Source organism: Corvus kubaryi, unplaced genomic scaffold (genome assembly GCF_017639235.1).
Source record: "Corvus kubaryi isolate FWS band 111438036 unplaced genomic scaffold, C.kubaryi_AGA036_p1.0 37392, whole genome shotgun sequence".
In the NCBI taxonomy this organism is placed as follows: Eukaryota; Metazoa; Chordata; class Aves; order Passeriformes; family Corvidae; genus Corvus; species Corvus kubaryi.
This window is the reverse complement of record NW_024581131.1, coordinates 1477001-1544564: the sequence shown is the minus strand read 5'-3', so window position 1 is coordinate 1544564 and position 67564 is coordinate 1477001. Positions and strand designations below refer to the sequence as shown.

Genomic DNA, 67564 nt, shown 5'->3' with positions numbered 1-67564 from the left:
GCCAGTCTTTTTACTCCAGAGTGGCTTCCAGACTCTTTTGTAATCAATTGTTAAAGGAGACAAATGCATTTGTGTCTTTTTTTTTTTTACTGCCCAGAGGGTTTTTTTCTCCTTTCAGAGAAATACTGTAATTAATAGAAGAACAAGTAAAATCCAAATGTATTTGGCCAAGTAGACTTAATTTTCCATGTGACACACAGGAGAGACTATTTTCTTTTCCTTGTCCTCGTTGTCAGGAATTGTGCTTTATTTCCTGGATGTGCTGGATTCTTCTATCAGCTCACTCTATTTGGCTGCTCCTACAGCTCTGCACTTCCAGGCTAGTTCCTTCCTTGGTTTTGTTGCTACAATAGTAATTGTATCTTGAAGGGTTTGTTAATATATTTTTCTCCTTTATCTGCTAGCTTTCAAGTAGGTTCTGAATATCATAGTTGTTTCCTCTGTCTCTCAACTTTGGAGTGGTCAGAAATGTCACTTGAGCTTTGAAGTACTTGTGAATGCTCATCACAGATCCTTCATAACCCAACCTAATCTTGGAAGAGTATGCATTAAAACAGAAAAATTATGGAAGAACACATGCAAAGACAGATATACATTAAAAAAGTTATCAACTGTTTCAAGGAAAGACCTTAAAACAGTGATAATGCTTATGCAGCAGTGCAGATTAAGAAATGGCATTTCCTGAGCTGAGAAACATTCTCTGAAATTCACATTCGCTTCACTTTGCAGAAGTGAGTGTATAATGAGTCCATCCCTGCCTAGAAACCAGAGAAAGTTGGTCAATTTTTAACCAATGCTCAGAAGTCTCCTAAAGGAGAGGTAAACCCCTCCTAAGAATGAAGTACTGCAGTCATTTTACTGGTATACTACATTTGCACAATGCTGTATTAGTAAAAACTTTAAAAATACAAATGTGCATCATGAAGTTGTTACAGTGTCAATTCCTGACATATTTTTAAATTTCTTTCCTTCTTTGTGGCTAATCAGATTTAGGCCAAAACCCAGAAGACCATTGACAAATATGTTGCTGGAGGGTGATACTCATTATCTACATTAATCCTTTAAACTCACTAGGCAGAGGATATGACACTGAATTTGGAGATTTAATCTTCAAACTGTCACCTATCAATAAAAGCAGAAATAAAATATTTTTTATATACTTTTAAATCAACCTAATTTGATTTAAATTTGGCAGTACCAACTACATGTTCGAGACCCAAGTTAAACTGTGGCTATACTGAAGTTGGTCAAAAAAATCATTGGCAATGCTGTAAAGAGCATAAACTCAGAAACTGCATTTTAAGACTCAGGTTGAATATGTTCTGAAGAAATGTTTAATGAGTCTGATTTGCATTAGAAATACATATTGATGTCACTTCAGGAGAAAGCTATAATATGAAAGGGCAAGCTGCATACCCAGGTGAAGCTTGGTAATTACTGATAGGGAAGCAGCACCAGGGAACACTTCAAATTCCATTGTATAAGTGATTTTCTGGATAAGATCCTAAACAAATTAACTTAATGTTTTGCTTTAGTGGTAAGAAGAGTATTTTTGTCTGAAACTAATCTAAATAACATGTACTGAGTATTGTGTAAAGGTAATATTGAGAATACAGAATTTGATAAAAGGAGCATTCTGTTTGAGAGGAGATTATTTTGTAAGTTTCACCCATGTGATTCTGTGCAATACAAAAGGAAATACAAATCCATTCATATTTGCTACTCACTGTGAGGCAAGAAGGTGTCCAGGGCTTTCTGGTAATTGTATTGCCATAATGCATTTCAAACTGCTTAATAAAAAATTGAGAGCCCCTGTCACTGGTCCCTTCAAAATCCTAAGGCACATATTCAATCTCCAACCTGGAAAACATCTTCTTGTGCTTATTAATTATTATAACACAGTTGAAAGGGTCTATATAAATGCAGGAATAATCTTCTGATTTCACAGTCTATTATTTTTTCTTATTTTTTCTTTTTAGTTTCCCTATTCTAAGTATGAAACCTTCCATTTGGCAACAACTTTTGTCTGAATAATTATTATTCCTGTTCACTTAATGATGTGATAAACACAGCTTAAAAATATTTTCGTGCCATGGAATCTGTTGTGAATGAGACATCTGTAGTCACAAATTTATTTGATATATACTTCTTAAAACCAAAACCAGACGTGCAGATGTGTGACTCCGCAGTGTGACTCTATAGTGATATGTTAATAACTAATGCAGAAGTTTTTAGATACTCACTACATTCAAGACAGGGTTATATCAAGGTGGTCTGGAATTTATTTAGAGCCCTTTTGGCCCATCACTGAATCCTTCCATGGACCAGGCATAGGAGCCAAGGACTGTGCCAAATACTCTGGATTTAGAATTATCCTTACATCAATGGAATTTTTTCATAATTTAAGTTTGTATGATGCAGTGTCTGAGCTCCGTGATCCATCAGAATTATCGCAGGCAACGGACACAGCAGTGCCAGAAGCTCTCTCACATCTGTCAGGACAGCCTTAGATTTCTGCTTGCATTGTTGTTAGTTTAGGAATACATGCAATATGGATGACAGTGCCAAACAAAATTTGTTCTATGAAAACTGGAATATGCATGACAGCAAAGCTGTTAAAATCCATGTAGCAAAATTAGGAGCTTGGCAAACAGTTAAAAAAAATGACAGCAGGATTTTTAAGACTAAAGCCTACTCAAACGTCTATTTTTCCTGCGTACTAATTCTCTCTATTGTAGTCTTTCCTAAAAAAAAACTGAATCCAGAGTAAGAATAGGCTGAGTCACTTTTTTAAAAATGTGGTCTACAAATACCAGAACCACTGCCTAAACAGTAACTGACTATTACAATGTTTAACTCTCCCACAGAACTTGAAAATGCCTGCAAAGAGAAGTGTCACATAAATCCTCAATGTTTTGCCATGGGTAGTACGTCATTCCTAGGGCCTTTTCTTCCCCCTCCTTTTTTTTTTTTTTTTTAGTTTAATATCCTCTGGAAAATTTGTTTCTGTATGTGAATGCCTTTCCATTTTTCAAGCAGAAATTTTTGGCAAAAGAAGATGTGGCAAAAATATTGTGAACATTTTATTGTGTGATCTACATATAAGTACTCATTGTAAAATATTTATGGCATATAAATGCCTAAGTAAGAAGGTAATACTTTGTCTAGTCATTAATTTAATATGACAACAATATCAGTGGTAAGGAAATGGGATCCATTAGAGGTCTCATGGCTTTATTTCTGTGCCACTCTGTTATTTCCTATCTGTGATGACAATTACACTTACTTCTTTCATAGGGAGAAATTTTGAACATAACTGAGATAGTGTTTATTGGTGAATCTGTTCCCCATTCATAGATATCTATCTCAAAATGTTATATATCCACTACTGAAGGTTTGATGATGCTTTGGTTTTGATTCAGGTATACTCAAAAATAGTTCCAACAATATGAATCAACAGAGGAGTTAATATATTTGAAAGATCTTATGCAGCTATATGCCCACTGAAATGGATCTTTTATCCACAGAAACTTAATAACTGCCATTCTTTTCCATTGAAATGAAAAGCTTAGCAGATTTCCTGATAACTGCAATAATGTCTTTCATAATTCTCCAAAAATTATGGTAATAATTCTTCAGTTGTATTTTGATGACTCAGACAATTCTATGTATGCTGCTTAAATCATAACTTCTAGGCTAGCAAGCAATTTACGGCTCAAAATAAATTTTTCTTGTACAATAAAAGCATATAATACAGAAACCCCTCCTCACTCAGAGTGAAGAAATAAATTTCAGTTCCAAGAAATAACTAGCAATAATATTCATGTAAATTTATCTCTAAGTATAATTTTGTTCTATTCAGACAAGAACCTACAAATAAAAACTATTTCCATGACCAGGATATGCTACAACAGTTTTGCTGTGTTGAACCTTGTGCCCTTGTTTGTTCCAGAACTGGACAGAGAGAGCCAGACTCTTTCCTGCAGTTCTCTTTCCACAGGGATTATTTAAGCCTGCTTTCAGCATTGCCTGGTCTTTCCTAGCCAGCTTTGATGATCAAGCAAGGTTAGTTGCCCTGTAGGCCTGTCCTGAAAAGGTCGACTGACGTCAGTCCACAAAAGCTATGGATTAAAAAAAGTTAGGAGTAGACTTTAAAATGCGCGTAGTCAACATCTTTCATGGCAAAATATTCCAGTGATTTAAATTGGTCAGTAGTTCAAAAATGGTAAAAAAGTCTTTTTGGCAACATGAATGCAAATTTGTCATAGAGACTGAAATGTCTGCACCTCTACTAAGGTGCCAGCAAATGAATACGAAAGAAATCTGGCATCATTTATATAGAGAGGTTATTTTTTCCTATTTACAGTATTAATACAAAATTATAGACTTTTTTCTTTGTAAGGACTTCTGAGTTTTTCTTTAAATGATTCTAAAGACAAGTATGTACATTTATAGCAGCTGTCAAATTTTTATTTTTAGCCTTAACATACTTGATGAAAATGTCATCAAATCTTACCTATGTCATACACCAAGGCTTATAATTAAGTAGTCTTGATCTATTAATGAAGTCAATCTCTTACCTGTATTAAATCCAGATATGGACTGTTCACATTGTCAAGGCAGTAAGACAGTTCTCAAAATAACTTAGTCAAAATGCTCAGTCCTGAATGCATTATGACAGCACTGCTATTTGTGGGCAACCACTTGTCCATCTGACAGGAGTGGCTCTGTGATCTCTCTGGGATCTATCCTTCCCCTTCTCCAAGGGGATGGAGGTGCTGCCTTCATTCAGTCTATCTCTTATTCTGGCACAACAAGTTTTCTTTCTCCTTCTTTGGCAGTCTGCTGTGCCTACGTAGCACAACGTGCAGCCCCTGGGACTGCTACCAGAGTGTTACTATTGACCTCAGAGGAGCCAATCTTTTGCCAAAAATCTCCATATAACTACAGGAGCATGGCACGCAGGGGTTAATGTAGGCTGATGGTGAGTGGTATCCCAAAAGGGGACTTGCAGGAATGTTGTTTCCTCTCGTGAATCAGCAGAAGCGGAGGCATAATGGCCTTGCCTTTCAGTTGCTGTACATTAATCTCTGCAGAGCAATGCCTGTCATCGCTCAGATGTCAGATGCTGTTTATAACTCTGCTGGAAACAGAGCATAGAATAAAACAGCCTCATTAGTTTCTCTTGAGACTGTATATGCATGTTTTAGGTTAGCTATGCTTTCACTGCTGCACTTAGTTCAAACATCGTATCAGCAGCATTGGTGGCTCGGAAAGTTGTTTAGTCTGTGAATTTGTCCAGTTGCTCTCTCAATATATGACCAAAAGACCATGATGTGTTCAGGAGCAGAGGTTTCCACAGCACTGGTATGACATGACTCAGAAGTACCTCCTTGTCTTGCCTTGGCTCGAACCTGCTGGTTTTAATGACCCCCTGTGCCAGAGCTGCAGGATAGAGAGAAGCATTGGATCTATTCAGCATCTCTGTGCCAGCTGTGATTTGGCAAGCATTCAAAGCCTTTCCTCGTTTATCTGTTATTCAGACTGAAGACTTCTACTCCTTACTGGCATCCTCTGTATGAAGCTATTCCGTAACTTGAATCCTTCTTTCTACTTTGCCAGTGCCACATCATTTCAAGGTGGGAAACGAGTCATGGCCAGTGTTCGATGGTTTCAGATGCAATATGGATTTATACAGTGGCATAGCAATGATTTATCGTTTGTTCTCCTTCCTAATCATTCCTTACACTTAATTTGGCCATTACTGAGCACTGAACTTATTTTCATAGAGCTATCGAGGGTGTATGAAGTGGTCCCGGTTATCAGGTTGCCAACTGTGAAACTAAAAGTGAGCAAATACTACTTTCTCCTAACTTAGATTTTTTAATAAGTACTTCATTTAAATGTGAGGATAGTTTAACTTTCCAGTCCTATACTCTTTTATATTGTAGTTTCTTGATGTAATACGTTGATTGCTGCTCGTCATTAACTTTTTTTCTCTACAATTAAATTTGTAATATATGCAAAATTCTTCCTTTCTATTTTGGCACCTTTGTTATCTGAAAAAGAGCTATTTGATTTTGCCTTGTTGATTTTGCTTTTGTCACCTTCTGAATTGACCCATTACACCCTCAGTTCAAATACTTTGATGAGGAATAGGCTGAGTGCTCTTTAACACCAGCACACTGAGATGAAATCACAAATGTATTTCCAACCTTCTGGCTTTAGCCCTGCCTGTAGAGGTCTCGTACTGAGCCTAAAGGGCAAGAAGGAGCATCCAGAAGGAAGTGAATGACTTCCTTCCACGGTTAGCATTTCCCCGTTCTCGAGATTATTCCTGCCTCCGGCATCCTCTCGTACTGCTGCCTTGGGAATACAGGAACAGTTGCGCTGCCTACAGCCCTGGAGCAGCTGGAACTCCGTCCCATGCCACCCTTCCCGCTGCCATGTGATCCGAATCCGTTTGCTTTAGAATAAATTTTTAATAGCTGGACATCTGGTGAGTTTGGGTTTGACTATATTTTGTTCTATCCGTCTAATAAAGGGGAAACATTTACTCGGGGACATACTTCAGTTATTATTTAATAAACCCACATAAGCCTGTTCATACAGCTTCCAAAAGTTCTTCATTTATGCAGCTATTACCAACTTTCTCCATGAAGTTTTACAGCCCTGCCTTTTTGTCTCTGAAGTCGCGGCTGCTGACGGTACTCGCTGTACAAATACAGAACAATGGGGAGCCTTGGCGTGGTTCAGCGCTCTACCAAAACTAAAGCGGCTTTGCCAAAATGAGAGGAAATGTCTATGTGTTGTTCTGCTACCGTAGGCGGAGTAAACGGGGCTTTAGGGAGTCCCTTATTGCCGTAGGAAGCTGTTGGGAATGGCATAACAGGAGAGGCTGCGGGAATATTTACTCGAAGCCCTGCGAAACTTGGAAAGCTGTTCGGCTCGCTTAATAAAATGTTTATATATCCTGTCCCCACACAAAAATGGTGAGGAAAGGAAGTTGTTTCCGACCAAATAAACTTTTTTGTTCATCAGAAAGTTTAAAAATAGCAAACCAAATTAGGTCATTTTAATCGGCGCTTAAGGAGACGGCCGCCCCCTCAGAGCCACTGCGCACGCGCGCCCCATCGATGACTCGGGGCGCGCCTGGCGCTGCCTGCCCGCTCCCATCCCGGAGCGATCGCTGCCCCGCGCCGCCCGGAGCCGCCGCCGCCGCCGGGGAAGCAGGAGGATGGTGAGGGGCCCCGGCGTGGGCCGGGACACGGGCCGGGACGGGCAGCCCCCGCCGCCCTGTCCCGCCCACGCAACCGGCGCGGGGGAGCCGGGAGGGCGGGCGGGAGGCAGCGGGCCCGTGAGTAAGCAGTTCCCGGGCCACGCGGGGCCGCGGGCGGGACTGGGCCTCGCTGCCGGCGTGAAAATAAATGGGAGCGGGGAGCGGGCCCTGCTTGGGTCCTGGAGAAATACTTCCGAGGCCCTGTGAGGATCCGTGTAAATATCTCTCCAGGGGTCTGGAGCATCTCTGTTACGAGGAGACTGCGGGAGCTGGGCCTGTTCAGTCTGGAGGGCAGAAGACTCAGAGGGGATCTCGTCAATACATACAAATATCTCAGAGGCGGGCTAAGAGGATGCTGCCAGACTCTTTTCAGTGGTGCCCAGTGGCAGGATGAGGAACAGTGTCCATAAACTGACACAAAAGAAGTTTCACCTCCACATGAGGAAAAACTTCTCAGCACTGAGGGTGGCAGAGCACTGGAACAGGCTGCCCAGGGAGGTCGTGGAGTTTCCTTGTCTGGCGACATTCAAACCCACCTGAATTTGTTCCCGTGTCACCTGGTCCAAGCTCGCCTTCCTTGGGGAAGGGGGGTTGGCCTGGATGATCTCCAGAGGTCCCTTTCAACTAACAGCTTGACAAAAGGAATTTAACAAAGCAAGAACTTATTCACAAAAAGGATGATTATTGGAATGGGCTGCCCAGGGCGGTGGTGGAGTAACCATTCCTGAAGGTGTTTAGGGAATGACTGGATGTGGCACTTAGTGCCATGGTCTGGTTGACAAGGTGGTGTTCCGTCCTAGACTGGACTCGATGTATCAGAGATCTTTTCCAACCTTATTGATTCTGGGATTCTGTGGAAAGAACCAGGAGTTCCTTTGGGAGCACTCTTTCTGTTAGCTTATTAGGGATACTAATGAGTTTTATTTTGTTCATTCCAGTTTCGCAACCAGTATGACAATGATGTCACCGTTTGGAGCCCTCAGGTAAAACCTTTATACACTTGCTCACTGGGTTTTCAACTTGCTTTCTGGGTTTTCTCCACCTCACAGCAGTGGTATTGCAGTCACAAAGGTTGTGCTCAGGTGCCTGAAGCTCCCTGCAGGCTGCCCCCCTCTCCCTTTGTAGGCTGTAGGTGTCCAGAAAGCCCTCAGCACATCCCTGTCTGCTGGTGCATGAACATGAGTGGTGCTTACCTGGGCCTTGTCACCTCCAAGTGCTTAAGGGAGTTGCTTGCTGAATGTACCTGTGAGGTACAAAGAGATGCTGTCATCTTTGGGAGGTTGGACTAGACAGTCTGTAAAGGTCCCTTCCAGCCCAAACCATTCCATGATTCTGTGGTCCATTTACAGACCTCTAGTAAGTTGGTAAGTAAGGTACAAAAGGCATGAAACAGTTTCAGTCTCCCCAATGTTAGGCCACTGCTAGGTCTTTCTCTCTTCTGCCCACTAGATAGTATTGGAAAGGAGCTATTTAGTTTATAATTGGGAGATTCAAGTGAGATTTGCATTTGAATTGGAAATTTTATTACCTCTGAATGAGTTTCACACTGTGTATTGTTGCTAAAAACATACGTGGTATGTTGTGAAACTTGCACAGGTTGTGTTGAAAATAAATATGCTGGAATTTTAAAAGCCAGTGTCAGCTGAGGTATTTAATATTGCCTCTTCTCTCACTATGGATATCTTAAGACAGAATACTTACAGAAAACCAGAGCCTTGGAAAAAGACTCATTTATATATTCAGCAAAACTAGAGATTTATTTAAAATGCAAGTAGCAAATTGTATTGGTGTAAAGCTAATGTATCATTAGTTTGTGGGTTTGTATTGCTACTGAAGTTCTTAATCATCTGGTACTATTGTATGTGAGACACATTTCCATACAGTGCAACAGAGAGTGTTCTATCCTTCCCATTCTCTGTGAAGACAACCTTGAATATTTCTGTGTTTTTTCAGTCAATACCATGATAGATGTGGGTGCCTTTGAACTGTTTTCATCCTTCTTAATGATTGTGTTTCTCTGGCAGGTTCTGTATCAGAAACTTTCAATTTTTTTATCTTATCTGTTACTTTGAAAATTACTTTTAAAACTATAACATTCTCATGAGACTTTTACTAGATATTGCGAAATCATCAACAGGACAAGTTTCTATGTTTTTCTAAAATTGCCTTGACAATATTAATAGTGTTAGTTTTTCTAAAAAAAGACATTTAAAATTGCTACTGTGCTGCAATTGCTACTCCATCCATTCTTGTAGGTGAGGCAGTGATGTGATGCCATAATAATTCTTGGCACTGCTAATACAGGAGAAAATCATACTTTATTAGGAGATGTTTTCAAATATGATAGTAAAGAAAAGGAAATAGATTTAAAAACTCAAAGTGGTTTCACATTTTTACAGTCTTGCATGTCATTCCTGACAGTTGACAAATTCAGGTCACAGCGATTCAGTGCTGCTCTTGGGCAGGAAATATCCTATGTTATTAAATTCCAGGTATAACAATGGATGAAATAGGACATTAGGGTCCTTCTAGTAGACTTAAATAAAGAACCTTATGCCCAAAAAACCCCAGCAACTTACAGGAAGGTGATTTCCTGTAGATCATCCCCTGCACATTCACCATAACAGCTACTGCCTTCCACTCCATCCCAGCTGGTGGGATGCAGCTCCATAGTGTCCGTGCTTGCAGGATAGGAGTGCCCACGTTAGGTGTCTGACATGGGCTGGAGTGCTGAAAGTGGGAAAACCTTAAGTGGTTCTGTTGAATGGACATTAAAGCTCCTGGCCACCTCTGCAGAACTTGTAGGGACTTCATTTTCTCTGAGACTTCTAGTCCTGTTTCAGACTTGACTGCAGTTGGCCAATAACTCGTTCAGAAGTTATTGGGGAATGGCTGGTGAGGCACAACAATTGCATAAGACTCATTTCTTCAACAAATTCGATTAAAAGTTAAGTGTCCAACTTCAGCTGGAAGTTCTGTCTTTGAATCACATTGGGTCAAACACTGATTCCTCTGAAGACAGTGACAAAAGTCTTCTGATTCTTGTAGTGTCAAGAGGATTCAGCCTTCCTTTTTGGTTTTCCTGTTCCTTTGTGTGCAGTAGTGGGTGGTTCAGAGATGGCCAGATTTTTATGGGTTAATGCTGAGGCATCACAGAAGATAACTGAGGAGATGTACTGGTTTAACCTGTTACGCAGTAGGTGTCCCTGTTGGAGTAAGAATCAAAGGTCTGAAAATGCAAACCCATTGGAAACTGATTCAGAGGATTAACTAGAGAATGATTGATGACCTTTGACTTGGTTTTACAGGGCCGAATTCATCAAATAGAATATGCCATGGAAGCTGTGAAACAAGGCTCAGCTACTGTGGGGCTGAAGTCGAAAACACACGCTGTCCTGGTGGCTCTCAAGGTGACTTCTAAACTCTGCTCTCAGTGGGGACAATAATGTTCATAGAAAAGTTTTGGTTTGGCAAATTAGTTTTGTGCGGTCTGTAGTTCTATGTGAAATGTAAATGCAATTACAGATTCCCTTTTCTTGAGTGCTGAAATATTTCCAGTACCTATGCAAGGCAGATCTTCACAAAATGGTGAAGGAAATGAGTGAAAGATTTTTTTTTCCTTTAGAAGATGTCTTCCTCTTTTTTTTTCTTTTCTCAAAACTTGAGTGAGTGTCTGTTGTTTCTTTTGTTCTGAAAGAACTGAAGTGGAATTAAGTTTTTCTTGTCTTCTGTTGCAAGTGTATAAATTTAATTTTTTTTTTTATTGTTTCACGAACATATTCAGTTCTTGCTATAAATGTTAGCAGATTTCTCCACAGTGCTTGGCAGACTGTTCAGTTTGCCACATAGCTTTCTCCTTTTACGCATAGAGAGCACAGTCTGAGCTGGCAGCTCATCAGAAAAAAATCCTGTACGTTGACAACCATATTGGTATCTCAATTGCTGGACTTACTGCCGATGCAAGACTCTTGTGGTGAGTATCCTGGTTGTTGACATACACAGTGCTGCAATAACGAGGGAAAGTTCATTCAGACTATTGCAAATGACATTTGCTGCTTGGCTAAGGATTAGTCTTGAGTTGCTGCTTTGTTGTATTATGCCAAAGACCTCAGCATGAAATTCAGGCAGGTTTTTAACTAGTTGGCAGGAATCTCATTGTTTGGCCCAAAATATTGCTCTTTGGTTTTGTTACAAGTAAAACAGTCCTGTCTGGTTTCCTCGGTGTGACAAGCAGTCTGAGACACTCCATCATTTCTTTCCCTCTGGCAGCTGCTTCTGTGTACACACATTTGAGAAAGTTATTAAACACATACAGTGCTCTTTGTGTGGGCTGCAGGGGGGCTTGCTTTTAGCAAGTTTAATCAGAAGGGGTAGGAAGGATTTCTGAAATTACTTTTAATTGCTGCAGTGTTATAAAGCACTGTTACCATTTAACCATTACCATTTTTCCAGAATATCCATCTGTTGCCTGCATGAACTTCTACCTTCTTTGCATTTGTTTGGCTGAAATACCCTTATACTTTATCAAACCTGTGGTCAACTTTCTCAATAACAATGATAGGTCATGTTGAAATGAAATCACGGAAAGCCTTTGACCCTTTTTCTCAATGAGCAGAGCTGAAACAAAAATGCCTACCTTAACAGACAAGCCTTGAGACAAAACCTCATTATGTCTTTGATCTATGCATTGATTTGATTTTTTTAAAAAAATTTTTGTATTTTTGCTCCTAGCAATTTCATGCGTCAAGAGTGTTTGGATTCTAGATTTGTGTTTGATAGACCTCTTCCAGTTTCTCGCCTAGTGTCACTAATTGGAAGCAGTATCCTTTTTTTATACACTTGTTATACTTCTATAGCTTTGTACTCCTTCATAAAATGAATTTCATCTATCACAGCTTAAAAGTCATATTAAGTTAAAAAAGTGTATTGCACAATTCTTTTTGTTCACACTGCCTGTGTATACTTTTGGAGAACATTGCATTTTGGTGCATCCCTGCTTGGTTTGGGAAATATCTTGGATAATTATCATGTAATGTTGAGATTGTTTCCTTAGCTTTCTTAAGAAACGCAGATTCCAACTCAGCGCTACGGCAGAAGGCCCTATGGAGTAGGACTGCTCATCGCAGGCTATGATGTGAGTAAGCTGCTCTGGCTGCTACTGATCTGCAAGAAAATGTGCTTAGTGGAGCTTTATGCAACAAATAGATGTTGAGAGGGAAAGATAGAAGAGGCAGAGTCATCAAAATTCTCTGAATAAGGAAATAATTTTCTCTATCTTACTTAAAGTGCTAATTAATAGCTGATCCTACCTACACTTACTAAGTATTTTAAGGTGCAAAAATGAGATTTGTTTATGTAAATATTTTGCTATTGATTTTGGATGCTTACAAACTATTGTTTTAAATACTTTCAATAAAAAAATGGATGTGGAAATCGCCATTGGCCTCTCTCTTACTTGTTTAGCAACAACATTTGCTTCATGCAACACACACAGAATCTCTGCCCTCAAGATTGTTGACATGAGGAGGAAATTACGCTATTGCCTGAAATTTTGGATGGCATGGTTTAGTCTACAGCAAGTTTTTACTTTTGTGTAGATAAGACAGAATGTGTGTAAAATAGCTGCTGCAAGCCATGACATAGGGAGCATATGTAAGCACAGTGGAGTAGAACAGAGAAACATTTTTTTTGTGCTAGCCATCCTGTCCACATAAAAACTGTATTTTAATGAAGAAAGTGTAAAGAAAGAGTTTATCCTTTTTTTTAATTATTATTACTGGGTTTTTTGTTTTGAAGGAATTGCATAAGAAGAGTTATGGGATCAGCAATATAAAATGTATTTCTGTGCATACGTGTAGGTGGGATGTACCATAAAGCAAAATTCTTTTAGAAAATGTCATGTTCCAGCAGGAGACTTGGTATGAATTTATACATTTGTTTAACATTCTGTGGGTTTTTTTTTTCCTCTTTGTAGGATATGGGTCCTCACATCTTCCAGACTTGTCCCTCTGCAAACTATTTTGACTGCAAAGCAATGTCCATTGGTGCTCGTTCACAGTCAGCACGAACTTACTTGGAGAGGCACATGACTGAGTTCACTGACTGTGAGTAATGGAACCCTCTTTACCTACTGGTATTCATCAATTCTGCAATTTATTTCCTGCTGCCACTCCATTCTTTTGCATTTAGGGAGATGAAGATAAATTTTGGGAGCCAGGTTCGGCATAACTGTAAATCTAACGCGAAGACAAAATCGTAGAGAATATGGTTGAGATTTTCATGTCTTAACATGTGGATGTTTATTACATCTAATGGAAAGAGAAGCTGTGCTCAGAAAAGCTGTGAAAAACCTAAAAAGCCTCTGCCCTTTTTAACCCAGGAGAAGTGTAATTGTTTCCATAGCAGAGCAGGGATAGAATGTCAGGGCAAGTATTTAGTGCTGCATTTAAAGTGGTGCATTTATTTTTGTATGGAATAATGATGAGGAACCATTGAATACCTGCTTGGGGGAAAAAAACTTGAATATCACCGAAGGCAAGGCAGGTGTCAAAACCAGATGCAGTTGACCTCAAATACAGGGGGAGGCTGGTATCTGAAGGAAAACTTTTATAACCAACTCTGCTCAGTACCAGAAAGGAGAGGAGCTCTGGGAGTCAAGCTCACCAAGCTGATTTCATAGTTGTCAACTAGGAATAGGAAGAAGGGGAAGGAGTGTCTAGAGGTAATACCATTTAGTTTTGTCAATGTCTTTCTGATCCCATTTGAAGGTAATCTAAATGAGCTAGTTAAGCATGGACTGCGAGCCCTGAGAGAGACTCTTCCTGCTGAACAGGATCTGACCACCAAGGTAAGGAAGAGGTTTCACTAAGGAACTTTACTGCCATTGTTACTGGAGGTACTGTGATAGAATTCTTGTGAAGTGTGGCTGGCACTGAAGCTTGCAAGCTGAATACTGATGGATAATACCATCTTTATTTCATGTCACTAGTTTATCTACTGTTCCCAGATCATCTCAGATTTAAGCCTCTTCACAGAAGTGATGCTTTCACTAAATAAGACATTGTTTCCCTGGTGGCTTTACTCTATTTTAAGCTTTGATGAGTGTTTAAGATGCATTACATGCAGCTGTAGCATCACAGCTTTGCATTGTGAGCATAGTCAGTAATTCACCTGGGCGGTAAGTGAAGGTAATGCACCAACAGTTTAGAGAGTATCCAGCATCACAAAGCTGCACAAACTTTTGACAAGGAATTGAGGAACTGTTGAAGAAGAAAATTCTAAGGATATCCATTGGTTGGTGTTCTGGCTGTGGCTGATCAACCATTTTCCATGTTTTTTTATTCTTAGCTCACCATGTTTTTTAGAAGTCTTAAAATATTGAAAATCAAAATGAGATGAAAATAGGTGATTTTGAGAAATTGTGTGTGTGTTATTAAAAAGAAAACAAAGAAATTGAAACCCTCAAATGGCTTTACTTAGAATATTTTGAAACATGATAGCTTTTTTAAGTGAAAGCTGTGAAGCCAAAGTTAATTGCAGGAAAATTCTTCTCATTGCTTTCAACACTTTGCTTGACAGAATGTTTCAATTGGAATCGTGGGCAAAGACATGGAGTTTACCATCTATGATGATGATGATGTAGCACCATTCCTAGAAGGTCTTGAGGAGAGACCACAGAGAAAGGTGAGTGGTTCAGATATGAATAAATAGGCTTAGTTGAAAGACAGTAATTAGATATGATCTATTATGTTTAAAATAAATTTAACTCTACTATTGTGGTAGAGTTTTAGAAAGGCAAGTTTTAAAATACGAAGTTACTATATGAACACTGTATAATGTTAACTGGTAACTCAGCTGCTTATTAAATCAATTTATGCTGAATTTATGCCAGGCTGTTTCAACGTCATCTTCTTTCATCATCTCTGATCTAGTACAAGTTTTCACTGTTTTGCAACAGAAGTGGCTGCATATGTTTCTCATGCCCTTTGCAAGATGCCTCCGTTGTCTCCTAATTACCGAGTCCTGCTCATGTTTAGTTTCAATAACAGTAATTTGTGAGCTGTTGGCTGACATGAGCTGCATTTACCACTCGTGGTGCTCCAATGGCAATAAAGCTGATATGTCAAATGTTGTCTTCTGCCCTCCTAAAATATTTCTTTTCCCTCTCTCTAAGGCGGTTCCGCCTGTTGAAGAAACCGTGGAAAAGGCAGAGGAGCCGATGGAGCACTAGTTGGTGGATGAGTTCCTCTGTTAATGTATAATTATCCAGGAACATTTATCCATTTGCTGGTAACTTTATCCTCACCTATTTTCGTTTTCTGACGCTACATTGTGAGGATTACTCGTAAAGAAAGAAACCAATCCACCTATCCTTAAAAGGCAGGAGGTCATAACTGGGTGTAACTGCTTGGACAAGAAAGGTGTAATCATTTTCTAAATAGTACATGATACTATTTTTTAAAGAAAAGATACTGTCTTTAACTCATCAGGACAAGTGGAAATAAATCACTTTCTTGGACTCTGCTGTGAGTTTGGTTTTTTTAGTCTGAAAAAACAACTATTCACAACTACTTGTGTCATATCAAGGTGCCATTGTTTGTTTGACTGTTTGTCAGAGTGAGTGTTTGCTTGCTGTAGAGAAATGTGGTGCTCTTGGAAACTGTTGAACTGAGAGGACCTTAAAATGCTTATGAAACCATAAAATAGTCATGGAACAAACAGGGTCCAGCATTTCCCTGTGTCAACTTGTCTCCACCTGAAAAGGCATTTGTGGTTATGAGGCTGAAGAAGCGTGAAGCTGACAACCAGCTTGTGTTTGGTTTTTTGGGGGGGATTTAGTCAACCCCAGCTCTTTTAGAACTGTGTCAGTGTTTCTTCAGAGCCATCAGCTAGCCTTGGGGCAGTACTGGGTATTTAGCTCACTGAGGGCCGAATTAGAGTAACAAAAGAGCACCTGAAGTCCGTCCCCCTTGCAGGTCTCCTGAGATGAACTGTGGAGTCTCTGCATTGCTGCTGAATGAACACGGTCTCCAGGGCTTTGTCCGTTCAGCTTGTTCTGCACCTGGTGCTCTTTGAATTTAAGCTGAATGCCACAAAATTTGGGACTAACAGTGACTTCCTCAGGGTCCTCTGCCACGGAAGCCCAGTGAATTGGTTTCCTGGGTGCAATGCTGTATTTTAAGGAAAATGAGTTCAGTCTTTTCCATTTTTTATGTTGGATCATTCTATTGTAATAATTCTCCCTAATGATTGTATTGAAAATGGTAAGAAACAGCTTTATGGGGTGGGCCCATATAGGGACCTGATAGCCTGCTCACTATGCTTAAAAAAAAAAATTTAATTACTAAATATTAATAAATTAATAAAAACTAGTAAATCATGGTGCTGTTTTGAACAGGCTTTAAATACTGTCTTGAATCCATACAAATAGTTCAGTCATGAAAATAGCAATACAGTAATGTCAGGGCTGCTTTTATTTTTCCTAAATTTATTTTATTCTAGTTTTTCCCTTTTATTTTTCTATTTATTTCCTCCCTTTATTCATTTTCCCCCTTACTTACTTTTTCACCGTTATTTATGTTTTCCCCTAAATTATTTATTTTTCCCCTTGTTTTTTTCCCTCCTTTCCTTCCCCTTTTTCTCCTGCTCCTTGTTTTTCCATCTCCCATTGTTTTTTTCCCTCCCCTTGTTCCCCTCCCCTTATTTTCCCTCCCTTTATTTTTCCCTTCTTTATTTACGTTCCCTCTTCTTTATTCATTTCCTGTAATCTCATTTCCAGTTCCATACTAATTTTCCCCAATTACTTTTTTTTTTTCGCCCAGTTCTTTATTTTTTATTTATTTTTCTCTTTGTTATTTCCCACTCCACTTTTTTGTCCTTTTTTTTGTTGTTGTTGTTACTTATTATCTATCTGTCTATCTGTCTGTCTGTGCGGGGTTTTTAAGCTTAGTTTCGACCACTTTTCCCGGTGTTTTCCTGCATCCCGAGGGTCCCCGGTCTCCCCCTCCCCGCTGCCCCCTCAGGCCCGTGACGTCACAGGGCGGCCCCTCCTCGCGCGGGGAGGCACCGCCCCTCCCCCCTTTCGCGCTGGCGGGAGGCGTGTCCCGCTGCGGCCGCCGTACGCGCGATGTGGCTGGGGCGGGCCCGGCTCCACGTCAGCCATCGCCGGAGCGGCAGCGCCGCGGGCTCAGCTCCGCACCGGGACCGGCCCGACCCGACCCCACCGCCCAGGACGGAGCCGCACGGTCGGGCCGCGGCGACCTCGCGGGGCCGGGGGGAAGGGGCGAGCGCCGCCCCTCCGCTGGGTGCCACAGGCCCGAGGCCTCAGGGCCCCGCCGGCATCTTCCCGGTGGCCCCCGGCAGGGCCCCGGGGTCGCGGGGCGGCTGTGGGAGGGTTTGTGGCGCGGAGAGGGCTGAGGGGCTGTGGGGTCTCGGGGTTTGCTCAGGGGAGTGGACGCGCTCATTGAGGCAAGTTTTGCCTCGTAGCTTTAAATGCCCGGGTTTGGGCTAGGAGTAGGAACTCGGACATTAAGGGAGAAATACCCATCAGCTGGCTCTAAATTTGTCGGGATTTTTTAGTAAACGTCTTTAACACTCTATATTATAGCTGTGCATCAGTAAAACGGTGTATTCTTAGGGTTTTGGTTCATAAGGTGCCTCCGTTCCTAAGGCTCCCCAGGGGTGTAGGTGGCGAGCAGGCGTGGCTTTTTGTCTTCCTGGCTCTACAAACTCTGTAACTTTCGATTTCCTTGGGTGCCGAGGCTCTGGCACAGGTTGCCAAGAGAAGTTGTGGATGCCTCTGGATCCCTGGAAGTGTTCAAGGCCAGGTTGGATGGGGCTCTGAGCAGCCTGGTCTGATGGAAGGTGTCCCTGCTCATGGCACGAGGTTGAAATTAATTCATCTTTAAGGTCCCTTCCAACCCAAACCATTCTATGACTCACCGCAGGTGACAGAAATACTACTGCTGGAGAGTTAAAACAGCACCTACATCTGTGTCCGTGTGGATTCTGAAAGATCAAATTGATTTCAAGTCTTGGTGCCTTGCAAGGAGGAAAACTTGGTGATGGTTCTCCCTGCCAAGTCTCCCAGCTGTGCCTTTTGGGAGGATTGTTTTTCATTGCTGCTTTTCAGAGCCCAAAGTGCACTCATTTATCACATTTCAGAGACATGTTTGACTGTGATTTTGGAAATTTCTGCAGCTGAGGTCTTTGTATGAGTAAAGATATGTGCCCTGCTTTTGCAAGGATATACTTTATGGTCTGTGTGAATTGTTCTTGTAGGTGAAGGTGCTGGCTGCAGGGCTTTGAGGTGGGAGTTCTGGGTAACAACATCGGAAAAATAAGCAAAAAAGCTGCTGTTGAGGCAAGAAAACAGTTGGGAAAGACCTCTGAGTTCATCAAATCCAACCTTTGACTGATCACCACCTTGTCACGTAGGGCATGGCGCTAAGTACCACATCCAGTCATTTCTTGAAGGAGTGGTTTATGTAGATATTTGTAAACAGCAAGCTTGAGTGATCTAGTCCTTAAAATACAGAATTCATAATGGAAAGAGGAGTGTTTCCTTGAAAATTTGTATTGCAGTTATTTTTTGGGGTAGTTGTGGTGCTGATTGAGGTGAGGTGTGTTCTTGTGTGGAAAGAGGCAGCAGCCCAGGTTAACACAACTTCCCTGCTCCCCGTTCTGGGTGAGGTTCTCTGGGTGCCCATTTGATGGGAAAAGGGAGTCTAAGACTTGTAGACAATTAATATCAATAAAAGCTAATTTATTTTGGCACAATTTCTGTAGAAAGTACAAAATTGCTCACGTAATAAACAGTAACAGTTTTCTTTGCTGTGCTGGTCAGTGTAGTGTCATAGCATTAGTCTAGCAAGCTCAAGCTTGAGCTTTTTGCATTGCTTAAAAGATAGAGTAAAAAGGTTGATTTGATCCTAGATGTCTATTATATAAAGAATAAACAAACACGAGAATGAGGATTGATGCAACAAAAAGGTTTATTTCATCCTAGATATCTATTGTATAAGGAAAAAACAAACATGAGGATGAGAATTGAACTTAATAGCAAATTTTATTACCTGGACTACCATGCACACAGCAGCTTTGATAGATCTGTAGCCTTCTTGTCCTTTTTCACCATAAAAGACTTGGTTTCCTCATTAGTGCGTAGTGGAGACAGTAGAGTTTAGCTGATCTGATGATCCCTGGCAGGTTAAATGCTCCTCTCTCCATCACATTGTCTTTTCTCCCATCCTTGGTCTCTGCTCTGTTGGATCACATGCTCGTCTTCAAAGCTTCCTTCACAGACTGATTCAACTTGTTGATCAAGTCAAGAACTTTATCTTTTCTTTTTTTCTTTTTTCTGTGAAGTTTTTCAACTGATTTTGCAATTTGGATCAGTCCACCTGGTGAGGCACACGAGCTGGGAAGGTAATAGGATTATACAGCCAGGATCAGGGGATGATTCTGTGAGGGAGAAGCTGCTGCATCCATTCACTTTCAGTCAGGTGCCCTGTACACTTCTGTTATTCCTGACTGTGCCCAAAATGTTTGAAAGATTTTATTCTTTTTTTGATTGTCTCTGAAAAATGTCATGCTCTTCATCGTTGTGGTGCTAACGGGAATATTTTAGGGTAACAGCAAAGTGAGAAGGCTTTTGAATGTGGCTTCTCAAGAAACCCAGCAATGCCTTCAAGCCATTAAGTCAGTTATAATAATGTTTTTGTGTTTATTAATAAAATCTTTTAACTTTGGGATGGCTGTGTTTGCTTGGTTTTTAGGTTGTCTGACATTTGTGTGAACATAATCCTTCCCTTGAGAGAACTCCTGTAACCAAGAGCCATGACTGCTGCAGAGAACGTGTGTTACACGTTAATCAACGTTCCCATGGATTCAGAGCCACCTTCTGAAATCAGCTTAAAAAATGATCTAGGCAAGTATTGACAGTGACTGAAGGATACTCCTTCTTACCTGAATTATTCTCTCATTGTGCCTTTCCTAGAATTTTGTTTACGTTCTATAAACTCAAGTCTGTTTGATGTTTATTTTCTGTTGATTTCTGAAAGCTCTATGTTCCTCTCTTCGCTGTGTTTTGAGAAACTTTGTGATATTATCTTCTGTGCATTGGTGCCCTCCTCAGTCTGTGCAAAATCTGAAATCTTTTTTTTTGAGAGTTTTAAGTAATACCTGTTTGGGCTGAGGCAGATTTGAGCAGATTTTTTGGAATAAGCAACAAATTGTATTGTCATTTGTTCAATGCACTGTGGAATGTGCTGGCCAAAACAGCAGTGTTAGTATCTGGTATATGTGTGACATCAGAGCATATTGTAGTGTCCTGGTATAAATTTAAGCATTGAAACAGCCTTGGAATTTGAACTCTTTCAATTCCAATGTATTGATCTCGGACTAAGTTGGAATTCCGTGCTTATTTTTAAGTATCTCTTTCTTCCTCTTTATCCTTTAATAGAATAAGGTCATGAGTTTTATTGATATGGTCTATTTCGCTCCTTCAGAGGGGTTTGTGTCTTCTGACACTGAAGATCAATATTCCTGTTAAACTAACTGTGACATGTCAGCCTTCCTCACTTCATTTCCTCCTCCTCTAGAAAAAGGAGATGTCAAGTTGAAGACGGAGGCCTTGAAGAAAGTAATCATTATGATTCTGAATGGTGAGAAACTGCCTGGGCTCCTGATGACCATCATACGTTTTGTGCTGCCTCTCCAAGACCATACTATCAAAAAGCTGCTGCTTGTCTTTTGGGAGATCGTGCCAAAGACCACTCCAGATGGCAGGCTCCTGCAGGAAATGATCCTCGTGTGCGATGCATACAGAAAGGTAGCCTCTTGTTTATTTCATTGCTTGTGTTCCTGTGCTGAATCATTATAGAAGGGGTATCATTTTGTGTTATTGAATAAATATGAACAGGGTTTATGCTCAGCATTTCCTTCCTAACAGTTGTGTTTCAGTGCTTCAGGGCTGGATGACTGCAGATAGGCAGCAGACCTACTACCAAGGAGTTGTGTGTTCTTTTACTGTTACGACTTAACAAAAATTTAGTGCTCCTTGTTTCCATGTCAGTGAACATTAAAGGTGAGGGGTAACTTAATTATCATCTTCAGGGTGTCTTGGGACAAGCCATGGATCATAAAAGGACACGATTGTGGTATATTTGGGAAACTCTTTCATAAAGATATTAAAGACCTTCAACTTTGGGAATGGGTTGGAAACAGATGAGCTAATATATACAAGAAGTTAGTATCCAGTGTGCAGGAATGCCCACAGGCTGAGCTTTCACAGCTGTGGTAATTGGAGAAAACAAATACAATCCAGAAAAAAATCCTACAGGCTTTGTAAGCTTTACTGCTCAGAAACACATGTTTCTAAATATTGTGTAAATGTTTTCTTTAGGAAAACATTTCTTGAGAAGACAATGAGGTGTCTTCATGGATGTTGGGAACTTGTACCATGGGAAAGCTGCGCATGGGAGAGGGTTGCAAGTGCATTCATCTGGAGAGTCTGTAATTTCAAATATGTTTCTTGTTGCTTTTAGGATCTTCAGCACCCAAATGAGTTTATCCGAGGCTCCACTCTCCGTTTTCTCTGCAAGCTGAAGGAGGCAGAGCTGCTGGAGCCGTTGATGCCGGCCATCCGCGCGTGCCTGGAGCACCGGCACAGCTACGTGCGCAGGAATGCCGTCCTGGCAATTTACACCATCTACAGGCAAGTGCAGAAACAATTCACAATCCTGCATGCACAAGACCAAGGCTACCTTTAGTTTTGGAGAACTCAAATATTTATCAATCCTTGGTGTGGTGTTTAGAATTTTTATGTTTGTTTGCCTTTTCTCCTCTATCTGTGGGCATCCTGGGGTTCTACTCCTTACCAGTAGCTCTTTTAATTAGGATTTTTTCTTTTAAAGGAACTTTGAACATCTTATACCTGATGCTCCTGAACTGATCCATGATTTCTTGGTGAATGAGAAAGATGCAAGCTGCAAAAGAAATGCATTTATGATGCTAATTCATGCAGATCAGGTAAGGATACCTGCCCTCAAAATCATTTGGTTTAATAATTGTAAATATGCTGGGTAACTAGCCAGTAGTTTCTTGGTAGTATAAACTGCTTGTATTCATAAAAAACCCATGTATGATAGTGTTAATGCTTTTGTGGGATATTTGGTACTGATAATGTAGGTTTTTAGTGCTCCCTTTATTTTAAAGGAGAACTATGTTTGGTGAAGGTGCTGAAAAATGTGAGCATAACGACATTGAGAAATGCCTCATTATCTACTGTTCTAAAGCTTTTATAGTTGCATGAGAAAGAAATGGCAGTTTCTGTCTAGTGTTTTGGATTATTTGCTTTACAGGCAATTGTCTTTTGTGCCTAATTACCCTTAGTTTGTCTCTCTTTTTGTCCTCTCTAGATGGGATGGATTATTTTGCTCTTCAGGTCTACAGTGTTTTCCTAAATTGTTGAAGTGTTGCATAAAGGCTGTTTCATGTTTTCATTTTTAGAATGTGTTTTGATTTAAAATTCAACTGAGTGAGCAGACTCTGAATAACATAAAATAATTTATCTTCTATTTGTGTAGGATCGAGCTTTGGATTATTTGAGTACCTGTATTGACCAAGTGCAGACCTTTGGTGACATCCTGCAGTTGGTTATTGTTGAACTAATTTACAAGGTAAAAGGGAAATATTGTGGCACATTTAAAATAAATGCACATGTTGGATTATATTAGACTGTTTTTTAAAAGGGATAGACTGTTGCCAGAAAAGGCATCATAGCTGCCTTTTAGTCCATGTCAGGAATATGTCATTGCTTAATACAGCCGAGTAAGATTTGTCTCTTGAAATGATAAAGAGCTCAAGTGTGCACAGTATAGAGCAATATGTCTCACATGATTTGCTGTGATGGGGACTGCGTTATTAGACTGAACTTTGTGGGCATGAGCAGGGTATCTCTTACAGAAGCTGGTAGAGGCTCTGCCTTTGCTTTTGATGGGAGATTTTAAGATGCTGCAGCATAGCGCAGAGTTGTTGAGAACAGCTTTTGAAGAGCTGTTGTAATTAGATTTTTACAGCTGTGAATGATACTTCCTGTCACCATGTGCTGGTTTGGCCAAATTTAGAAATACATCCTCTGAGAGAGGGCAGGTTACAAACCACCCCTCCCCCACCAGGTTCGGGAAAAAAGAAACTTTCTCCTCAAAGGAAAGTGAAGGAGATAACAACTATTTATTTAACAAACACACGGGAAAAGGACAATAATGCTAAATAATAAAATCCCTCGCTGTGGAGAAAAACCTGGGAAAGCGTTGGAGTCCTCCCTTTGGTCTCCTCGGAGCTGGGGCTTGGCCCAGGGCGGCCCTCTGCCCGGTGGAAAGTCCTCCCGATGTGTTCTGATATTGAAGCAGTCCAGCAGAAAAAGGGAAAAAATCCAAAATTCCAGGAAAAAACAAAAGTTCAACTCTCAGTCTCTCTCTGGAGAAAAAGAAGCTGAAAAGCTGGCCAAAAGCTGTCTGGAAAGCAGCAAGCCGGGTGCTTCCCTCCGCTCTCGCTCTGCTGCCGCAGCTGAAAAAAAGGCTCTATCTCTGTGTGACCCTGAACAAGCTGCAGCCTGCTTTGAAGAAGTTTTGCTCAGGTTTTCTTCCCCCCTCTCAGGCTCAGTTTAAAGACATGGAAAGGCACAAAATTAGTTCCTGGGCATAGGGCAGCAATATGGGATACACATCATAAAGTCACCCCAAGACACACCAGAAAAGGTTGTCACCTTTTGCTTAATTTCTCCTCTCTGTAAGATAGTGGAGCAGGTAAGCTGTAGGATTGCTCTTTTCTTTATGTGCCAACTGTGGATCATTCTTTTATCGAGGTCTGTCATGCAAATCCATCGGAGAGAGCTCGGTTCATTCGCTGCATCTACAACCTGCTGCAGTCCTCAAGTCCTGCGGTGAAGTATGAGGCTGCAGGTACTCTGGTCACACTCTCCAGTGCACCCACAGCAATCAAGGTATGCAAGTGTGGGTTTCAGCTCTTCAGTAGCTTCTAATGCACTGAAATGAACACTGTGCTGCATGTTGGTACTTTGAAGGAGTGAAGGCTTTAGTAATATGGGCTGTGCAACACTTCTCATGTGAAACACTATCTTAAAGTATCTCTTAGAACTGGTCACAAAAAAAGACTGTGCAGGCCTGGAGCTAGTGGACATCATGTCGCTTTGGTAGGGGACAGGCTTGCATACTCTCCAGTGTGTTGGACCACCCTACAGTCTGCTTGGCCTAGTTAGCAAAGCGGATTACAGCTGAAGATTTCAGAGGTTGGATTAAATTTTTTCCTTGTGAATATGACTCATTTCAGACCAGGGTAGAAGCATAAAACAGTGAAGATTCATGTTGATTACTGATTGACCTGGGGTTCTTAGCTTTATGTTTGTACAGCTGATTATTTAAGATCACTCAGAAATTTTGAACTTGTATGGAAATTTCAAAGATAGGTTATGCATAGATTTAAAGCACTGTAAATAGTAGTTTCCAAAGGTCAGGGGAAGTATGAATTCCAACCTTCTTGGTTTGGCATCCCCATTTTTGTTGAGTAGACACACTGTACATAGAAGCTGTCATTAAAACCATATCTAGCTAGGCTAACACTGCCAACTCTTTTAAGTTGGTTTTCATGCCCTGTTGCATATTTCAGCTGACCCAAAGCATGTCAGATAATCTATCTTATGTCTTTCTTTGAATTTGAAATCAAGTCTGTGCATTGTAAATTGATGTCATTGTGAACCTTCATATGTGATTTTTGTAACGTGGTGGTAGAATCAGTTTATGATGGACCAAAAAACTTTAAAGTCTGTGTATCAGGTTAGTTTCTATGCCAACTTTGAGCAGCTGCTTTAATAGTAAAATAGAAGGAGTCTTTTCCTTGATTTTGGAAATTTTCCAGTTTCTGCTCTTCATTACTTAAAAAATGGCTTTGATCCTTTTGATTTTAGGCTGCTGCCCAATGCTACATAGATTTGATTATTAAAGAAAGTGATAATAATGTGAAACTGATTGTCTTGGACCGGTTGATTGAGTTAAAGGAGCATCCCTCCCATGAACGAGTGTTGCAGGTATGTGAGCTGTCTCTTTTCCTGCAAGCCTTAAGAAGGAAAAGCCTTCAATAACAGAGCTTTCAGGTTTTTGCAATGTATGGAGAAAAATACTTCTGAATTTTCAATTTTCTGTTGGTATGTTTTTGGTCAAAACATATTGGATGCACTTTTATGTTTACGACTTGGTGCTTTTATTGTCTGCATAAGAATTAACGAGACTTCTGTGTAAATGTAGAATGTATTAAATGAGCACTGAGAAATTCTAATGCCTGTTGTTTGCTTGTCAGTAGATCATATATTATGTATCCAGAAAGGCTTTGAAAATCACTGAGGACTGAAAAATAGAACTGTATGAAAAGGAAGTAATTTAAAACAGCAAAGTACTTCTTTTGTTACTGTTTCAGGATCTAGTTATGGACATCCTCAGAGTGTTGAGCACCCCAGATCTAGAAGTGCGCAAAAAGACCCTTCAGCTGGCTCTGGATCTTGTGTCTTCAAGAAATGTGGAGGAGGTAAATTACATGTACTTTTGATTCATTACACTATTATTTTTCTTTTGAAAAATGTCACTTTTTAAAAATTTGGTTTGATCTTTTCTGCAGCTTGTGATTGTTCTGAAGAAGGAAGTGATTAAAACTAATAATGTGACGGAGCATGAAGATACAGACAAGTACCGGCAGCTCCTGGTTCGGACACTGCATTCCTGCAGTGTTCGCTTCCCAGACATGGCTGCAAACGTTATTCCAGTGGTATGCAAATGTTTCATTACGTTGTCATTAAGTGTGTTATACCTATGCTCAACACCTGCAGAATTGCTAAAGCTGAGGTGTTCCTAATAGTGGCTTCACAGAAGCAATGCTATTTTTAATTCCTAAAGAAACATAGGACTTTTGATGCTGTAATTATTTGTCTTCTGAGACTATTTTTAAACATTTTTGAAGAACATGAGCTGAAGAGGACCTTTAAAAGTGCAATAATTTGTATCACTAGAAAAACAGTTTGGGATTATGATTATTGATGCTTGTCTGGAATGTACTTAAGGTTGTTTGACTTCAGTTTTGTTTCATGGGAGAACATAAGCAATTTTATTTTTCTAAACATAGAAGGGAAGTATTGTACAAACTTATCTGTGCTGCTGTTTGTGATGACGTTCACCCTTCTGTGGCAGCTGATGGAGTTCCTTAGTGATAACAATGAAGCAGCAGCCGCCGATGTCCTGGAGTTTGTGCGGGAAGCGATCCAGAGATTTGATAACCTCAGACCTCTTATTGTTGAGAAGATGCTCGAAGTCTTTCACGCTATTAAATCTGTCAAGTGAGTCCAAAATATGATATCAAACAGACTTTGGAGCACCTGGTGGCTCACTTGCATTGAATGTATTTTGTCATGAAATATGTACCAAAATCCATGTGACCCACACAGAGAGTGACTGAATCTGAGATATTTTGAGGTAGAGGATTTCTAGGTACAGCTTCCTTCTTGTCTGCTTGTACAAGAGATAAATTGGGTGTTTGTTGCGTTGAATAAAGAAAATAAATTCAATTTTAATTTCTATAATGCAGTTGATAATTGTGATTCCACTTGCTAGGAAATAGCATTGTTGATGAAGGCCAGCCATAAAGTAATATATTGGTTAAAACAGAATTCCTAAAGAATTTACGCTTGTAGGCAACTGGAAATACTGCACATTTATTAGAAAACCCAATCTAACACAGGCTGAGCTTTGCAAACAATAAAGCTGTTTTAGTACCTTTCAGGGCTCTAAACACTTGGTTTGCTGATGGATCTGTAAAAGTTAAGTCAAATGAGAATTTCTCTGTATCAGAAGAGCACTCTGTCATTCTAATACAGAGAAAACTCTGAATCTCATCTCCACTGTAATCTCATTAAATGGGAAAAAAAACCCCTCTGAAGCTTTGCTATTTTTTTCCTAATTTTCATTCTTGTTCTGGTTTTTCATTTTCTTCTGTATAATGGAAAAATTAGTTTGTCTCAGTTAAATGGAGAATTTAGAGCTGACTTTATTCACATGCAGTAGAGTATTTCATTATGATCACAATGAAATTTAATTTTGTGTATGTCAGGATTAACACAGATGGAAATAACTTTGTAGCAGAGAATACATCTAATTTGATGTACTTGTTCGTGAGTTTACTGAGGCCAAAAGGATAATTGCTTTTGATTTAACCTGCTTTTGTCAGTTGTGTCCTTTTGAATTTGTCAAGACTGGCCTTTACCAACTGACCATAAATCAGTTTTCTTGGTGCTAGTTTGAGTATATCATGAAAGCATGATTTAAATTAGTGTTCTTGTTTCAGGATTTATCGAGGAGCGTTATGGATCCTGGGAGAATATTGCAGCACAAAGGAGGATATACAGAGTGTAATGACAGAGGTTCGCAGATCACTCGGAGAGGTGTGTGTACTTCGGGGTTTTTGTGTTTACTGGCTCTTTGTGGTTTGTCCTGCCATTATTTTAAAGTACCTTTTTCTTAGAAAACCACTGGGTTTTCTAAGAAAAAGGTATTTTAGAAAGATCAAGTAAGATGCAGCAGTGTTTTGAGGACTTCTGATGTGTAATGGCATGTGCACAGGAAATCTTAAGTAAAAAGCAGTCAGGGTTTTGCATTTGTTATTCATTTTTTTTCAAGTAGCATACTTGAGCTGAGAATAAATGATGTCTATTAAAAGAAGAGTTGAGAAATTCCTTATTTCAGAAAATTATTGCAAATTGGAAAATTATGATTTAATATATCCAGTAGCAAAGAAAGTATGCTAAGTCTGGGTTGTTCTGAGGAAAAGACTTCTCTGACAAAACCTAATTCATTAATGAGAGTTTTATTGCATGTGTAGGAAGCATCTGTATGTATTTCAACATCTACTTATCCCCTCAAATTCTCCCCAAAGTGTTGCACTGTAGCTGACCTTTTGCTTATAAAAACTTAAGTAATGCAGGTAATTTTTATTAAAACCTTCTGCAGAAGAAAACTGCATCTTTTATTTTAATTGTAACAATTGCTTCCTGCTCATTTCTAGATCCCAATAGTGGAATCTGAAATCAAGAAAGAAGCTGGTGAGCTCAAACCTGAAGAAGAGGTGTCTGTGGGTCCAGCCCAAAAATTAGTGACAGAAATGGGCACTTACGCAACACAAAGTGCTCTTAGCAGTTCCCGACCTGCCAAAAAGGAAGAAGACAGGTATTTGTGATTTCATGCTTGGCCAGGAATGACTTGGTTAATTTTTATCTTTTTTTATTTGAGTGGTATTATCACTCATACAGAGTTCAGTGGTTGAGGGAATTTCCTGTTTTAAGGTATTATCCCAACTAGATAGTATCCCACAGGAAGTTGCCCAATTGCTTAGGATTTAGTAATCAAAACTTACTGCATAAATAAGAACTTTATTAATTATGATATCCTAAATTCTAGTCGATTTTTCTTAATATGTAAAGCTCTCTCACAATTTTAGTTGGATACAGAGATGTTGTCTTTAGATTAAAACATTTTCTTCCCTTGATACCACCTTGCACTACTACACCTCTCTCTCCCTAGTCCATGTGGAAATGACTGTGCGACTTGTGAAAATCTTTATATCTGGAAAATTACTTTGAGAAGGAAAAAACCCAACCTTGTGAGGTGTTTCAAGCTTTTTTTGCTTGTACAGTACGAAAGTTAAGGTATCAAGAGAAGTAGGCTGAAGATTGTAATCCAAAAGTAGTTTTCTGAGGATCATTTGTCTTTGCAGACCTCCATTGCGAGGATTCCTGCTGGATGGAGATTTCTTTGTTGCAGCTTCCCTTGCTACAACTTTAACCAAGATTGCTTTACGTTATGTGTCCCTAGTTCAGGAAAAGAAGAAACAAAATGTGAGTCATCTCTTGTGTTTTCCCATTCAAGGAAGTGCTGCTTATGGGTTCTTTTCTATTAAACAGATGCAAAACGGGTTAAGTCCAAAGTGAAGTGCCAGTTATGTGATTGGATAATAATGATAGTTTGGGTCACAAACAGGACCTGCTTTCCAGCCACTCTGTCTAGACAGTGTCTAAATCATTCTGCTTGGTTTCAGATAACAAGTACTAAAAAACTAAGTAATCTGCTCAGACATGTTATAATTTGATTAATAGGCACCTTTTTTAAAATAAGTCAGAAGTTAACATTTCTTTAAAGCTGTGGAAAATGCAATAACCTTCTTCCATTCTCTTTTCTTTGTCCTCCTTCTCAGTCCTTTAATGCTGAAGCTATGCTGCTGATGGCCACTATTCTCCATTTGGGAAAGTCTTCTCTTCCCAAGAAGCCAATTACAGATGATGATGTGGATCGTATTTCGTTGTGTCTGAAAGTGTTGTCAGAATGTTCTCCTCTTATGAATGACATTTTCAACAAAGAATGCAGGCAGTCCCTCTCTCATATGCTGTCAGCCAAGCTAGAAGAAGAAAAGCTTTCGCAGAAGGTGAGCTATTAAAAGTGTGTAACCATAAACACTTGGAGTTTTCTGTGGATGTTCACGTCCAAGCTGGTCCCAGAAATGTCGCCATTTGATTCTGTTAGTCAGCCATTATTTGACTGTTTTTCTGTGCTAAAGAATGGAATTCACTGTGAATTCTTGAATTATTCTCTTCCTGCAGAAAGAATCTGAGAAGAGGAATGTGACGATTCAGCCAGATGATCCCATTTCCTTCATGCAGCTTACTGCTAAAAATGAAACGAGCTCAAAAGAAGACCAGTTCCAGCTTAGCCTTCTTGCAGCAATGGGAAACACACAGAGGAAAGAGGCTGCTGATCCTCTTGCTTCCAAGCTTAATAAGGTAGTGGGAAATCGGTGTTTTAATTATATACATGGGATCACTTTGGGAATTGCAGGCTGGAACTGATGAACCAGACTATGCTGGTTGATTGGGAAGACCCAGGTGTATCCTGGTTGGGGTCAGGAGAAAAAGAAAAGCACTTGTGCTTATAGTTGTTACCGTCTCAAATGGGATGGGGACTAACAAGAAGGAGACTTGGGAGAGTGCTGAGCTGGTGGAATATGGAGAAGAAATTAGGATTTAATGGTTTGAAGATCCCAGTAAGGTTCACATGGAAGGGAGCAGGGATGTCACAAGTGATTAAGAACCCCTTTCTTTGGATGCTATCCTACTGCCAAGTGCAATGCATCCTTATTTAACTCTTTATGCCCTTTTTTTCTGCTGATTACCAGAACCTGCTGAGGAGGTTTAAAGAGAAGAAATCACTTGATTAATTCATTAGTTAAGAGTTAAACCCCCAGACTTTTAAAGACTGGATAAATTCCTTTTGATGCTTAAAATTACCTTTTCATTTTAAGTCAGCATTTCCTTGTCCTACGGATCATTTTAAGGATAAATGGCATTACAGTTCATATTTTAGGAACTTGTCAGTTCAGAATACATTTCATCTGGAGAGGTTTTATAATTGTACTGTGTGTGCAGGGGGACGTGTGAAGGAAAGCTACTTATTTTGGAGGCTCATATTAAAGAAGAATGGATTTAATTGTACTTTATTACTTTTTTCTTATTTTTTGTCATTGTTGGACATGATTCTGTGTTTTAAACTGGTTTCTGAGAAGGCAAATCCCTTGGCTTGTGTCACAGGTTACTCAGCTGACAGGTTTCTCAGACCCTGTGTATGCAGAAGCTTATGTCCACGTCAATCAGTACGACATTGTGCTGGACGTGCTGGTGGTCAACCAGACCAGTGACACTCTGCAGAACTGCACCCTGGAGCTGGCCACGCTGGGTAAGGAGGGCTGAACTGCTGCAAACAAAGCAGCTCTGAGGTTTTGGGCATTGGGCTGTAAGGAATTCCTGAAACACCTCCAAAGTGATGCCAGTTAGTTGCTATTTTGAAAGTATGTTTTTGAATGCCTTTAAAAATACACTTTTTTTATATTTGCTGGAAGTCTTGTATGTATTGACACTGACAGTGGTATCTGGTGATATAAACCCTAGTCAGATTTTATCACTAAAAACATAGCATTCATTTCCCCTTCTCATTTTTTTCCTGAAATATATACAGGTTTTTTTGATGTACTTATTTTCCATTGTGCTGCTACCATAGACAGGAAAATAAAAATAGGTCAAAATCCCAACTGGTATGGAGCAGAAAGCCATCTGCCCTAGGTGGTTTTTGCACTCAGCCTGAAGTACTTAAGTACTGCATTCACCCAGCTGAAACCATTCCCTGTACCAAGAGCTGTACCAGAGTCTTGCTTGAACAATACTGAGGCTTCGTTAACTTCTCTTAGAGGCATCACTGGAGCAGATAATTCAAGAGCAGTAACCAGTTTCTTATTAGTTGTCCTCTGCTTTGGCAGTCAGGAGCTGAAATACATTTACAATATGCTGGGAGAACTCATGTACTTTTCACTATTGTAAATATGACTGGAGGGGGCATAACCTTTCTCCTAAAATTTTGTAAATCATTTGATGGGACTAATGATGGAAATAAATAAAATGGATGTATTATTTAATAGGTTGTATTTTTCTATTTGTCAGCTCAGTAAAGTGGAATTCTATATTTCCCAGCTAAGGTACTACAAAAGCTGACTTGAGGCATTAGTCCTGTGGATAGAGCTCATGCTGTTCATGCTGTGTTCTCAAATTGCAGTTTAATAGAACTAAGGAGTCTTACAGTTGCTTGCTGAAGGATTAGTAAAAATGCATCCCTTAGTGTTTCCTTGGAGCAATTATATTCAGGATCAAGGGGATACTTTGACCTGTTTATAAATAGCTTAGTGCCTGCAGTGCTGGACATTGTACTTCAGGTTTGAGGCACTTGACTGTAGGGTTAGGTCTTATGATGTTGTCAGTGATTAAAACACAAGGTAGAATTAACCATTTCCTTGTTAAATAATTAATGCTAAACTTGATCCAAAGCCCATTTCAGTCAGTATTTGCATTTGTTTTCAGTGGGGTTTGGGCGAACACAGCAATATTTTAACTGAAATTTGTATGTAATGTAATTTATCTCGCAATTAGAAAACTATAAAGGACAACCAGTTGCAAATCAACTAATATCTTTATGGTGGTGTTTAGTGCAGCTCTGTAGATACAAAAATTGAATGGCAAGAAAATAAAAAGGTGTTGTTCCAAAAGCTAAGCTCATTGTGTACTGCTAATGTTCCCTGATCCCCATCTCCAAATTTCTTTACACAGGTGACTTGAAACTTGTGGAAAAACCGTCTCCTCTGACACTCGCTCCACATGATTTTGCAAACATTAAAGCTAACGTCAAAGTCGCTTCAACAGAAAATGGAATAATTTTTGGTAATGTTGGTAAGTAAACAACTCAGTGTGCAAAATTAACATGAATGTGTTGCATTTTTAACTGCTTAATGAGCTCAAAAATAAGTAAAGCACTTCATACTGGGACAAAAAATTAAAGTACCACGTAAGAATATTTAATGATGGTTTAAAAAAAAAATCTATATCACTGTTACTTAAAACCATCATAGAACGTGCTGCGTTTAGGATGATTGTCAGCATGAGATTGAGCAAGGGTTGACTGTTGTTAGCTGGCAGGTGGTAACTCAGCACCCTTATTAAGTGCAAATTCACTTTTTGGAACCTTCAGGTGGTTTTGTGTGTTCTCTTGCAGTGTATGATGTCTCTGGAGCAGCCAGCGACAGAAACTGTGTGGTTCTCAGCGATATTCACATCGACATAATGGATTACATCCAGCCTGCTTCCTGTACAGATGCTGAGTTCAGACAGATGTGGGCAGAATTTGAGTGGGAAAACAAAGTTAGTTTTGTTTTTTGTATGTTACTTTGTTGATGAGGTACAATTCTTGTTCTACAGCAGCTCATTACAGCAGCATTATCTATTGCCACATAAACCTCATTCAACATCCTCATTGGATGTTTGCCTCAAGTAGCTTATTCTCTTACAGCTATCTTATCAGTTTCACAAGCTTAGCAATGCAATAACTTGGTGTTTTGGCTTGCAAAAGAGGTTGCGTGCATTGTGCTTTACCTCCTGTATGGAAGTTGTCCAAACTGACTGGTGATTGCTGTGTATTTTGGCTCAAAGGTGAGAGGCAACAAGTGTAAGTTTATGCTGAGGCTGCAGAATTATTCGTGCTGCTCAGCCTCTCCAGTTCTGAATTACTTGTCTTTTGGGTGGCAAGGGACCTTTTAAAGGTCATGTAGTCCAGCCTTCTGCCAGGGGGACAGGAATATCTTTCTTTCACCTTGCAGTACAGCTGTAGCATAAAGTTGTGGGTGCTGTGTGAGACCAGCAAGACCGTGGCTACACTTCATCGTAATTGAGCGTGCCCAAACCTAAAGAAAGGATTTAAGGGAGATAATATAAGGATAGAGTAGAAACATTAAACCAGAATGGGAGATATTTTACATGAACTGCAGCCTTGTTTAGTACATAGGTGTGCTCGCTTGAGGCTAGATTTAAATGTCTTGGGGGAAACTTGTGCATGATAAATTATAATACATGGTATATGAAGCCTTAGCAGTTTGTAAACTCCTTGTAAGAGATGTGTTAAAAACCAATTTAGACAAGATCTATAATATTCAATATGATGAAGCCAAGGCAGCACAGAGAGCCTTGTTGCTAGAAGGGGAAGATGAAAGTAATCTTTATCACAGGTTACAAGCAAACTTTGGACTAGGTATCTCTATTTCTTGTTCTGGCAATGTGTAAACTGTATTCAGACAAGGGGTTCACTGTTTGGTGTAGAGAATCTAGATGTTCAACAGATTATCATATTCATCCAATATATTTTAGAAACATGGTAATAACATTAAATTCTCCATCTTAACAAGTGGATGGCAGGAGGGGAAGACTTCCTATGATGCAACCACATAGTGGGAAGTGCATCCAGCTTACTGAGTGTGCTGTTCCTCAAGGAGGAATGCAGAAGTGATCTCCTTTATAGAGCCCTGAAGGAGAGATTTCAGAAATACTTGAGTGCTAATGAAAGTAATTGCCTTTTTTTTTTCCTTCTTAAAGGTAACAGTGAATACAAATATCATTGATTTAAATGAATACTTACAGCACATACTGAAGTCAACCAATATGAAATGCCTGACTCCAGAGAAGGTGAGCTATTTCTTGGAGATTTTTGAATACCTTTTTTAGTTCCTGTGCTTTATTGTTTAATTTGGTCAGCATTTGTTATTAATGTAGCTGCTTACAATATGAAATAGTACATATACTTCAAAGTTTTTAAATGAGTGGTCTGACATGAGTACAAGCAAATAAATACTATCAAAATTCTCCATTGTCCCAAGCTGGAAAATCAGAATGTCCGTTTTGATTCATAGTAGCTAAGCTGTGGTATATACTTGGTGGGGCCATCTGTTTACATCAAGGATTTTTTCAGTAGCTCCAAATTTCTTCCTTCTCTGACAAAATTTACCTTTCCTTTGCCATTTTAGCCTTTTTATTGTAAAGAAAAATAAATATATAGAACAGCTACTTGCTGTTAAGATATAGTATGTGTGGTAGCTATTAACTAATACATGTATCATAGCCAAATTAAGTATAGTAGCTATTGAGCTTCTTTGCCATTTTGCTGCTGGTTAAAACAAACCATAAAATGCCCTCCTGTCTTGTCTTGATGTATTTTATAGACTGCATAATTTCCAATATTAATTGTAGGAAAAGGCCACCACTTCCCCAGTGCATGATTCCCACACGTTACGAAACGTTGCAGGTGAAGAAAGAAGTTTAAACGTGATACATTGACAACTGCCTAGCTAAAGTGGGGTGAACTAAACTGTGCTTAGAGGATTTTGGGTTTTTAAGAGTTCCCCTGTGCTTTCCATAGGCTCTCTCAGGCTATTGTGGCTTTATGGCAGCCAATCTTTACGCCCGTTCCATATTCGGAGAAGATGCCCTGGCCAATGTGAGCATTGAGAAGCCAATTCACCTGGGGCCAGAGGCGCCTGTCACAGGTCACATACGGATCCGGGCCAAGAGTCAGGTAACAGGGCTTGGCATCCTTGGCATTTTTAGGACAATGTACCAAGCACTCTTAAAAATCGATGGATTTTTTGCAGTCTTTTCTCCTGGTGTGTTACCATAAAATAGGCCTTTGCGCCAGGATTTCCCAATTTTGTCCATAGAGCTGCAAATAGGATGGGATATTTTATTTGCTTTTAAATAAAGAGCAAATATTCCCCAGGGTTGCATGATGTTCTTCCTACCAAATTACACTTTCAGTTGTCACACAACAAGGAAATTTTATGCATGTAATTGTTGTTCACTGATTCTTTTTAAAAACAAACCCCAGGTTTTTTAGTAGGAATATTTTCTGTAGGTATATGAGTCTGCTTTGGATTTTAGAATTTCTACCTCCCAATTAAAAAAAAATGAATGGCATTTTGAGTAAATAAAGTAAACCAATGTACAATAGAAGTACTTTAAACAGTGTACAATAAAGGAGTACCTAAGAGTATTCAAGCCATTTTGTTTATGTGATGTCACTGTAAAGATTTTGGACTGGTTTAAATTAAAGTTTCTGATATGTTACAGTGCCATTTTTACATAATCTGCATTCGATTACGTATGCAGCATGGTTTCATCTTGAAGTCATTGTGCTATTGAATATGTGGATTTATTCATGCAGTTTCTTTTGAGAGTTCCTCAGTTTCTATGCAATATTAATATGGCTCTGTGATTAAATTATTTTCCATAGCCTTGGTGCGCTGAGTGTGCTGGTATCAGCACTGGGACTTTCAACAGTTGAGTTTCAGTAACTGGACTGGCAGTTTTAATTTCTCCCCTGGCAGTCCTCTTTCAATTGATGGGAGGTCAGAAGGTTAAAATTGGTTTTGTTCTTCTGCTTTTCAGGTTGCTAACACTTTTAAAAGTTCCCAGCTCAATTAAGTTTGATTGTTTCAATAATATATGTAGACCTAACCTTTACCGAGTGTTGAGGGAGTGACCACTATGACATGTACACAGTGAACAGCTAGAAATTTCCATGCCACTGACTTCATAGATTTCTATATATGGAACTTCCATTTTAATGTAGATGGGATAAAGTTATTTTCAAGTGAAGTATTTGTGTCATGATTGTTGTCTTTCTTTTCCTTACAGGGAATGGCCCTGAGTCTTGGAGATAAGATCAATCTGTCTCAGAAGAAGACAAGTTTATAAATTTTACCTAATGTCTTTACAGGTCTTTTACAATTTAACCTTAGGTATGTGGCTTTTGGGATCCAGAACATCTTATATTCTTCAGTGTTCTGTAATTATAGAAGCCAAGCTTTTGAGCTGAAAGCATTCCAGCAGATAATTTATAGGTTCTCCATGATTGATATTGAGCAAACTTTTAAATCTCCAGGGTTTTTTTTCTTTGTCCTGGAAGTCATGTTTTCTTTGTCTCTAATATATACTGATGCTCACAGTACAATAAACAAATTATGCCAGTACTGTTTTGTCTCTAAATTATAATCTCTGTATTCTCTGATCGGTATTGAATATCTGTCCAGGGGTATTTTGATACTCTGAGAAAGTTGGAGTCTGTGCTAGCTTGAGTGTTTACAATAATGCCTAGGCCTGAATTTGTGAATGTGTGATCATGATTCTTAAAATACACTGGTATAGCTAGGAGAATATAAATTTGCCAGCTAAATTAAAGGCTCTGTATAATAGCTTGGCACAGACAAGCTTGTAGTACCAGAAAAGAGACTGTCAAAATTCAGCTCTTGCCAGCAAGTTGTAGAACCTTAAACTTTGTTTCTGAAGTGCTTTCCTAGCGTTGTTATCCCGAGTAACATAACATTGCTGGTGGTGTTCTTATTTTTCAGTTAATGTGGAAAAGACAGCCAAGTGCAGTGTTAAAGCTGTAGCAGCATAAGCAGTTTTTCAGTGAATGCAGCCATTAGCCACGTGTGTGAGCTCAGGAAGGAAAGATTCAGACTCATGAGCTTGCAGTGAATTGAGCTAAGTTGAAAATGAAGAGTTGTGACTGAAGGTCAGGTCAAGATGTTGAAGTGAGTTAACACCATTTGGCTACTCAATCTTACGCAAATTAGCAGTGGATTAAAACCTATAACCATTAGGTTGCAAATACTGTCAGCTGAATCTATTCAGCCTTAATTCTGAATTTGTTAAATTGTTGCAAGCTTTTACTTCTACAGAAGAGTGTCCAGAGCCAGCAGTACTTTTCCAGTACTCCAGAAGGACAGAAGAGAATATTCCAAGTAGCTGCTTCCGAAAACATTTAATGCCTCAGTGATGAAAATACTTATTTTTCATTCTGAATAAGCACAAGGAGCACATATGTAAGTTCTGAAATGAAATAGTCTGGCCGACTGTATTTTATCTGACTAAAGGATGGCCCTAGAAGTGCAATGCAAAACCTCAGCATGGTTTTGCTGAATTAGCCATTTGTTTTGCATGTTTTGAAATCCCTGTTTGATTCTGCCATTTTTTTGGTTTTTAATGAAAGCTTCAGCTCATGCGTAACATGATAGCAGCAAGAGCTGAAGCTGTGAGGATGCAGAGCTGCTTTGATAATGTACTTATGTCTCTGCGTGATCCCACAGCAGTTGTATTCCCTTTCTAGGAAGTTATGCCAGATTCACAAGGATGTAGTAGAGATAATCAAATTGTGATCCTAACTGCTTAAAACTTCCTAATTAGAGGGTGAGAGGTGGTGATGGGAGAAAAGCATTAGGAGTGTGCTCTATGGGAGCTCCTGTGAAATTCCATGGATATCAGTGTGCTGCTTTGGGGTGAGTGTGGGGGATCTCATTCTGCAATCACTTAAAGCCAAACCAAGATAAAAGAAAATCCTAGGAGTCCAGTGGATGGTTTCATCTCTCCATGAAGACACTGTTGTAAGACACTAACAGAGACTGAGTCATAGCTCTTTGTGTACTGACTGGTTTGGATGGGATGGATTTGGTGACCACAGCCAAGGAAGGGATGTTTTTGGAGAAGGATAATGATTTCCAGTATGTGTTATCCAAGCCATGTTTGTCACAATCTGCTCTCCTCATTGGAGAATAGCAAAACATCCTGGCACATGCAGACATCCATATTTCAAGTGGCTCTTAGTCAGCTGGGAGGGGAACATAATTTTGTTTAGGATATTTTCTGCTATCAGGATTTTATGGAAGGACATGGAAACACCTGTGCAGCAGAAGCTGCCGTGACTTTAGGATTCATTTTCCACCTGCCATGCTTTTCAGTAGCTCTCCTGCAGATTTTGTACAGACGTTCTCATTGATGGCATGCATTTTTTTAGTAGCCTGAACACTAAAAAATGTTAGACCTGTGTTTCTTGTCTATACTTCAGAGATGAAATTCCCTTCTTCTATATATCCATTCTGTTGTGCTCTGGCTAAGCTTTTGCTCATCAGCTCAGATAAAAAACTGATTCTGGTCCTGTGCATATAAGGGAATATCTTGATCATTCTTCAGGATCCACTTGCAGCCTTTTCATTGCAGTAAAAGCTGGTGTACATCTGTGGCTCTGAATTGTCCCAGACTTGGTACCAGGAGGTTGCCATAACCTGTTTCCTGCGCAGCAGTGTGTATTGCATGCACTGTGCTTCGGTTAAGAGAGTGTTATTCCACTTCTCTGATTTCAGAAACTTTGATGAGAAGAGGAATAAATTACCAGGAGGAGTAAATGGAGCAAGAAAGCTTGCTGCTTTTCTATTAAAAGTTTTAGAAAGTCATTGCAGGATGCAGTGCTGGCATAGCAGGAAGCCAGTTTCTCCTATGCCCCTGCTCCTGATGTCCCTGCTACCAGGAATCAGGGACAGGTTTCTTTATTCAGGCCCTCACGAGGATTTATATTTATGTCTTATTTAGATGATAACATGAGAAGCAGGAATTTTTTCTGAGGACAGGCAGATGTGGGAAACTCTCATCTGGGAGTGGAAGGACTCATCCTATGAAAGCATGAATAGGGAGACTGGATTTATAGGAACTTTATAGGTAATGTAAAAAAATCAGTCAAAAATCAGGCCATAGAGGAACTTAATTTGTAGGCTGACATTCAGAAAGATTTATGAGTGGTTCTGTAGAGGCAGCTTTATGCTCCTCTGAGAAATGTGAAGCCTTGTGTGAGGTATTTGCTTTGTATCATGTGCTTTTTGGCACAAAACTGCAGCTGAAAGACTCAGTCACTTAATCCTGTTAGTTAGCAGCACCCCAGCACAAATTTAAGGCATTTTATAAATTCTTCAAAGTTTTCTTGTGCTGTTACACCAGGGGGTGCTGTCTTGCAACTGATAAATTTTGGGAGGTTGTTTTTTTGTTTTCTCTTTTTTAAGTGTTAAGGAAGAAAGTAAAGGATCTGGTGCAGGGATGTGCTGCAAGTTCTGTCATATAAGCAGTAGAAAGTAATTTTGGCCCACTCTTGGGGTCACTTTCCATTGGTTTTTGTATATTTTTAGGTTGCCTAGCTAAGTGTAAGCAGTGCACAGCAATTCACAGCTCAGATTACTAATACAGTTCATCTGTTCAAACACTGCCTTTTCTCTAGAGATTTTACTTGTCTAAAGCACAGTGAGATAGATTTGGCTGTATACAGCTGGCCTAGGGAGGATCTCCCATTTGAGAGACATGAAAATGAATTCACTAAGAAAGGGATGTAGGCGTAATATAAGAAATTCTAACTGTAATTTCGCCTGTACATTTGTAATACTAACCTAGGCCATTTTCTGTTTGAGCAAAGCTATAAAACATCCACTGTATTTCACTAGACATTTCTCCTGATTTTTTTGGTGTATATTCTGTAGCTTGTGATTTTAACCTTTTCTAAACTGTGTCTAATTTTTAAAATTTTGTCGGTGATCCACAATTGTTAAGAATAGAATGGAGTTGCTACCAAAATGTGATTTCTTTTGTTTTGAAAGATCAGCATAATTCTTCCAGCCATAGACCCTAGGTATTTTATAATTTGATTATAATGTACAAATATTTTATATATATAAAATGTAGACATTTTATACTTGAGTTATTGGATGCTGTCAAAACCAGTTACATTAGACAGGTATAAGGTCTGCAGTTTCTGTGGCTTCTAAGTGCCTGTTTCACTCTTTATTTCACTGGAATTTCATTTAGGGGAAGCAGAACATACTAAGCTTATTGTTATCCTGGCCCCAAGACAAAAGCAGTGTTAGTGGGTCTCACTGTTCCTCCATCTTATTCACAGTGGTTTTCAGGTTTGATGTTTCATGTTTTTCCTGTAATAGCTGATGAAAGTTTCTACAGATGATCACGTTACGTCTTTTCACTGAAAACGTGGTCTCTTCTTTTTCTAAGGTCTTACTTAAAACCAGAAAGAGTTGTAAGAATTTTATCATGCTTCTAATTTTAGTTACATCCAAAGTTTGGAGATGAATTTCAAAATGCAGTAACGAGTTCTTAATCTAATCTTTCAGAATAACTTCTGACATGCATGTTTAGACACAAGAATAAACAATTATTTCTGCTGTGTTGTTCTTAAGCTATATGTAAATATTTTATTACTTTGTAGAAATGTCACTTAGATGGGATTCCCCATGTCCTTTTGTTTTTTCCTTCCTTGATTTTAAATATTTTTCACTGACAATGATCTCTACATGATCTGTCCGAAACTACCATGATGTGTTGCATAGGCATCCCTACTTGTAATTGTTTTTCAAATGAAATTCTGTCGTCTTTTTTAATATCCATTGAATTCAGTAGCACTAGTGGATCAGTTTCCTCTGAGCTATGACTAAAAGAGGTGAAAGGGCTGTTCATGTGAAGAAGCATGCATCATCTGGCAGGAGATTCTTTTTTGAGGTCAGGAATGGTGGATGACAGGCCTATGTAAGCCCCTTCAAACTTTGGAGGGTAGAATTGTCACTTCAGAGGTGTCCCAACTTGTGGCAGAGCTCTGTGGGCACTGAAAACCCACTGGGTTCATCTTTTCTAATAAGGTAGTGCGTGGTTTTAGGTGTGATTTGCTTTGCATGCACAGTAGTCTTTGGGATATGCTTGAACTCAGCACAGTTTTCCTCCTGGTGGGACCTGTAGTTGTGACCCAGGGCACTACCCTGTGCCTCACTTGCAGCGTGGCTGCCAGGACCTCCAGCAGTTAGGTCTGTCTGTGGGATGTGCACCTGGGACCAGGACCTGGCAACAACTTCATTCCTGGTCAAAATCAAGCCTGGGCATTCCGTACCAGAATGGCAACAGGTCAGACCAGATCAAAGCTGATCTCCAGGTGTCCAAGCTTCACTTCAGCCATGAACTAACCTCTGTCTTTCCTACTTCATGCAGAGAAGTGGCTGCCTGCTCTAGGCATTACCCCATGTTCTGAGACCTTTCAGGCTCTTCCTGTCAATAAGAGGCTGTTCTATATCATCAGGCATCTTGTCAAGAAACCAAATGTACAGTTCTCTGTACCAGATGGGAGTTATGCTCTGGGCTTCAGTCTATTGGATCTTGAGCACCATCTCTGCTTGTTTACAGCACTCTAGTATTTGAAAACTGCAACTTGAAATGATTCACTTAATTTCTTGTGTGTTACGCACAGATTTGCTACCAACCTGGAAGGCAAGTGACCCAGTTGATTTGGTTAGTGCAGCTGATGTTTCCACCATTTAGAAAGTGAGGGTGTTCACTGGCTCCTTACAATTACATCCATATTGACATGAATTATTGTTCTAAGGAGAAGGAGTGGGGTTTTGAAGTCTTGTCATCTTTAAGGATTCTGTATCCCTTCAGCCATGCTTGAACTTGAGGAAGAAAAGGCAGCTTGAATCTAACTGATAGCACATGCAGCAAAGCACCTGTCACTGGCTGCTTCAGACTGGCTGCAAGGTCCCACACCTGTGCCCAGGGAGAGTCCTGCTGACTGCACTCGCTCCTAAAACCCCTATAAACTTTCCATAAATATACTCCTATGAATAAACCTCTATAAAGTTTCTATAAATCCAGTCTTCCCCAGTTTACCAGGCTGCATTAAGGCAGCTGTTTACCTGCTCAGATAGCACCTAGCTCCAGTAAAAACCCTGGTGCAGGAGCATTCTGCTTTTCTGGTTCATCCAGTGTAGAGCTGGTAGATTGTCTCAGAAGAGGAAATTCACCCTAGATATGGTAGCTTGTTCCCTGTGCCATCCTGTGCTATCCCATGAGACAAGCGTCTGTCTCTTGCCTAAATTTCTGACATGTAGAGACCATCAAGGTGACTGACAAAACTGAAATTTTCTTTCTTATAGTTTACTTATATAAATATTTTCATCATGGAAAACAGATTCACCTTTTACTCAGATTATCAGGAACTACCTTGGGTTCCTAAGTGGGATTTTTGTAATGGCATTTCAAACCTTCTTTGAAAGGTGCAAGAAATAAGGTGTTTGACCTGATAGTTTAGTGCTTGTATTTTCAAGCATGTAACACTATGTTAATGCATCTTTACCAAGAGATACAATTATTCCTGATCTGTAAGTAAGAACAGGTGTTTTTTTCCTACGCCTGTTCTCACTTGCGCTTTCAGATGCACAGGTTCAGCAGTGCTACTATATCCAGCCTTAATAAATGGGAATGTTACCGTAGAAACGCCGTCAGTCTGGGAGAGGTATGGAACGCCGCAGAAACCTGCTCTTGCAGCAGGCAGGTGCTAAAAGCACATGAAGACATTTATCAGTTAATCAGTCAAGCTTAATATTTATGGAAAATACGGATCGTGTGAGACTATGGAATGCATTTCTTAATTAAGTGAAAAATCAGGAATTGCATGTGTTCCAGCCAATTCCTCATGTGTTACTGTAAAGCATGAAGATACAAGCCCTAACAAATACATACTTTTATTTCTGGAAGCAAAGTAGTCCCTAACTTCCCAAGCTATGTATATTAAAACACATAAATAACAAAGCTACAAATCTTGTTTAACCTTTGCTCTATTTTCTTACCAATGTATTTTTGCATTGCCAGTTTTCTTGGAAATTATTGGAGTTTTTAATTGTGGCAAGCATGTTTTTGAAAGCTTGTAACTGATTTTTGTAGCAGCATTTAATGGATGGTACCTGGGAGTAGGTCTTGAGAATGAAGCAGATTTCTGTGATTTGTCTCATATATCCAGGAAACCACCTTAGGATGTCAGTTTCATAGCTGTGGAGATAGGCTGCTGCCTTTGTGAAGTGTTCTGAGATCTGCTGGTGAAAAGTTCTGTATGAAAGCTCAGTTGCTGTTGTGCTTCTGAAAACATCAACAGTCCCCACTTTCTTCCTCATCAGTAAATGGGCAGGTAGTTGAGCTTGGACAGATTTCAGAGACAGCTCTGGGTGAGTACAAGAAGACAGAGCTGGGAACTGGATGGCTGTGCACGCCTTGCAATGGATCTCTGATGAGCAGCTGGTTGGCTGAAAAACAGAGGCTCTGCCAGCTCCATGATATAATTTACATTTTGCTGTAGTTTTGTGTGAAGACAGTAAGCTCTCAGGACAGCAAGAGTAGTTGTTGACCTGCACAAAAACTAGTAAACAGTCAGGTATATGATGTGCTGTTTAGCAGTGGCAGGACACAGCTGCAACAGAGACAGCCTGGTGTGCTTCAAGTGACCTTTCCTGTGAGCCAAGGAAAGGAAATGGATAGATAATTGAAAGCTGGGCTTCTCAGACTTGTCCTGCTGCTCCCTTGTCACCTGGAGTGAAAAGACTTGTGCAACACCTTGTTTGTTACAATGAAAGCATATTTTCTAGCTCTGTTTTCCAGTTTGTCTTTAACAGAGACAGGCACAGCCTCTTTTGGAGCGCAGATGCAATGGTCCTGTTGACATTTGTAGGCAGTTCTTTGGAAGCTCCTCTTCTTGCTAAAATGTTCCTGTTAAAATATGTGCACATCCCTGGATACAGGGGCCCAAATCCTCTTCCAGAGGGCTGTACCAAATGTCTGTTTTGATGCCTTTGAGGCACCCCTGGCCTTCCTGCAATATGCTTGTCACTGTCTTGTCTCAGGGAACCCAGGCACAAGAAGGGGCAGCAGGAGAGCAATCCTTAGGAATGGCACCCTCAGCTTCGCCGGGGGGCCCCTTCTTTTAGGCCACAGGCCCCAAACAGCCGTATTTGGCCACATACATCCCATAGGAGTGGTCTCCTAATGTCACAAACCATCTTACTGCCATTTTTGAGGGCTCTAAAAATACAGGAACCCCAGCAGTGAGCTCACAGTTGGCTGAGTCTAAGCCCTCAGGTTCCAAGGATGCCTGAAACCAGGAGGCCCAAGACCAAAATGTCTGATTGCCCATCTTTGTGGGGAGGGACAGAAGACACGTGGCTGTAGGAACTGCAGAGGAAGAAGAGGCCACTTCAGATGGGGTACCATCAGCCCCATGGACCATCTGGCTGAGGAGGGTCCACCTCCAGCACCATTTCCCTGGCACCAATACACCGTGCCAGGGCTCCCTTCTGTGCCACCTTGACACTGGCATCACAGGAGCACCCATCCCAGCCTCTGCCCATGCCTCCAGCTGGGAGTGCCATTCTCTGTGCCTGGCCACCCTGCCAGCTCACCCAGCCCATCTCCCAGCAGCCCCAATCCTTGTGTTCATTGTCCAGGTGGTGTGGGCTGTGTATTGGACTAGATGACTTTTAAAGGTCCCTTCCAGCCCAAACCATTCCATGATTCAGTGCTTCAGTATATTCCACCAATCTTCTGTTGCCTCAGGTTGCAAAGAAACCAAGCTGATCAAGGGAAGCCTAGAGGCCCAGATCTTGCTATTTTAAGGAGAATCTGCAAACTGACATATACTTCACCCAAGGAAAGACACAAGGGCTTTGTATTCATAGAAAAAGGGAAGAGCAGTGGAGTTGGATCTTCCTCCAAAGAGCTCTTAAATGCCCCTTGAAAGGTTTAGCTGACCCTGCTTAAGTTATGATAAACCTTTGGGGGGAGGTAATTTCTTCAGCTTTCTGTGATACTATCCTATAGGTACCTTTGTGGAAAAGGTTAGTAACCCTGAATTATTCAGAAATCCTTTAGTGTCACTGTCTCCTGCTGTGGAAGTGCCCAAATCTTAACCAAAGCAAGGGAATATGTACATTGCTGGCCTAAAATATGTTATGTGCAATCACTGTAGTTACTTGAATTACAGGCGGGGCATTTTAACTTTATGTTTTGGAGTATATGATGTATTTTTAAAGTAACCTAAATATGCGCTTAAATAACGAGGAGCTGTAAGTGCAATGACTTCTAAAGCAATGTTGCTGTCCACTAAACTCCTGACAGTGCTCATTCACAAATGTTTCTGCCCTAAAACTGTACTACATGGAGGGTGTGAATGACAGTGGGAACAGAGGTATGTTGTGGTGTGGGTCTGTATCGCATGCTCAGAGTTTTCCTGGGTGATGTAAGTGATGCAGGTATTACAAGCACTTGTCTCTTCATGTTTTTGATGGCAGCCTTAAATGCCATAGAGCTCTAACATTATAGATTATCACAGAAAGTTCAGTCATCTCAAAAGTATGTTGAATTGGTGCCATTCAAGTAGAGGAGTTCCATGGAACCATTTCAAAATCCAGCTGGGTCATGTAGATTGCCCAGTGGAGATCCAATGCATTTTTGTTTGACTACTTGTATCTATGTTACGTCTGAAGTTAATTTTGGTGCTTGTGACTGAGCAAAAGATACCTGTCTCTCTGAAGTACCACTAAGCCCCAGCTTTCATAACTTAAGCAGCTACTTAGAGAAATGACAGTCTAGTCTTAGCTCTTTCCATGCAGAATTTATGTGATGAAAACAGGATTTAAACTTGGGAATAACTGACTGATGATCACCTCTGCCCTGTTTGGATCCAAGTAAATATCACCTCATGCACAGCCACGCTGCAATGTCAGCACTGCAGTAACTGAGTGTTAATTCAGGCTTCCTCAGTGCTAGGTTTGGGATTAGTACATGACATCATTGATAAGGCAGACAAGAAAGGTTGTCATTCCCTAGAGGTTGGTCCTGAAGTGGTGAGGAAGCTTGCTGGTGTCCCAGTTGGAGCCAGGTTAGAGCTTCTTGGAAACATGAGCAAGATGGAATCTTGAAACCTGGTTTCAAGGAGCATGAGAGGATTGGGGCTGGCTGAGGCTGGGCTGTTGCTCCCCACAAGAGAAGCACAAGGAGGACTGGACCTGAGGGCAACAGGAGGGTTGTAAATGGTTTATCCTCTAGCACATTCATTACAATATCTACAGGCAGGTGCTAACCATGCTTGGGGTAGGAGTTATTCCTGGCTGTCTTGGGGCTGGGGCCTCAGCTGACATCCTTAGAACAAAGCGCTTGTATCTCTTGCAAATTTGCTGAAGCCTGTTTCTACATAAAAGCTTAGCAGCACTCATCCAAAGGGGATTAGGGATCTCTGCCGAGGACTGTGTTGTATTTTGAAACCCAGGTACTGTGCGTTTCCTTCCACAGATGTTCACAGCTGTATGTAATGTAGCAAGATGTAACTGAAATAAGGGTGGTCCTTGGTTCCCCTACATCAGTAAAACCCACAGGGATGAGCATTTCCCCATTCACACACAGGCTCACCTACTCTCAGAGCATCTGAAGCTTTTTAAATGGGTCTATTACTCTAAATTTCTTGAAAACTTCCTGAAAATTAAAAATCAATCAATTTTCTCGATCTCTGTCAAATTGTAATCTTATGGAAGTACTTTTTGTGCCTAAAGAGAAGGACTCTGACAGGAGACAAATGCAGTCATTTACCCTGGCAGGCTCATTCTCTGCCTGACCTCACCTCAATGGCATTTTGAAAGTGTGGGTGCGTTATTTTGTTCAGGTGAATCACTCAAAATTACCGTTTGTCTGAAAGAGTTTATCAAAAACTAATGGGATTTTGCAGAATAAATGGCTTCACAATTCTTCATCTAGCAGATTGCTGAGAGATGAAATGAGTCTCTGAGGTATTTATTAACTTCTGTGGGTAGCTCTGAATATAAAAAAGGCGTGTGCTTGAAACTTTTGTACAGGAAGTCTTACACTCTTTGTTTATCAGTCAGGAGTTTCTAATGCACAATCAAAATGCTAATCATCTATTTGTCTGCTGCCTATAACACTGTTCATAATGACATGAGACTATTTTTAATAAAGAATTCAAATTTTCCAAGAGTCAATTTCTAAAAATTAGAATTTTTAGCAAATTCTTTGAAACACTATTTTCTGAAAAATCAGTCTTTTCTACCAGCTCAGAACTGTGGTAGATGCATAGCTCCTAAGAGGAAGAAAAAGGGTTTCTCATGGACTTGGAAGCCCATGGCAGCCATGATGCTCACCCTTCTCAGAAATTGTACAAAGCAGTTAGAACACGGTGTCAAGTTTTGATACCAGATGTAATCATACACTGGGTGCAAATGTATATTTAATCCTGAAGGGTAGGAATGTTAAGGAGGCAGGGTAGAGTTCGCCTGTATGGACTGCTGCATTCTTTAAATGATGGTGGAGCAGGCTAAAGCTTAGTCTCTGCTTTTGTCTCTACGTGTCAAAGCTTGAACATGAATCAAAGTTGCTGCAGTGCAAATGTGAAGATGCAGTTTAATTCATGCAAACTATGTCAGTGAGAGGGAACTTGCCTTTCCCAAAAGGGACCACTCACACTGGGCTTTAGCCAGAACACTGTGTTAACTGTCGCCAACTATTCCCATTGTAAAATTGTGATTTGAATCTTGTGCAGATTGTCAGATGGGTTTTATGGGGACAGGGATGGTATGTTTGTAATATGTGCTAGACATGTATGGACCACGATACGCTGTGCCATCAGTTAACACTGCATTGTCTGAGCCATACCATAATAAGGGCTTCAACTGATTTTTGCCTTCTCTTTACCTATTGTCATGGATATTCTCATACTCCAAAGAGCAAAGGATTGTGAGAAGGAAACAAGGGAAATTGTGTGTAGGAAAGGATATTCCTTCTAACAGTCTGTGATTCTGTAGTTTTCCATAATTGCTGGTGTAAGTGGGTTTTTTACTTTTTTTTATAAGCACTTAACAAATAATAATAAAGGCCCAGACCAAAAAAAAAAAAAAAAAAGAAAGCACAGTATCATTGTGAGATTGTTGTAATTTTGATGGTCAACAGAAAGATTGTTCATCAGTGCAAGGGAAAATCAGATGGAAGTAGCCACTCTAAAATCAGGTGATTTTAGATTAGTTTTTAGCAGAATGTTTCATTTTTAATAGCTATTAAGATCTCTTTACATCATGTTGTAAAGGCAAAATATTTTTAAAGTGGTTTTTTGTTGAGCATTCTGCAGATGGGGAGAGTTGATTGTAAGCAATGAAGTGTTTTATGGCTAAGATCATTGCTGGAATAAAACTGTTGGCTACTTTTGCCTGCAGGTTCTACGTAAAATCCTATATATATTCATTAAGTTTAGCTTCCTCCTTCCTTACTGGCCTTATTCATTAGCGAATACTGTGGGTTCCTTTATTGCATCTTCTTCATCCTGGATCATTATAGGGTCACTGAATGTAATTTTCCCTGTGGGTATATATTAGCTGTTCCTGCTCATTTTGCAACATTCTAATTATGGAGAAACCAGAGGTTTCAAATTATGAAAACAATTTGGTTTAATTTAGATTCAGCATCAGCTGTAGGGGAAAATCCTTTTATGTACCTACTTTGTCAGGTTTATTTTTTGCTTTGTTTTTGATAGAAAAGGACATGGATTTACTGCTCCAATGCCTCATAGAAGGTAGGAATCTTGTGGCAGTGTCCTTTTTTCACAGCCAGTTGGTTTTGAGATATTACTGCATTTTAATTAAAGAATTAAAGAATTAAATAATTCTTCTTTCACCAGGCAAATGCAGCTGGGGTCCTGAGCAGGGCGCAGTGACGGCAATGGTCAGTTCCCTTGAGGGCTGTGCTGTGCTGGGGCACAGTCTGTGCCATGAGGGAAAGGGGAGCACTGCTGCTCGAGGCCTCTTGCTCTGAGTTTTTCCTTTCTTCCTTTGAGGGGAGCCAAGTCCTGGCATAGGGATGGCTGCTGCCCAAAGGAATTGTGTTTCTCTCTTGTGCTGTGTGCACTGTTGGGAGAAACAGCAGCTTCAAAAAGATGGCAACTGACTCCTCTGATTTTTGGAGCAGCTACTTCTTTTCTGATCATGCTGGCATGGAATTGATTTCCCATCAAGGACAGCTAAGAGAGGACTGCCCATGCTTTCCCTAAGTTTTCAAGGTGAGGGGTAGCACACCTTGCTCTGCACATGCACTCTCCATTACAGCATGTCCTTGTGCTGCTTGTATTCCTCTGGATGTCCCAAGGAGTGCGCAGTTGTGCTCGAGAGGGAGGGTTGCCAACAGATGCACACACTTTGTCTGATGCTGGGAGAGATAAGGAGAAGGGGAAATACACATCTTTCACTGGTCAGCAGCAGAAATGATCCTGGCCAGGTTTAGTATTACACTGATCTCACTCGTGTAGTTGGTGTTTAAACCCAGGGATGACAGGTACCCCGTGGTGCTTCTGCAACAAACAAAGCAAGTACTGAGTACAGATTTGCACACAGTGCTGCTGTTGGAGCTCAGTTGTTTCTGCCTACAGGACATCCATTATTCCAGTCTTTAGACTCTGATGATCAGGAAATGGCTACTGCGCAAGTGCTGCAGTTGGAACAAATCCCTGAAGTGTCTGAGGGCCATAAGCCCATTTCACCTCTACCCATGCATCAAATATGAACTCATGTCTCCAGTGACTTAACTTTCTGCACCACTGGTCTCCAGCCCTCTCTGTAATGCTCTTGTTTCTGGATGGGTCACAGGGGATCCTCTTAGGCTTTTAATCTGTAGCTTATTGTTTAAAGATTTATTTGTTTTGCAAGACTACCACCAGGGCTGATCACAGGCCAGCAACCATGGATGGGAGCTGGACAATTGGAAGAGTTTCTACTCTTTCTCCAATGCTTATCTGTGATGAGGCTGCTTTGAAGGATTCAAGTCATTTGCAAACATCATCTTAAAACTGCAGGTGCTTAATTGTTTACAGTGGAAATGTATGAGAGAAAATGAGGTACAACCAGCAATCCCTTGATGGTGCAGGATATATATTTTTTTTTGTAGGAATGCCTTGTTTCCATGGCTACCCTTTGTTAACATTCCTGCTGTTGGGATCTACTTTAATTCTGCAAGTTCCAGAGGGTGCCCAGCAGTGGGATGGTTTGGTTTCAGGCAGGGGATGGGTGCAAGATTTTCCCCTGCGTATACAAGCAGCACCTCTTGCTGGACTCTGCTAAACCCTCCTCCTTCTCCCTCATTTTAAAGAAGGCAATCTCACATTTCTTTCTGTGCCTTCCTCTCCCTCCAGCAAACTTTCCTACTTCAGGGACACCCTGCCAAAAAAGGCAAATTAATTAAGCCAAGAAACCTTAAAGAAAACACTGATCTTTTTCCCTGCTGTCAATTCAAGACAGTATACCCAAGAGAACACTGGAATTGTTGCTCTGATCCCTCTGCTCGCCCTATGTTCAACCTGTATCCTGCTAAAAAACTCCAAACAAAGAGAAAACCCAAACCTCAACCAAAACAAAACAACCCCTGTCTCTTGGAACTGCTCCTAATTTCAAATCAACATATTAATGTTGATGTTTCTGCCTCAGATTTTTCCCATGACTTTTCCTTGCCTTTTCCAGTCTCCCTTCCCCTTGCAGGCAACAACAAGTTGATGGGATGAAGTATTAAATTTTGGTTGTTGGTGTAACTGTACTGAGATGCCACAATCTCAGAGGTGTTGGGTTGGGGATGAAGTAGTAGTTTTCTACATATTCACATAAATAACTGTAATAATAGGAAAAAGCTTCTGAAAGCCTAATAGTGGTTTGATAACACTGGTAACTTGTAAAAGTTTGCTTGGGTGTTTCCATGAGTTTCTAAGTGTGTCACATATTGATCACTTGATTCCCTCTCTCTCTTCTGTGTTCAAATTTCATGTTCTTGTCAATGATGTGTGTCCAGAAGCAGTAGACTTCAAACCTATTCATGGATATTTCTAATTTCTTGTTATCTCTCTCCCTTTGGAACTGATTGAATATAGCTGAGGCTGGGGCTTTCTCTCTTGTCACAAAAAGGAGCAAAGCTGCTTGCAGCCTTTCCTCCTACTTATCTATTTCTGTAGCCATGAGGTACAAGAGAAATCTCAGCTTCTATTTTCTTCAATTTTCTGCTAAATTTCCTTTGAAGGTTATCTTCCCTGGAGGCTTCAACTGATCCATTTTCTTTTCATTTCCTTCTCTTTTTTTATGTCTTTTTTAGTTTTTTTTTTTTTTTTGGCACTGTAATGTGTTCATGTAAAGAAGAAAGGAGAGGAGAAGAAAGTAAACCTTTCTGCTGGCATAAAAACTCTTAAGTTCTTACTCTGCTTCTGGGCTCTCTGCTTGTATATCCTAAATACAGCCATGCATCTCTTCTGTGCTATAAAAGGGAATGCAGCTGTGAAGGATGCTATTTGAAATAATTTTCCTTACGAACTTTGAATCAGGCCCTTTTGTAGGAGATCTATTGTCCATATATATATTCATGTAATCATGGCTCTTTGCTTTATTGATTTAAAGTCAGTTTTAATTAGTCCTTACTTTTCTAATTTATCTGGAGCCAATGCAGCTAAACCACATTCATCGTATTTTGTAGTGGGTATGAGGTTGGGAGGGTTGTTCCTGTTCCTTAAAGATGCCCCCGGCTGCTTCCTTGCTCTAGGGCGGGAGATCCCAACATTCCTGCCCAAGGTCTCTGCCAGGACCAAGCAGTCAGGTGAGGAACAGAGCCATGTTGGTGGTGGGAATTGAAACAGAGTGTGCCCAGGTGCTTGTGGTGTCCCAGACCTGAGCTACCCTTCCCTGTATCTCCGCAAGGCAGTGAAGATGGGTTGTGTTTGCTCTCTTGTCCCTCCTGATGGGGCTCATTGAGCAAAGTTTAGACGACTTCCTCATTTACAGAATTAATTGATGGCATTTTTTCCAGAGCATGCTCTGCCCTCAGCTTTTATTTATGCCTCCAAGACTCCATGTGGGGTTTTCTGTTCAAGCAAGTTCATCTTTTGACAATTTGACCCCACTTTCTCAGTAGCTCTTCTGGACTTTTTAATATTTTCTGACTGTTCCTGAGTGTGTCTGTAAGCTATCTGAGTGTTTGGTTAGTATTTAGAAAGCATTTATTTACACATTTCACAGCATGTAAATAACCAAATGGATGGGTAAGTCACAGTCTGTACCTCAGAACTAATTCGGGGAGATCATAGCATCTCTCCAGTTCAGAACCTCTCTTGCCCAAAAATCAGCCTTAGACACACTGAGAGCTGTTTGTGCTACAGGAAGATGTGATGCAATGCATTTCAGATCAGCCCTGCTCCTGTCACTGTCTGAGGGGGCTGTAGGATGGCTGGCACCACCAAGTCTCCTCAGATTCTGTGAGCTCTGTGCTAGAACCTCTGTCTCATTTAAACCTGCACTTTATATCGCCACTTTATATTGCCAGATTTCCTTTTCAGGATGAAGGGTTTGGCCTGTGGGTTTCTCAGTTGAAAAGCACAACCATAAAATCCATGAGAAAAGCAAGTTTTCTGTTCACAGCAGAGCTAATGTGGCTTTCCTAAATATTTGTATCTCCCTCACATGCTCATATCCACACTGCTTTTCCTTCTGCTTTCGTAAGACCTTCTAGTTCCCTTTCTGTATTTCTCTGTACAAGCAGTAGCATTTTGGCTAATACAGACTTATGGAGGGGCTGACTGGTGGGTCAGTATTGATACCCATGTTAGTCTGCCTGTTCTTTCACAGTACACATTTTTCCTCTCTACTTGCTCGGGTTTCTGTCCTCCATCCAGCTGATTTGCATGAAGAAAAAAAATAATCTCAAGTGGTATGTCAAATTTGGCTGAAATTGGTATTAACAGGGGTATGGGTTTGCTTATGCTGAAAAACTTCAGTGTGCTCCTTTTTGGCCCCAAGTCATCTTATGTTTTATTGAAATATTTGCCCACGAGCTTTAAAAGATACCAATAATTGAGCTTTCACCCTCATTTATTTTTCCTGTGGAATTTTATTTATTCATAGGGGAGCAATCTGATGGCTTATATAGTGTGTAGACCATTGGCTATATGACTTCAGTAGAAGGTCATTGTGCAGAAGATTAATAAAGGTATTTGACTGTGTTGCATTTCCTCTTTATTCATTGTATGAGCAGTATTGACGTGTGCAGTACACTGATACAGATTGTACTCTTTCATCCAACTACACACAGTCCTATTCTCCCTATGTTTTGCCTTTAAAGTGAACCACTTGTAGTTGTGAATGATGTGATTTATTTTATTAATGGTATCTTTGCTGCAGGCTCTAGCATTGAGTCTCTTTGTCCCCATGAAGTCTTTTTTATGACAATGATAATATGACTTGGTGTTTGTTTCAGTAACAAGGAGGCAACTGTATTTTGATTGCACTTATTTTTTCAGTCTCAAATTCTTTGGCCATTCCCAAAATAGACAAAATGGGCTGAAGCATATGCAAAGATCTTAATTTCAAACTTAGAATTATCTATTGGCACACTATTTTTAACTGGAGACAACAGCTCAAGGAAACCAATGCATTCCTTAAGCATATCCTTAAGTTTCATTGAAATCAGTCTAAGATTTTGGGGCAAGTTCAGTAACCCCAGCCTGTTAAATCTCCAAAGTTAATTAGGACTGCAGATCACTGTGTTTCTGAACTGCACATAAAGAGAGAGCCCAGGGCTCTGCATGGGGCAAGGCAAATCCTTGTTGTCTCCAGCTGCAGCAAGGAGTTAGGATGCAACTGTATAGTCTGGACATTGTCCAAGGTATCAGGAAACCTTACTCCAAGAGAAAGTGCTTTTATTGTCCACTCATCACCAGGGCTGCCCTTTAGAGCCCCGTGTAAGGAGTGGCAATGCTGCCAGAGCAATTCCTTCGAAACCTCATCCTGCAGTTCTGGCTTAGTGCTGGGTCGAGCCCAGCTCTCTTCAGCATCGTTTCCTGCCCGCATTGGTGCCACTTGGAGACCTTCCACTGCAAATATTGATCCAGCTTACCCTGCTTTGCTTATGAGATCTGAGGGGATGACAGTGTTTGGCCTTCTGGCTGCAGGCTGTTACAAATAATTACAATGTGAATCAGATCCTCTGCCTACCTGCGAGGTACCATGTTTGGGATTCTTTTCCTTCCCCTGCCCACGCAGTCTTTAGCCCAAAGATTCTACCTGGGTAGGGAAACGTGCTGCTGGAGGGATCAGGCTGGCAGACTGCCTTCTGGTTTGTGTTTCTGTCTCAAACAAATCAGCTTTTTCTGTTCATTATATGCTTACCATAAGGCCTTGGGTGAGTGGCAATATTTGGAAGTCTTTTGGCTCCAGCTGTGTCACTGCTTGTTCAGCTCAGTGTCATGATTCACAGATCTGCATTCTTTGCACTGAATCAGACATTAGGGATGCAAAAGGTCTGTTAGGTCATCTAGCACGCCCTTTGGTGACTCTTCCTTTCAGGATGTAAGTGCAGTTTCTGTTCTGCTAAGGAGAAAAAAGGAAACAGGGTTACACTGTGTCTCTGCAGGTCTGGATTGCTGTGTGAACCCAGGGTCCTTTGTGCTTGTGGAGAGCTTTGGTCCTTATAGTTTCAAAAAATCAGTATTGTTTCCTTTTTTTTTTTTTTTTTTTTTGCCTAATCATGTGTGGGTTGATACAGCAAAGGCAGAGTAAAAGGCACAGTGCATTGGGTAATCAAAGGGGAAAAACTTCCTAATTTTGGGGTTTGAGGATTTGTGCCACCTGTTCTTTTCCATCACTCAGGGACAAACACAGCACGTAATCTTCCCTGGATTATTTTTCCTGACATTTCTTTTTCTGCTATACCATAAAGCATTGTTAGAGTTGATATTTCTTTGATGAGCCTGTCTAGGGTCTTATTAATTGTCTCACTTAAGAGAAACTGGTGAAAGAGGTACTGCTAGGAAGAGATCTTGTTCATCTGAGAGGCCAGTACTCCTTCCTTCAGCACTAGAGCTGAGACTCACTCCATGCTCTTACAGCTCTTACATTCTCCCTTGCTCACCAACGTGTTTTTCATGATTATACTGCTGTGTTTTTCAGGGTGAGCTTCCCTCTCTCCTTGCTTTGTGCCCCTCCTTGGCATTATGTGTGTGCCTCAGTGCCCAAGAACCAAGGAAGGACTCAGACAAAAACCTCTTGCCACATTCAGGTTTCTAGCTAGGTTTGCATTTCTTCTTGGCTTTGTGTGCTGTATTTTGGAGGAAATTTACCTCAAAGAGGAATTTACTGATTTCCTGAAGTCATTTAAAAAAGGTCAGTGTTTAAATCCCATTGATTCAGTGAGCTATTTACATCCATAGCAAGAATCAAACTAGATGATTACCTGTGTTTCAGCAAGACCTGGATGGAAGTTTGTCTTATTGGGCTCCATAAATGCATGGGGGGTGACAACCTGTATGTGGAAGAATTCACTGTTTGAGAAGGCACTGCAACAAAGGCTAAACAAACCAGAAACAGTGAATGTAGCAGATTCAAAGCAGCATAAAAATCAGGCTGGGAATCTGACTTAGAAACCCATCTTTCTCAGGTGTGCCTAAGGCCCAAGTACTTCACCCCAGTGCTTCCCAGGTACTCTGTTGCACAATTTTAAAAACATTGAAAACAGTGAAAAAAACCTGATGGCTTTAAGTCCATCATGCAGTGTTCTCATTTGAGTTAATTTCATACTGAGGAGACTTACTGAATGAAAGGTGAAGTTATCAAATCTAGCATAGGAGCCTTTCTTCTCAGAGGAAAAGGGAGTTGCTGCCAACTTGTTTGGATAACAGCAGCTAGCCAAGCCTGTGTCCTGGAGTGTGCTTTAACCCTCAGCAACTCCATGTTCACCAGCTGGATCGTGGCAGGCACGGTAGGATCACAGGTTTGCAAGGGCTTCATGTCTGACCTCACCAGCCCTGATGTGGTGGCAGCCTGGGCTTTCTCTTTCTCAGTGAGAAGCACACGAAACAGGTGCAAAATAACTGCAAGTTACAGATTGGGGTTAATTTGTGTTTCATTTGCTGGACAGCAAGACAAAAAGGATAACAGTGAAGGCCCTTCCTCATTTTCCTAAACAGGTCTTACATGTCCTTTGAAAGTGTTCTATGTAGGGGGAAGAAATCTCCTCAAAATCTCACTGCTGAGGAGAGACAGCTGTGATTTCAAACAGTCGCTGTCCTCTCCCAAACCCAAAAATAACCTCCTGATGCTCTCAGGCAGAGGAGTGCTTGTACCTCCCTCAAGCACAGGCTGCTCTGAGCTGGAGTTGCTCTCTGCAGTGTCCCAGTGGGATGTGGGCTTACAGGCAGGACAGCGGGCAATGGGGATGTGGCTGCCAGCATGGAGGATAACAGAATAGTGACTTTTGTCCCCTTTCTGTTGTAGCTCTGCATCCCCCTTCCCATACTTTGAGGATAGTTTAACCCCACCCTATTTCTCCAAGTAAGTGATGTGTGAAAAATGAGGGAGGGGTTGGTTTTGGTTTTAGTCAGCCAGCAGAGTGTTGTGTTTTATTTATGTTTGAGGGAGTAAAAATTCATGTCCGATTGCTCAGGGTGGGAGATCTTGCCAGTATTGTTCTGGTCATGCCTCAAGGCTATTTGGGAATTCAGTTAATGAAGTTCATGCTAACAGCTACAGACCCATACTTAAGAAGTGCTTTTTAGGGTTTTTGTAAATCTGTAAATCTTTCTTAATGTTTTAGGTTTTGGTTTAATAAAGCAAGCGATTTTTTTAAACACAGCAATCTTTCCCCACATGTTGATGGCCTGAGTTTGTAGTTTAGGGGCCCAACAGGAGGAGGAGACACTTCCCAGAGAGGTGAGTGCCCAGATCTGGTGGTGCCAGTTCTAAAGGCTGCACTTGCTCTGTGCTAGGACCCATTCAAATGAGAAATTATTATGTTTCCCGGCTCAGATTTTTTTATTTTGTTTTATTTGCATTTTCCTTACTAGTGCCTGTAAAGCAGCCCTAGGATTTTGTGAGGAGCCATAAAATGTTCCTCATTCTCTGGGGCTGAACAGGTCCCATTCAGAAATACCTCCTACCTAGCTTATTTCAGCCTACCTTTCACAGAAATGCAGGGTGCTCAACAGTCCAAACCCGTGTTTTTGTGTGTTTTTACTGTATCTGCTTGATTGTATCTAAAATAAGTAAAATAATATGAACCTAAAAATACATAAAATTATTTTTACTGGAAAATGTTTGGCTTGGAGTTCTTAGTGTGTTCATTGATGTCTGTCTCTGAAAGGGCAGATGAATCTCACATTTCCAAGAAGGCTATAAATACAGAGCAGTGCAGTCTCATTTACTAATATTATGAAGCTAATTTGGCTGTAAATTCAATCGTACATCTATCTATCTAAACCATCAAGAAAAAAAAGTCACCATGCTGGGAGACTGAGTTCCCAGCAAACATCTAAGCAGGAACACAAGTCTCCTCTCTTCTCTTCCTGTAAATCACAAAAGTGGTGTCCTCTTGAAGCTCTGAAATGATAAAAACTTTGTAGATTTGGTATCTACTGTTGTTTAAAGGCACCTTTATAAATATCCTTTTAATTTCTCTATGGTTTGTGATTTCCGTGTGTTTAAGGAATACAGAATTTTCCTGCAGGTAAAAGCAGGAAAGTGTCTCCTCAGTTATTAATTAAAAAAAAAAAATAATGAGAGAGTGAGAAACATTTGATAGTCTTCCTGGTGCTTTTCCAATAAGTGAGTGATAATATCCTATTCTAGATATCTTGAGCAACTCATCAAGCCTTTCAGCACTAAGCAGGCCACTAATGGATGCAGAAGCAGTCCTTACTAAAATACAATAATTTACTGGAAATGGCAAGCCTGTGACAGTGTACTCTAGTGTAGGGCAGCAGCGATCTACCTGAGGTGGAATTAGCTGAAACACACCATTTATTGTCACTGGCTTACAAAATGTTCCAGGAATTTCTTCTGATTCTCTGAACTTTCCCTCACGTCACCTGAGTTTGACTCAGAGCCCAGACTGCAAAATGTAGTTTGGTTTATGAGATAAGGTTTTCAATTTCAGCCTTAACAGAATTAAGGATTGACTTGACATTTATACGGATTCTGACTCGTAGGATGAGTTGACTGATTAAAATGAGGACAAGCAATCTACCAGAATGTGAAAAACAATGATGAATAGTGAAGAAATAATGGTTGATAGTAATTAGGGAAGATTATATCATGTCTGTAGTTCTGTAAGACTTCATATTGAATGATCTGCAAAAGTTAGTTAGAAGACCCTTCAATAAAAAAGCAGAAAATTCCAGTGAACTTCTTAAATGTGGTTGACTTGAGAGTTTATTTAGTACAGGTCCTATTACATCAGGTGACTATTTAGTAGAGGTGTACAATATTCTCCTTCAGAGAAGAGGCAAGGGCAAGTCTCACTTGCACGTCTGTTTAAAATTTGAACTCTGCTCTGCTTTAATATTGCTTTCCATTATCTAACTTTTGAGTGACTGCTGAATAAAACAAAACAGAAATGATGCAAAGGTGCTATACCAAAATGTATTGGGGGGAAACACTGTCACAGCTTTTAGAAGTTGGAGACTGAGCAAATAAGGAGCTGCATCCTCAAAGTCCTGGCTTCCTGTTAGACTTTATTTGCTTTTTTGTTGCCTATTTTTCTTGCCTGCCCCTGTCACTCTTTCCTCTTTAGTCTCTCCACTGTTGGTGGACTCTTAGACTGTGAGCTTCTGCAGTGAAACTGTCTGACTGGGCACAGGATTTGGCTAGCATTTTTAAATTCATTAGAAGTGGTGTAATTTATTAGAAGTGGTGTAATTTATGTTAATTATCTCTATGTTGTATTCAGAAATAGACTCTTAGTTTCTGTCTGATATTCCTAGGCAGTACCTTAACTCAAACAGTAATCTGGCAGTCATATGGAACCTGTCAGCAGATAACCTGAAAGCTAACTTTTCAGAACCAGATTTGTCATCTTTTGTTCCTCTCTATAAAATTTATCATGATCTATCCATAGCCCCAGTCTACACCAAGTTATTCCCTGGAACCATGGGGAGGCAGCATGAGGAAATCCTGTAAAATCTCTCCGATAACAGCAGATGGAGGGAAAAAACCTGCTTTGCTCCCAAAGGCAAAATGTCTGGGCACAGAGACAAGTATCATTTATAGCAAGAGCTGATAATATTTTAATTTTTTTATTAACTTTCCTCTGGAAAATGCTACTTACTTGTAATGATCTATTTTAGTGAAACTGGGAAAGCTGTGAAGCCGTTCAATATTGAAATGGATACTTCTTCTAGACTTCCTTTCTCCTTCATGTTCTTCCCTTTATTTTGCTCCAGTGTCTTGGCTTTATTCCCAGTATGTACATGGGAATGTATGAATGATCATATATTATATATTGGAATATTTTGATGCTCAGGGTTTTTCAGCTCTATTTTTATTCATGTTCACTAGCTTCCCACTCTCTGTTGTTTGGGGTTTTTTAAACTTAAAATTATTTTAATCTTTGAAACTATTTCCCACCTTCCAATACCTTCCTCCATTGCTCTCCTCCTTAATTTGACCCTTAACCATGCCCTAAGTGACATCCTGAACTTTTGAATCTTGTTCTTTCTCTCTCTGTTTGACAATGCCTAAGGAAAGACTAGGGTATGGATAACATGGGAATAACAGTGTCCAAAGAGAAGCCTCAGGACACTTCCATATTTTCTGATGCACACCACCTTTTTCATCTTTTACTTAAGGAAAACAAGCTACTACAATCCTCAGATGATGTTCCCAGCACACCTACTAGCTATTCACCTTAACTTGTGGGATAATGGGTTTTCATTTTTTCCCCTTGGTGCTGATGAGCATCAGGAGAGGTCAGTGCAAAATCACTCTATGAGGGGCAAGTAGATGATTCTAACAAAGGAGTCTCACCTTGATTACTGTCATCTCCTTCTTTTATGCCTGGCATGTGCTACAGCTCTTGGAAATTCTCAGCAATTACTCCTTTCCTTGATGTTACTGCTGTTTCTGTTTTTACAGATGCATCAAACACATTTAATATACACTGTATTAGCCTGGTACATGACCTCTGATCTCAGACATTTATGATCTCAAAAAGCTTTCCATGAACTGAAATTCTGCGTCCAATGTGCTTGAACAAAATCTTGGGTTTAGCACGTTGCAGCTGAAGAAAGGAAATGATGACAAAGACACAGGGTTTCAGTGAGAAGAGTTGCTCAGGAAAGCTTTAAGGAAAGAAAGGGGGAAATGGCAGCGATGAGGGAAGTGAGATTGTGTCAGTTACTGAAGCTGGGAAACAAGAACACAAAGGAAAGAGACCAGCAAAGGAATTCCTTGAAAGAGTGGATTCCAAGACAGTGTGGAGGGAAAGTTGATTTACTGTTAGAGCTCTACTGTGATCAGCCTAGGGCAAAATAAGGACTTGCTGTGAGAGGTTTGGGAGCCCATGGAGGGAGATCAGCAATAAACCTGAGTGGGGATCAAGCTTTCCTAGTGGGGGATGTCTCTGGTGAGATTTGAACTGGAGAAATGAGTGCTGGTGAAGCAATGCTCCAGATGCTGTGACTGCTGAAAGAATGATGAGTGGCAGGGAAGACTGGAATAAGAAGTAGGTGGAGAGATAAATAGAATCTATTTACTAGAGATTTGATGGGGTGGACATGAGCTGCTTTTTATTGAATAAATATCTTTCACTGCAACTACTGTGTAAGTGAATCTACTCTTTATCCCTAATGTGTCCAACAGTGAAGTCATGGCTGGCTGTTCCAAGGCTGGCTGTTTCAAGTGGAGGTGAAGGGCTGTTGCAAACCAGACTGTAGCTCACTGAACAGCTTTCACGTTTGTTCAGTGTTGTCATACGTGCTGTGGGTTTATTTACTTTTCTCGTTCTACTGATTTCTGTTTCAGCTGCTGGAGGGGATGAGGGCGAGAGTATTATTTGTGTTGCTGGTACCTCTTATATGTGTTGTTTAAGGAAGGGCAAAGTCCAAGTTCACTAGTAGCTAGTGCAAACTGCGTTCTGGGCAGGTGCTATCTGGAGCTGAAAGGTTCAGGAAGCTTTGCTCTGTAAGGATGTATGGATTGAATTGCAGCCCTTGTGCTTCATTTCTCCTAAGCTTGGCCTTTAAACATAAATAAATAAATAAACATAAATATTGGTTGCTGGATCACAGAATACCTCCTGCCTTAAGTACCTACATTTACAAATATTATTTTATTAGTAGTAGTGAATTAAATCCAAACATTCCATTGCAGCAGTGGAGTGCAAAGAGCACTTCTAAAAGCTGAAATACAGCCTCCGTGGCAATACCAAAGGAAGATCCTGGGGACTCTGCCACAGTGCATGTGCCATTTTCCATGACTAAGATAAGATAAGTGACCCTGTTGCCCTGCAGAAATCTGCCTGTGCCTGTGACCTGTGGCTCGCCCTACTGAAAAACAAAGCTATCTCGGTGTAAAGGTGAAAGGGAATTGCTCTGTTTATCAGTTATAAAGAACTAATGTGTTTGGTGTGAACCTACAGACTGCTTGCAGATAAACACTAGGACACTTAAAAAGCAGATTTATTTCCTGTTTCTTCTTGTATCTCCCATATTGGCTGCAGGAGCCCTGTTTTTCTGTCATATTTGATAGCTACAATTCTTATTAACTCTGCAGTAAAAACCTCACCAATTTCAGCCAGTGTTGCATTAATCCCTTAACAAGGGATGGATAAAATGGCCCTCTCAGGGTGAATTGCTGAGTGCTTTGCTTACCTTGCCATGGATACTTCAAGCTCAGGAACCCTGTAGTGAGATCAGATCAGATTCATCCTAATCTCAATGTAATGGGTCAGTAAGTGGTATGAGTACATCTTTATCATTCAGTAGGGAAAAAACAGGGAAACCATAGCCCATTACTCTGTTTTGTTCCTACAGCTGACTTCCTATATCCATGTATCTTTCTCTTAATATAGTAATTGCATGGTTAGAGGACCCAAGAGCTTGTTGATAGTCACACCTGTGCCCTCACATATTTCTCTGAAAAGCAGTTCAGTATCCAGTGTTTTAATTGTCTAACCAGGGATTCACTGCCTTCATTTTTACTTCTGAGAGAGCCAAAGTGACTTATAAAAGACAAGTACATGCTGAGTGCACTGAGATTTTACAAAGGTTTTATGAACTCATTACAAACCTGTTTTAAAATACTTACTAAGTCCCTAATATAGTGCTGAGCTGAAACTACAACACAAGAAGCCACTTCTAACATTTCTAGGGGGAAAAAAATTAACTGAAGAAATTACTAAGTTCACAGAATCACAGAATGGGTCTGTGAATAGACCACAGGGAGTCATCTTGTCCAACCTCTCTGCTCAAGCAGGGTCATGCCGTGGTACAAGATTGTGTCCAGATGGTCCTGGAATATCTCCACTGAGGGACACTCTCCACCCTGTCTGGGCAGTTTCTTCAGTGCTCAGTCACTGCGCAGTAAAGAGGTTCTTCCTCATGTTCAGGTGGAACTTCCTGGGCATCAGATTCTGCCAAGGAGTGTGCTGTCTGCTCTACTTCCCACAGAGGTCTTGTTAGTCACTCAGAAAAAGTAAACTGCATTTGATGAAGTTCACCCTGGTATTTCAAGGATGAGAGCTCAGATCAAACTTGCTCTTACAGAAAATGATCTGTTGAAACAATTAGACTGCAAAATGCAGTCGTCCTATTTTGGCAGTGATCTGAATCATGACACACCTTCCCCCATTTGTGTGGGAGAGACCTAAAGTGGAATGCAAGATTAAGTATTTGGTGATGGTTGGGTTTTCTTCCACTGGAGATTACCTCTTTGCATAGCTATGAGCTGCTGGTGGCAGCTCCTGTCCACATCCCCAGTAAAAGCACATCCCTGTATCACAGAAATGAGTCAGAGACCACTATCAGGTACAGCTTCACCTGATGTAGTAAATGGGGCTTGTTTCTATATATGCTGCAGTTCTAAACTGTTCTGGTTTGCCAGTCCCCATGTGACCTGCTGTGTTTGCTCAGAGACCAATTTGATTTCAGAAAGGCTCTGTGCAGTCACTGCAGCCTGTCTTGATGTTATCAGCTGAGAGATGAGAGTCATAGATCTTAATTCTCACTGTTAAGGAGTGTCAAAAATACACAGCAGGAGCCCATATGTTATGTGTATATTATGTATAACCTGCCTGTTATCCCTCAGGCAGCTTTTTTATATATTGAGACACAAAAATAATACAATCACGCTGCTTTGGATGTAATGCCTATAACTGTGTTCAATCCATTCCCACATGGCCAGAAAAAGTGGTCTTTGCACTATGCCTCTTGTTATTAAATGCAGACTGACATGAAAGGAAGAAGGGAAGAAGCGATGAGGATGAATCCATGCTCAGATGTAGCATCACACTAAAAAGTCAAAAACAAAACTGAAGTTTTGTCAACATTAGACATTGTTCTGCTTCTTTCCAGAAAAAAAAAAGCCTATCTTTTACTCCCCACACCGAAAAGCATTTACACTTCATTGCCTGATTGTCTATGAAGATTCTCCAATACTAAGGCAAGTGCCAAAAGAAGAGTCAAAAAGCCTGTAGGGCATGGATGAATGAGAGGTTTGTTTTTATGACTTTCTACAGTGAAATGAGAAATTACTTTACTTTTCTGAGAGTGGGAATTGCAAAGAAATTTGGTCAAACATGTAGTGTGAAATCTGGCTTTCAACAAAGCGAGAAGCATTTTCAGCAAATGTGAAGGTATGGCTTAATGAAAGTACTTGGAAGCCAAAGCCTTTTAATCACTTTGGGCTTCAGTATAAAAAATCCTAACACCAGTACTAATACAAATGTCTATCATTTCACTAATATCAGGTAAATCCAAACAAAATGAAAATCCAAACAAAATGAACAGACCATACCTTTTGGCTGTGTCATCAAATGACTTCTGGTGATGGGATTCCTATGGCCCTGTTGAGGAGCAAGCCGGGTTTGCTTCCTCCTGCCTTGGGTCCCATCCTACGATGTAGGAGGCTCCTTGGCCACACTGCTGTGGGCTGTGGCTGAAGCCACAGAGTCACCTGCTCCCAGTCCCTTTGGGGACAGCTAACTTGGCAATACTTGGTTTGGCTGTGCTTGTGATCTGCTCTGGTGCCAGGCTGTGATCAGGACTCTGCTGTTCTGTCTGATCCCGGGGCTGTACCACCACCGTGTCCTCGGTCTGTAATTCCCTCACTGTGGAGCAATTGTCATGGGGTACAAGTTGCATTTTCTGCCAAGAAAGTTCCTGGCTCTACTGGTTGTGCTCCCAAGAAGTGCCAGGTAGGTCTGTTAAGGGTGCACAAGGAGAAGTAATGTCTGTTGTGTCATCCTCTCTTCAGAGTCCTCTTTAGGTATGGGCTGAAGGGCACAAAATGGCAGCAGGCTCCATACCACATAGTGACCTTTTGGGAGTCTCCTCTCCACAACATGGAGATGCTCAATAACACCTGGGGTACCGGTGGCCTTCTGTGAGGTTCAGCAGGCACAGCCACTCCATGAATAGAGTGGTTGGCCAACAGCCTTGGTAAAAGGGGAAATGACCAGTTTCTCTAGAAATAAAAAACGTAGAAAATGGGACAGATAGAAGGTCTTGTGTCACTGTGGGCAGGAGGGAGAAAGGATTTCCTTGGTGAAGGGTGCTTTTTTTGTCCTGCATGATCCAACCAGCTGGTTCCTTTCCTTGCTTTTCTAGCCCTCATCAGCTCTTACTCCCCCATCTATACAAGCTGCTTACACAGCCTTATTCCTTCTGCTACTCTCTCCACTGCCTCCCAGGAAGCAGACAGCAAGCAAATGTCTCCTCACCCTCCCCCTTTCCTGAACTGCACGGCACAGCCACTTGTCAGCCACGTTTGTCTCTAGCACAACACGTAGCCCTCAGCCTGTGATGTTTCCTCAGGGTTGTGGAGGCAGCAGTCACAGCCACATGCCAGAATGCTCAGAAGGTCAACAAAGACATGGAGGGCCAGGACAGACACAGTCAGAGAAACCATGCTTGTTCAGAAGCATGGATTGAGGTGCCCTGGGGAGTGAGGGTAAAGCAGGCACACCTACACCTTTTCTCTAGAAAACAGAATGGGATAGAAAAGTCATTGAACTCCACTCTACCCTGCTCAGTTGACCCTGCTAATGAAGGCATGGTCAGACACAGAGGGTCATCTGGCTTCTCCAGCTACCCACAGACTGCAGAAGACGAGCATAAAGCTGCTGAAGAAATAGTCCTTGCTCGGTCCAGATGGAAAGGCTCAGCCAGTTCCTTGCAGAAGCTGTATAGGACACAACAGCCATCAGGGCTGCACTGTTTGTGCAGCTTGTGCAGTTTGCACATTTGTGTCTAGTCTGTCAATCAGGACCTGCCATATTGTAGTCAAGGAAAAAAGCACATTCCGTTTATTCACAGTATTTCATAGCATGTGGTTAAAGTAGCCCTGTTCCCTGCTGTTGTGCCGGTATTGCTTCGCCACCAACAGCACAGAGGGCTCTCAGCCTCTTCCATGCCATGCTGTGCGTGAGGACTTTCAGCCTCTTCCACTCCATGCTGTGAATGATCCTGCTTGGGAAGGAGGTTTTGGCATCCCCTTTGAACCTGATGCTGGAGGAGGGGGAAACACAGATACCACGAGGTCTCCGTAGGCAGCCTGCCGGGATGTCTGCAAATGTGTGTTGGTGGCTCCACCAAGGCCCACCGACCACCGAGTGACAGTCCTTGTGAGTTACATAGTCAGAGCTGCTCTGGGGTGAGGTCTGATGGGAGGATGGGATTGTCATACAGGGGAATCTGCAGAGAGTGGTGTCTTGGATGCTTCAGTGATACATCTGACACCTGAAGTCCAAACTGAGGTTTGGAGGATGGCTGCAGGATTTAGAGGGTGGCTGAAAAGGGCCACAAAGACCTTGAGATACTCAATGCCTTTTTCTTCTTCCCTCAAGCAAAGGCTGTTCGGGCAGAGCCAGTTCACTCTGGGTGTCCTGAAGAGCTGCCATGGCTGCCATGTGAGGCCTCTCATTCTGCCTCTGCCTGTGGTCCAGCTCAGTGCTGGGAGGAGGCCTGGACAGCAGGTTCTGAGTGTCACCTGGAACAGGACAAAGAATGTCAAGCAGGAACATGGTCAGAAGGAAAAGGCATGTGCAAAAAATCTTGTGCTGGAGAGGATGGCTGGGATGTGGTGTGGCAGATAGACAAATAACTTCTGCAGGAAGGTAGGGCTTTGGGTCCCAGCACGGATTTTTTGTCCAGGGAACCAAAATGCATGTTATCCAAAATGGCACAGCAGTGCATGCTGCAGCCACAGGGATCTCAGCACGGCTGGATTTAATCTCCTGATCCACTCCCATTTCACTGCATTCCTTGTTAGCAGGCAGTGCTCAGGCAAGAACTTCAATGTTTTCATTATCAGGGAGCCAAGTAGGTAAATATTTCCTTGCATCTTCTAAGCTGTTTTGGAGAAGTGCAAATCTAACACACTAGACTTGATGCCAGACCCAGAAAAACTGCAGGTCACTTTCTGTGCTTCCCCACACGGCTCCTGCCAATGTGATAATGTGAGAAAAAGTTGCTGGTTTCCTGCACAGGCTCTGCTGTAGCCAGGGAGGATGTGCTGACCTTGGGGTTGGATATCTTGCCAGCTCTCTTGTCACCACCAAACGTGTTACTTAACATTGTCTCTGCTGATTTTCGTTTTCACTGCTTTTCTTTTTGTCCTTTGTGCTTTTTAAGATATCGCTTGTTAAAACCAGGCCATAGCCTTGACAAAGATTGTGCAAAAGTTCTATCTGGGGAACCAAGAAATTATGTAGCTGGGTAAGAGTTAACTGGAGTATTATTCATTAGCATTCATTTACTACGAAGTAGTAAAGGCAAGTGGTGTTTTGAGCACAGGAGTGAGTTTGGTGAGGTTTGAGTGCCCACATTTCAGTGGGCTCACAGTGTAAGCTCCTCAATGTGACTGTTTATTCTATGTAATAGAAAGATAAATTTAGATTTAATGGTAAATTTAATTATTATTATAGTTTTTTTCCATTATAATTTTGTGTGACTACTACTATTTTTAAATATCTTTTAAATACACTTTCCTGTAATAGAAGATTTGACAGTGAGCCAGAGCATCTTAAAGATTTTGTTTTATTACACTAAGGACTTTTAAAGATGGGAATTGGAGATGCTAGGAACAGAAAATCCTAGAGATGTGTTTTTTTGATTT

At 40.7% G+C, this 67564-nt stretch overlaps 2 protein-coding genes across 3 annotated transcripts; both read left to right on the top strand.

The window, feature by feature from the left end:
• The first annotated feature begins 7143 nt into the window (after window positions 1–7143).
• On the top strand, window positions 7144–15797 carry PSMA1 (proteasome 20S subunit alpha 1). Its single transcript, XM_042038604.1, has 10 exons — window positions 7144–7240; window positions 8218–8262; window positions 10588–10689; window positions 11149–11252; window positions 12011–12099; window positions 12343–12413; window positions 13254–13383; window positions 14047–14126; window positions 14858–14962; window positions 15453–15797. The coding sequence occupies exons 1-10, from the start codon at window positions 7238–7240 to the stop codon at window positions 15507–15509; spliced, it is 786 nt and encodes a 261-aa protein (XP_041894538.1). The 5' UTR covers window positions 7144–7237; the 3' UTR covers window positions 15510–15797.
• Window positions 15798–17401: 1604 nt separating this feature from the next.
• COPB1 (COPI coat complex subunit beta 1) lies at window positions 17402–36778 on the top strand. Of its 2 annotated transcripts, none has more exons than XM_042038483.1 (22): window positions 17402–17523; window positions 20056–20207; window positions 20881–21110; window positions 21826–21995; window positions 22195–22309; window positions 22867–22959; window positions 24147–24284; window positions 25266–25385; window positions 25772–25879; window positions 25970–26116; window positions 26536–26681; window positions 27686–27782; window positions 28403–28563; window positions 29111–29231; window positions 29588–29815; window positions 29991–30170; window positions 30975–31119; window positions 32538–32657; window positions 32980–33125; window positions 34350–34439; window positions 35170–35325; window positions 36444–36778. In XM_042038483.1, exons 2-22 carry the CDS (start codon window positions 20117–20119, stop codon window positions 36501–36503), a joined length of 2862 nt encoding a protein of 953 aa, XP_041894417.1. In that variant the 5' UTR covers window positions 17402–17523; window positions 20056–20116; the 3' UTR covers window positions 36504–36778. The 2 variants fall into 2 exon arrangements, with proteins under 2 accessions (XP_041894417.1, XP_041894419.1); XM_042038485.1 differs by lacking the exon at window positions 17402–17523 and adding an exon at window positions 19687–19782.
• The last annotated feature ends 30786 nt before the right edge of the window (window positions 36779–67564 follow it).

Excerpts from the sequence above, each read along its gene's own strand:
- PSMA1 (XM_042038604.1), top strand. Across the intron at positions 8,263-10,587 it reads TCACCGTTTGGAGCCCTCAG|GGCCGAATTCATCAAATAGA; the intron begins GTAAAACCTTTA and ends TTGGTTTTACAG. Across the intron at positions 14,127-14,857 it reads AACAGGATCTGACCACCAAG|AATGTTTCAATTGGAATCGT; the intron begins GTAAGGAAGAGG and ends TTTGCTTGACAG.
- COPB1 (XM_042038483.1), top strand. The coding sequence starts at position 20,117 with ATGACTGCTGCAGAGAACGTGTGTTACACGTTAATCAACGTTCCCATG. Across the intron at positions 25,880-25,969 it reads CTTCAAGAAATGTGGAGGAG|CTTGTGATTGTTCTGAAGAA; the intron begins GTAAATTACATG and ends TCTTTTCTGCAG. Across the intron at positions 26,117-26,535 it reads CTGCAAACGTTATTCCAGTG|CTGATGGAGTTCCTTAGTGA; the intron begins GTATGCAAATGT and ends CTTCTGTGGCAG.